The sequence below is a fragment of the Gordionus sp. m RMFG-2023 genome, chromosome 5 (assembly GCF_954871325.1).
Source record: "Gordionus sp. m RMFG-2023 chromosome 5, tfGorSpeb1-WG-v2, whole genome shotgun sequence".
Taxonomy (NCBI): domain Eukaryota; kingdom Metazoa; phylum Nematomorpha; class Gordioida; order Chordodea; family Parachordodidae; genus Gordionus; species Gordionus sp. m RMFG-2023.
The window spans coordinates 6,106,987-6,170,315 of NC_088779.1; the positions used below are offsets into that span (position 1 = coordinate 6,106,987).

The 63,329-nt window shown below is 25.1% G+C and overlaps 1 long non-coding RNA gene across 1 annotated transcript; it reads left to right on the top strand.

Annotated features, from left to right (window-relative positions):
* Positions 1-31,046: 31,046 nt before the first annotated feature.
* LOC135929626 (uncharacterized) lies at positions 31,047-60,730 on the top strand. Its single transcript, XR_010572623.1, has 3 exons — positions 31,047-31,090; positions 31,198-31,218; positions 60,662-60,730. It is a non-coding gene; the product is annotated as an uncharacterized LOC135929626 (long non-coding RNA).
* Positions 60,731-63,329: the final 2,599 nt, after the last annotated feature.

The following is a 63,329-nucleotide window of genomic DNA, read 5'->3' on the forward strand; positions in this document are numbered from 1 at the left end:
CAACCCTTCAGCATTGCACAAAATCTTCAACAACAAAATCAATTTGACCACATATATGCATAATTAATTCTTTCACACTATGCCAGGATGTCCGTGATAAATGACTGACAAAAGTTGTTTAGTTTGTTTTTGATAATAATTCTGTCATTATAGTATAACCAGTGTTGTTAAAAAGTTCTATTTGGCTAAATTTTAAAAAAGGCCCTATTAAGATTATAATTAAATAAAATTATGTAAGCCTAAAGATTTTGTTCATAGCTGGTAGATATGTCTATGCCTTCATAACATTATTTTAGCTAAAATCTTAATCGGGTCGTTTTAATAAATCAACCCAAACAGGGCCTTCTAATAACACTTCTTCTTTTGAATGCAATTCTATTTTACGAGAGAAATAAATTTCTTGCCGAGGTAACTGCTTGCATATGTGATAAACTATGGGGCTGGACTTATATTGGCAATACCATCTTTCTCCACTGCTTATAATTACTCATGTCTCACGATAGGAATTCTATTAGATTAATTTATAACTGGTCTCCTATGTTTGAATTCGATTAATTTCAAGTTTATTCGTCATTACTGTTCACTACCTCAAATCAGAAGAATTGAGCACCTGCATCATGTAGTTTGACACTTTCGGGTCTATAAATAGGATTAGTCGCCCACCTCATAAAGGCGTTCTGATCGTAGTAGCCGAGTTGTTCCTCCGACAAATATATCGATGGAATATCTGGATCCTAGCCGACAGCTTCCCGATCACTTTAGTATGCCTAAACTGTGTTTATCGACCTAAAAAACCTGGCCGTGCGGCTATTTGGGGATTGGTTATCTAACACTCGACAAATTTAAGCAAAATTGATGATTTATCTGGTTATTATTAATGCGCCAAGAAATCACGACAGGAATATTAGCTGACTAGGGATTTATTGTATCTTCTTTTGATAATATATTTTTAGCTTTATTCAGTAATCCATTTTTCCTTGAAAGACCTAGACCAATCGTTTTATTACTTCTCGTAAATAATTTAAGTGATCAAATTATTTTTTCAGAAAAATAATTACGTCGATTAAAAAAAACACTAACTAAAAGAATTCCTTTTAACAGGCTTTGTATAAAGCATAGAAATTTTATAGGTGCCCTGGTCAACACAGTAGAATTCTTAAGTATTAATAATAACCAAATAAATCATAGACTTTTGCTTAAATTTATTGATTGTTAGATAAAAATCCCCACATATCCGCACGGCCAGATTTTTTAACGATATACACTGTTGGCATAGCTAAAGTAATCGGAGTTGTTGCAGGATCCATTTATTTGATGATATATTTGTCGTTTGTCACAACTCGGAATCTACGATCAGAACTCCTTTTGAGGTATAGCTAATCCTATTTTTATGTGGAGTAACTAACTTGTTGAAGTCTGATTTCTTCTGATTTATTTTTAAAAATTTGAGAGAATCTTGATTTAATCGTATTAAATAGAGGATTCCTATTGTGAGAGATGCGATATATATTAATCTGAACGATGTTATTAAGTTTATTAGCAGGGGAAAAATGGTTAGCCAATATAAGTCCAGCCCATAGTTTATCACGTTGCAAGCAGTACCTAGTGTTGATTTCTATTTTTAGCCGCAAGCAATTTATTGTCATCGCAATAGTAGCAGTGTTATTAAATGAAAGGCAAAGGCCCTCATCCTTATATAGAATCATCAGTATAACTTGCGTTTTGTAATTTGCTATATGATTAGCCTTGCTATATATCAGATGACATTTGTTGTGGAATGGTTCATAAATTGGTTTTTATTTATTTGAATATAATTATTTACTATATGTAATTTTACTATTATAACTATTGTTACTATTGATTTTGTTACAATTATAATAATTATTATTCAAACATGTGTTTTTAGAATATTAAGGCGGTGTAGAATTTTTCATTTTTTCACTTTCACCTGTGTTTATATTTCCACAAAAGAATAGATTTGAATAGTATCTTCAAATGAAATATTATCGTTTGAACATTTCAACCGAAGGTATTTATCCAACTGAGTTAAACACTCCTTAAAACAAAATTATCTTTTAAAAGTAGTCAACAGGGGTTTTAAAATTACAGAGTGAAATAATACATTGCAATTTTATTGAAAAATTAATAATCGTTTCCCCACCTCTTTTAAGCTTATAAAAAATATTCTTATGTAGAAATATTCGATATATCTTTAAAAAACTACCAGACTATTTAATAAAGTTATGTAATCGATGTTTTCTAACTTATCAAAATACTGACAGTTATTTATACTTATTAGATTATACGGGAACAATTTAAGCTAAGATAAGATTTTACTTATTTAGTATCAAAAATATATTTTATTTTAAAAATGAGTTCAAATTTATAAACATAAGTCGTTATTATTAACCTTAAATTTACAAAATTTTCTGGATTTGAAAATTTTTTCAATGAAATCCTATCTATAATGAAACTTTGTCGGGATGTTTTTGTTTCTTCGCTTTTCTTAACATGTCATATATGTTGAAGTAATCTATTTCGCAGAGGAATCGTTCTGATCTATGATAAGAATAAAATTTTGGATAGAATTCCAAACTTTTCAAAATATTTTAAATAGGTCGGATCAATTTTTTGAATTATTTTAATGAGGACAGGAAGCGAAAAATTGATACAATGTAAGGCTTTACTCAGAAAATATTTTGCTAATGGGTAGTTGTAATATCTGAATTAATATGATTAATTTTTTAAATATTCTGAAATTATATAAATAGCTCGAGAGATGAGGAATAGGGGTGAGCTTGTATTTTTAATCAAGCATTGTTTTATTAAATTTATATTTGTTGAATATTAAAAATTATTTTATACAAATCGATTGCAAATATAATTCTGATTTCCGTTCCTTTACTTTTAAAAACATTCTTGTTTGAATAAACATGACCTCAATAAAGGAGTTTGATTGTTTCTATATGTCATTAATAAAGAAATTTTATGGGTTTTTCCAATAAATTTAGATTTAAATCCTATTTTTATAATAACTATAATGTATTATAATATTTCTTACTTTTGGTAAACTTAGAGAAAGAGTAGCAATATTAATAAAGCAATAACTGGAATCGAAATTTCACCTTTTCTTAATTTGATTTATAATGTTCACTTATAATTTCTTAATCAACAGATATATTGGGTGACAAAATTGGTAAATTTATATTGTATATATATACACACTTGTGGTTGGGAATCAAATTTTTTGGTCGGGCTACTTGACAACAATACAAAAGAAATTCTTACCCTCCATACCTAATAAAACCAAAAATAGGGCATTTGGCAAAATGCATTCCCTTTAAGCTTAGATATCTTTAAATATATGTGAATTAAGAAGCATCATTAAATTTCTTTATATGACTTAATGATAAGCCTTAAATGTATAATTCTAAATATTAATAAAACATTTTAAATATTAAAAACCAGAAATAGAATATCATAAATAGTAAACAAGAAATAGAAAATTAGAAATAAAACGAGAAATGATCATAAAATCAAATTGGCATTTTTTTTCTCAAATTTTTTCTATATTTAATTATTATAGCATTAATTAATAAATATGCATCTAAGTGGGGCTAGTAAAATATAAGAGATATGATATTTACATTATTGGTCAATTCTAAAAATTCTAATAAATATTTTACATATCATTTATTGTATTGTATTGTAAAAGGTTTTATTGAATTATTTTATGTATTTTAAGGGAAAAGTTAAAAGCAGCAACTCAGAACAACATCATTCTTGTGTTTCTGTTCTTTTCTAGTTCCGGATAAAAATGTAATCGGTTTCAGGTGTTGGAATACGTCCCTAGAAAAATAACTAACTTAAAATATTTTTTAAATTAATAAATTTTATTCACTAATTTTCTATAACCATATCAATTATTACATAGAAGTAATAAGATAAATATATTTTATTTTCCAAATTTTTTTTCTTTCTTAATTTAAAAATTATTAATAATAATATAATCTTAAATCCAATAATTGACAAATGAATATAAATTTTTAAAAAATTATTCTAATTTATCCATTTCATATTTACGATTTTAATAGATTTTTGAAACGTCTGGTCTTTTCCAGGAAGGTTCTTGAATATACCTTTTCATTTTCCTTCCTGAATATACTTAAATTTCCCTTGGAATTTTCTATACCATGTATTTAGTTAAAAGATTTTTTTTACTAATTTAAATAAACATATATGCCGTGATAGCCTAAGAAATTTCATTAGATAATTAACCCGATTAAACATAAACAATTAGCGAAAAAAGTAGAAGTATCTGCTTTAAAAAAACTTATTTCAATCAGGATCATATTTCTTCAACATCCATGTTTCACGAGGAATAAAAATGTTGAGAGTTAGATATCAATTACAATATAGGATAGATGGTTTCAAAAATTTCTCGATAAATTTAATATTAATTGTATGCGAATTTATTAAACAATTTAAAAATATTCAGCAAATACTCGATATAAAAATATTCAAGTATTGACGATTTTAAAATATTCTTGGACCCTAAAAACATGATGAATTTTTTACGACTGAATTTAGGGCTTTGCCAGCAAAGATAATTAAGAAAAACATAATTCAATCCAATCCAATTATTATAAAGCTTATTAGAGTTTTTTAAAACTATACTGGTGAATTCCATATCAAATCAACCAAGGTTTCAACCCGACCCCTTTCAATTTTTCTTAAATTTTGCATACTGGTAGTATATACTATAACTAAGAAAAAAATGAAATTTTACCTCCCAAAAAGGTTTACCCGCTAAGATATGGGCGTTTAAAGCGCGGAAAAATGGTACATTTTTGACAAAAAGTGCCTCATTTATTTTCAAATATCTCAAGAAATAATTAAGTTAGAAAAATAATTTAAATTTTATTATGTAGCTTAATAATAGTTCTTTAATATGACATAAAAATAAATATGATATAAATTTGATGAATGTCCAAAACCGGATGTATAAAACCGGAAATGGCCATAGAAAAAAAAAGGTATTTTTTTTTTTCGAAATTTTTTTTCTGTAGATAGATATAACACTGCTTTATATTTGTGCCAAATCCTAGCCTGGGATGAAAAAGGGTCTAGGAGTTATGACTCTTTATATGGCTTAAATTGATCAAAAATATCTTCATTTAATGAATACTTATGAAATAATGTTTTTTTAAAAATTCTGTCTAAATGATAGGCCCTAACTTTTTTTTATTTTTAATTGTTAACATATTGTGACTAAAATTACTTGACAAAATAATTCTAAACCAATTTATAACTTTATTTTTCTGAAATGCATAATTACATATAATATAATAATTCATAATTATGTTTACAATATATCATATATTAAATTATCTAAAGAATTGGAATAAATTTTGACTTTAATTTTATTTTCGTCAAGGGGAATATAAGCATGGTATTTTTGTGTTCCCGGAATTCTTTTTGCTCTCAAAAATCTGCTTTCTAGATGATTTTCCATATTATTGTATTCATTATTGCTTACAAAAATGTAATTTACTCCATGTATATTATTTGTTGCAAAGTCGAATAAATCCATTGGTGTCAAAATATGGTTTTGATATGGCCGTTGCAAACTAGGCTAACCGTTTTGTAATACCTCCTAAACTGTCGCACGGACTTTTTCCATGAGCTGTAGCAAAAAAATGCCACTCGGCCTTTATACCAAAATCACATTCATGATTATAGAGATTTATGAAATTTTTTTTATTTTTATATTGGGTTACGGCCCCATCAGAAAAATAATAAATTTTGGTCAATGTATCAAATCTTTCTTTTAAAAATAAGATCATTTTAGTTTGAAATAAATAAAAGGCACAGGCATTGTGCTTTAAACAATCTGATATCACCACTAAACTTATATGTTTTATAGTGTTGTCCTGACGATAATAAATGATAAAAGGGTGAATAGTGGACTGATTATTTGTCCAATGAAATCCCTGTGCATGGTCTTGCACTATAAATGCATAATTTTCCGAAAAGTCGGCAATAACTAAGTATTCGCCAACATTTAAATTAGATTTTAAATTGTTTTGAAATAATGATTGTCTGATGCTATAAATGAATGTGGAATCAAATTGTCTAATTTCTCAATTAAATAATCTAGGAATTCATCAGCTGATTTTGTCAGCGTTTCGAGCGTAGTTCTATCAACTGCCAACCATTGTTAAAATGATATATAATCTATTGAATTCGTATCAAATAATATAATAAGTCTTTCTTTTATTTGGGATGATCCAGGACAAAATTTACATTTATTGAAGTAACATCCAGGCTGGGCAGGATTGCAAAGACTTTGTGCAATACAATGTTTATAATCGTTTATTGGAGGATAATATAATGATCATTATTGTTTGTAAGTTGTTTTAATTTTCCAAGTTATAAATTGGTTTAGAATTATTTTGTCAAGTAATTTTAGTCACAATATGTTAACAATTAAAAATAAAAAAAAGTTAGGGCCTATCATTTAGACAGAATTTTTAAAAAAACATTATTTCATAAGTATTCATTATATGAAGATATTTTTGATCAATTTAAGCCATATAAAGAGTCATAACTCCTAGACCCTTTTTCATCCCAGGCTAGGATTTGGCACAAATATAAAGCAGTGTTATATCTATCTACAGAAAAAAAATTTCGAAAAAAAAAATACCTTTTTTTTTCTATGGCCATTTCCGGTTTTATACATCCGGTTTTGGACATTCATCAAATTTATATCATATTTATTTTTATGTCATATTAAAGAACTATTATTAAGCTACATAATAAAATTTAAATTATTTTTCTAACTTAATTATTTCTTGAGATATTTGAAAATAAATGAGGCACTTTTTGTCAAAAATGTACCATTTTTCCGCGCTTTAAACGCCCATATCTTAGCGGGTAAACCTTTTTGGGAGGTAAAATTTCATTTTTTTCTTAGTTATAGTATATACTACCATTATGCAAAATTTAAGAAAAATTGAAGCGGGTCGGGTTGAGAATCGACTTTTTTTGGTTGATTTGATATGGAATTCACTCATATATATTATTTTAAATTTCAAAATTTCGATCAAAACAGTGATATAATGCTTGGTCAAGTTTTATATCAATAAAGGCTGTAGAAAGGGACTAAGTGCCAATTCAAGAAAAGGCTCATTTTATGCAATCATTTTAATTTTAAAGAAAACTCATAATGACACAGAAGCGAATTTTAACAAATTTGCTATTTAGTACCGAGATACTGTATTTTTAGATGGAGGACCAGCAATCCATCCATGTGAATATACAGAATTCATTATTAATTTATGTAAATAAGTGCAATATTTTTTTAATTAACTTCCTATGATATATTTTCCATTATAAATTAGCAAGATTGTAAAACATATACAACCTTGAGAATTCCTTATTGTTACTTTTGAAAATATAGACAGTGTTATTTCCTAAATTTAAAACACAAAATTGAGAACAAAATAAATAACTAACTAACAATGATTACATGCTGAGCTTATGCATTTTGAAACAGTCAACATCCGATTTTATAAATTTCTTTTACAAAAAACAATGTCAATTCCATCACATTCTTCATTTCGCAAAAATCAACATTTTAAATTTATAAAATAAAGTTCAAATGTAATTTTGATTCGCGATTTTTATGAAAAATTATTCTCTCATAGGACCACGTTTCAGAGATACCACTGGAATAATAACCAAACTAATCTATCTTGGTTGATAATTTGCTATTTCCATTTATTATTTTTTTATTGTAGCTTTTATTTTCAATTTTGATTCCGATTTTTATTTCACCTTAAATTCACTTTTACAATTACTTTCTATCGTTCAAATAATTTACATTAACTTTTTTTTTGTTTAAAATGAACCTACGTGTTTATATATATGATAATTATTACATAGAACAAATTTATAAAATAAATAGTTGGAGATAAAATTTGGCAATATTTTTTAGAAATTAATAAAGAAATAATAAATGTAGTTTTATAACTTATCAAAATGAATAGAATAAAAGAATTAATTTAATAATCTTAACTAAAATTATCCTTAAAACCAACATGAATGTCGGAAATTCGATATCCAGCGACCTTAGAGTCAAAATATATTCCTTAATCAATCATTTTATTAGTGGAATTCAGCGTCTACATGGCAGGATTTTCACTGGATGCAAACCCCCTCAAAAACCTTTGCCTACCCCCCCTTAAAAAAACGCCTCCTTTGGCGGCCGTGTCACTTTTCTTATTATTTTCACTTATTTATTTATTGATACTCTTTTCAAAGAATTTATAAAGGATCACTGAATGAATCTATTTCTACTCAACAACTATCTATATTTTGTGAATATAAAGAATTTATTTTTAGATAATAAATTCAATTAAAACCTCTCATTATTTACAATGAATTAATTATTATGGCATTATGAGCTTGCTAATTTTATCTAAACCTTTTAAATTACATTTAAAAGGATAGTTTATTTGGAAAACAATGTGTATGATTGTGTGCAATATATAGGGGTGGTCGATGAATTGTATTATAATAATACTATAATAAAAGTATAATTTTTACAGCAATAAATTTTGTCCTATTTCATCCCAAAATTTAATAGATACCCCCCTCCTTAATTTATCCAACCCCCATTAAAGCAGCTTATCCCCTACCCCCTCAAAAAAATAGGGATGCAAACCTGTTCCCCTACCCCCCCCCCCCCGCTCATGTAGACGCTGGTGGAATTACTATAATAAATTAAAATATAAATAATGAGTAAATTAAAATCTAAATTATAAGGATTTTAATGACCATCAACCCATACATACTTAAACAAAATGAAAACACGAATCGTGAAAGCAATTGGCTTTTCACAATTAAAGACATAACAAAGTTTTTCTGGAAACTCACAGGAAGATTTTAAGGACAAAGCATCAAATTGACTTAGAATTAAAATTGAAAGATAAACCTTTTAAGATCATTAGTATAATATAACATTTAAGTCAAAACACAAGACATAAACTCATACTACCAAAAAGTGAATCCTACTCAAAAAGCAAGGAGAAAAAAAATGAAACGATGTCAAATTCCAAATTTAATAAGCCTAATTTCATCAATTATAATCAACTAGTCATGACACTGATGTCACTGCTAAAAAGAGAGAGTTAATTAATTTAGATTTTTAAGAGAACCCAGTGGATGTAAGAAGATCTAGTAGGGTATCAATCTTCTCTGCATTTCCTGATTTCAGCAATCAGCTCTATAAATATAAAAATAGGTTATGGCGATCTTACATAAATAATCAAGGCTTAAAGTAAGATACTGTTAGATGCCCCCCCCCCTTTATTAATTTTATTAAAAGTCTTTATTTCAACTTTTTGTATGGCTTTGGCTATATTTAAATTTTATAAAAATACTTTTTTTATATAATAACTTTTTTCTAACTATTTTGTATCATGTTTACTATTTAAAAAAGTTACTAACCTTTACAATTTTTTCTTTTCTTGTTTAAGTGATTATAGTATACATTTTTGGGAGAGAGTGGTGGAGGGGGGAGGGTATTAATTAAATAATAGACAAATTATCTAAGAAAGAAAAAATTTATCATTGCCCTCACCCCTTTGCTCTGTCTATGGTTTAAAATATGACCCATATTTAAACCATTTAAATCGGTGACGATTAAAAATCTACTAAGGTGATTTGTTTTTACAAGTTAGTATGAAGTATTAAATATTACCTTGGTTTGTTTATAAAAGCGATCAATCATTTTTTTTGCAATCTCTGCAAATATTTTTTTTTTGTTTGGTTTCATAACCTTTTCCGGCAGCTCTGTGAGGATCTAACTGAATTGGTATGTTTCCATTTATCTTAGGCAATCATCGTAGTTTATGTGTTCAGTCTTGTAAATGGCTGCTATTATTATGCAGCTCTAAGGAGTACGGAAGATTTTAACGACTATTCATAACGGGATTCAATGTTATTCCCTTATCTATTTCAAATTCTTTTTTAAGAATCAATTAAAATAGGGAGATTTTAGTTTTTGATTAAAAAATGTGCATTTACATTAATATACTATTATTTTGTTTATAAAATATTTTATATTTATTTCATCATAAAAAATATTAATTATTAGCCTAAAAAATGCCATTACTAAAAATAATTCATATTTTTTGAATTAACATCCCTGGTTGAATAATTTTAAAATTCTCTTTTATTTTTTTATTATGATTTATTTGAATAAATTTTAGTTTTCTTAATAATATAAAATTAAAAATTTACTCAAATTAAATGCTCTTTATAAAAACTAATCGTCTCATTTACAATGTATTATTTTTCTTCCATTCAATTGTTTATATATATAAATAAATAAAACTAATTATTAAAAAAAAGGAAAAGCATATAATTATTTTTTAAGAAAAATTAATAAAGGTAATAAATATAGGATTATAATTTAGCAGAGAAAAAGGATAAAGAAAGATAAAAATATAAGATTATAATTTAGGAGAGCAAAAGGATAAAGATAAAAAAAAATGATGTCTTAAAAAAATAGTAAAGAGAAAATAGGAAGAAAAAGTAAAAAGAGTATATATATGGAAGATTATTCAATGAAAGAAATAAAACCTAGGTTGTTAACACAAATAATGGTGGTATCAGACATTTGTCATAAAAGAGAGATTTTTTAGGTTGATCAGTCTTTTCTACAGTTGGGGGATGGTTAAATGTCAGCTAATTTACCTCAATCTATAGGCCCGTGCCGGAAATAATCCGTTAAAATTAAGGGATTTTAATTTGTAATGTTCCCTTTAGATTTAAGCTGCTATATATTTAATAAAAAACCTCTAGATCAAAGTGAATATTTTTCGCTAATAACTCGGGCTAGCTCATTTTTAGCCGGCTAAGAATTGGCTTAAACGGCTAAAAACATAATTATCCCCTATAGTCTTTTCGCAAAAGCATCTCCTCAATTCTTTAAAAGCATTGAGCTTTGCTGCCGAACGTAGTGGAGCATGCGATGGATATATAAATGAGTAAAGGAAATGGAACAGTATTTTGTTATTATCCAAGATTTTACTATTTTCCAATAAATTTTCTTTCTTTTTTTTTACTTAAAGCTTATTTTTTTTCCTTATAATATAATAGATGAAAAGATTGATGCTGCTTGTAAATTATATTTTTCATCTAATATTCATAAATTAAATTAAATCATTAATTAATAATTAATAATATAATTAGTGACAATTTGTTTAAATTAAAAGATTTACATAATAGAAAATATATTTAACTTTATTTTCTAATAAATAAATAGCCAAACAGGCGTGTAAGCTTATATTATAATACATATTCATTATTTTACAAGAATTTTTACTTTTATCAATTTAAATTAAAATTATTTTGTAGGAAATTTTTTTAAAATTAGAATATATGCTATTAATTAATTTTTCTCCTCTGATAAATATATAAAATAAAAGCATAATTATAGTTCCCTAAACTAACTCTGAAGGGCAAAAAATAAACTCCAGGCAAATATATAATAAATATTAAAACAACTCCAATCAGCCTACTTTTGTTGCTAACATAATTTAGAGAATTTATAACCCAGGTTCAAAATGGTGTTTAGGGCATTTTAATTAAAATTATATATTCAGATATTTGGAAATATAAATAAGATTTTAGGATTTATAATTATAATATTGCTCATATTACATAAGAATATCAAAGAAAATCGAATAATATCGATTATGAATAATCGATTATCCGAATAGTTCGAATACGAATAATAGATTATTAGTATTGTTTAAATACGATATTTCGATTCAAATAAAAAAGGGAATTCTATGCTTTATTCAATTTTAAAGTAAAAGAGTTAAGATTAATTAGTATTTATTGAAAATTATTATTGATTACTTGGTTTACATAATATAAAAATATATTAGTAAGGCAGATGTGATAATTAGACATTTGTTATAATGAAAGAGTACATATGAAAGCCTGAAGCCCTTAAATTACTTAATAAGGCAAAGTGATCTAAATTATAAAAATCCTTATTTAAGATTTTGATTATCTTTCTAGTCCCCAAAATTTTTGCCACGTACACCAAAATTTTTAAATCAAAAAAAATATATCAAGCAAATATATAAAGAACAGCTTAGTAAACCATGATGCAAAATCAGATATAGAATAAAGCAGTAAATTTGAGAGCACCAAACTACAAAGATTGAATAACATATCAATAGATAATATAACCATTATAACATTGATTACTACATATTCATTGGCAAACATGAGTATTCTTACAGATAAAAAACATTTTTTAATTTTTCATAATGATCATTCAGATGAGATTTTTAATAGAATATATAAAAGACCATATTATCTATTCATTATTGACTGATTTGTCGACCATCTCAAACCGAGTTTGATTTCTAGAATCTTAAGAAAAGTTTGAAGTAACTTGGCGTTTATATCAATTATACTGAATTCATTGCTAGTTTTTTTTTAAAAAACTTTTTTCATAATGGTCCAATTTTCTTTTATTTGGTCGTTAATATTTTAAATTCTTTCTACTAAAGGGAATTTTTTTTCACTAAAATAAAAAAACAGGCTATATAAATCATAAACTGCATGATTAATACCTCATACATGTAATAAAAAGCAATATAATATATAATTTAAAGCCAATCTAATAGAAAATAAAATAAACAACTGAGACATAAATGGTGTGATCTAAAAGACTATTCCGCTCGACACAATCTTAAAAGTAGATGCAATGTCTTAAAGCATCTAGGCATCCCTAAACATATAATGGTATAAGAATCAAGGAAATCAAAAACAATTTTAATTTTAATTCAGGAGGAAGTGTTTAAATAGAATAGATCATCTTATCAGAAAGATGCTACGTTTCGTAGTATCAAGGTTTTCTTTCAACACCAATCCTGACTAAACAAACTTTTTTTATTGAATATGATAAATTTACGTAATAAGATTTTAACCAGGGACCAAACAGAATTTGTATGTTTCCACTTTTTTGGAGCCATTGCGGTAGGCACTGATTATAGGAAATGTTAATTTAAGCTCATGCAAAAAACTATCGCATCTAATATTCAGTTCATATTATCTGGTTATAAATTACAAATACAATTATATAAAATTTAGTTAAAATTTTTTTTATTATGCACATAAATTAAATGTCTTCATTAACATATTTTATAAAAATAATGGAAAATAAAACTTAATTTATAAAAATCTTTTTATAATATAAAACGTTAGTCATAATTTATTCTAAGGAAGTATTTCTTCCAAAACGAATATTAAAATTATTTATATAACAATATAATATTTGTAAACTATTTGATTAAATCTATTTACAAACATCTGAAAAAAATATCTATATTATTTTTATTGATACTTTACACAATTTGATTATTATTTTAAACACTCTTCTATATTTAGGATCACTTTATTCGGAGAACTGCAGGTCCTGCCCTAGCCCGGCCCGGCTGATTTTAAAACCAAATATTTGAAATCGTCATTATTAGCTATAAAAATCAAAAATAAATAAAATACATTTTAAAAAAATATGAGCCGGGCCTGGATTTTTTTTCAAAAAAATACCCCTGCCCAGGCCGAGTGGAAAAAAATTTTGAAAAAAAAAAAATTCGGGCTGGGCCATACAAATGATACCTCTGCAGACCTCTGCTTAATTTATAGTTAAAATATTTAAATTGATTGTGAAGCCTTAGTACAGTATGATTTAAATTGTTTGACTTGTAATAATTATTGTAATAATAACATAGTTGTTACAAATATATGGAAATGTTTTACAAATTTATTTACTGTATATATTTCCAATCATGCCTTTCATACTCTTATTTTAAACATTTTAATATAAATAGTTATAGTTTGTGATGGAATAGGTAAATTGAAAGTTTTCTTATTCAAAAATCAAACATAATATTTATGAAATTTTATTTTTTACGATTATCTTTAATACTTTACCAAAGAGATAGATATTTGATTTGATACATATGTGAAACCTTGAAATAAGCAATTTTAATATCGTTAGATGGTGTACCCAATAGAGAAATACGCAATTAATAATTTTTAAAACGAAGCTTACATTAACTAAAAAATTTCAGATTGTAATAAAGGTCAGTAATCCATTCAAGAATGGATTTAGATAGAAAATCGTAATGGCAAAAATCAAATCGTTGATAAAGAAAGGATTTTTAATATTTCAAGAATTTTTCCCCACCCGATATTTTAAATAAATCAATACAATATTTATATTTACATATAAATTATTCTAATTTTTTATAAATCCATTTAAAAATTAAGCAGCACCACTTTCCTTCTTTATATCAATTTTACATGGAATATTTATAGGGCGTTTAAATTGCTAAATTTTGAGGTAGAGTTGATAGCAAATAACACATTACAAATGATATTGCCAAAATTTTTATCGTGGCTTTGAATAATATGTTTGCCATACATTTATGACTCTAAATTTTCAATATTACATTCAAACAAGACTGCTTTTTTATTCATGAATCTCAATCGACAGAGTAACTAGCCATAATACCCGTTCGACTACTCCCAAATATATAATATATATTTGTTTCAACTTATGAGAGAAAATAATTGATAGGCCTGATTCGCACGTAGAAATTCGCTATTGAGAGGAGGATTTTTTCTAGGCATTATTATAAGTTAGGTAATAAGAATAGATGGTATTGACAATTTCTAATAAATTAAAATAATGATTTAATGATAAAAATTAATTGTATATAATTTCTAATAAAATACAAATTTTTTAAGAGCTAAAAAATGATATATAAATTTTAATTATATTTAAAAAAAAAGATTAATACAAAAAAATATTCTTGAGAATTATTGCAATAACTTACAAAGTAATCGTGAGAAAAATATATGGTGTATTAAAAAATAGGGAAAAATCTAATTAAGAAGCATATTAAATTATAATGTACAATTCAATTTTCTTTGGGATTGAGCTAATTTCTCAGTGAATTTTTCAGTACTTGATGTCAATATCGTATATTAAACAAGGTTAACACTCATTCAACCTATTTTCAGAGGTAGTATTTCTCAATAGTATTCTTATTCGATTTGAGCCGAATTCTAAGGCTAACTCAATATTATATTTGGAAAAATATTATGTAAATCTAAAAATTTTTAGTGTAAACATCTATTAACGAAATTTTGAGGCATAGGTAATATTTTTCTGACTAAAATAATTAGTTAGCCATATTTAAAAATCGACTCCAATTGAGCATTTAATAACAACCTCTCAGGTAGATTTTTATTCTTGCTAAAGAAAATGTTCTTTCATTGTTAGAAGTATAAATGGGTGAAGTTTCCAAAATATATAATAATTTTATTATATTAGAAAAGTAGTCTAAAATGTATTTGAATGTAAAGCATCTATAGTATTTTTTGGAACAACCATAATAAATCTTTTATAACATAGTTTGAATGCTTTAACATCCTTATTTTACAATGAAAGTGCCAATTTAAATTCTCAAATTGATTCGGAAGATCTGGAGAGAGAGAGATCAAGGGAAAATGCCCCTTCAAATATTTGTTCTCCTAAATATATATCATCCAATCAATTCCACTATACTCCTCCCCCTCCTCATCCCCAAATATATACAATATATTACCATAAGGATAAAATTTTAAAAAATTGTATAGGTTAATAACTTTTTCAAATAACGAACATAATTCAATTTTTTTTAAAACTGCTCCCAAATCAATTCTTTTAGGGCTTGTTAATTTCTAAAGAAAACAGATAGTCGAATTCAACCATATTGCTGTTGGATTCATATTTTGTCGTAAAATATTCCTAAAATTAAAGTCAGACATTTAAAATCAAAAATGTAATACTCTTTCCGATCAAATGGGTTTGGTATCAAATGAAAAAATATTCATTTTTTCTGGAAAATATTTTTGGCATGAGTGAACCATGCCCAGAGACTAATGAGTCTCCCCTCGAACATTTTTTTATCGGCTTATTTTTTCCATAACAATTATTTTTTATTATTAGAATCTCTATATTCTTTTAAAACATATAAGGAACATTATTTAGAATCTTGCAAATAAAAAGTGGTAAATTTCTTATGACGAATAATTTCAATTGCAACATTGAAATTAATCTTGATTATATAATTTTCTTGGTTAACTAGACAATTGTCTATCTTTGTATCATCAATAGAGTTTTTGAATTATTTTACCTCTCGTTATGACTATTTTTCACATGGTTAAGTGAAAATGACAAAATATTTGTTTATTTTTGCTTCAAGATTTCCTATAAAACGCCTGGGAATGGGAGAATTGATTCTGGGAGGAAACATTTAGTTAGTTTATATAATTTTTATTTGAATAGTTAACTTCAACTCAACTTGTCTATAAAATACCAATTGCACATATTGTCTCCTCTTAAAAAATATCATATAGACATTTGTGAATTAAGTTTTTCCAATGCATTGATCCCAAATTCTAAAGTCAAAACTGTTCCCCTGTCAGTTGTAATGATAGTCCCCCTTGATTCTTTTATAGCTAACAGCTCGCTTTTGAACAGTTGTACAGCCAACAATTTAATAATTCAAATATTAGTATAGTCTTGGCATATATATTTATTATATGCACTTATCTGTCATAATATTTCAATTGCATTTTCTATAATATCTTATCTTATCATACACTGATTAGACATTTTACAAATACAGAGAATGTCGAGTGCAAGTTTGCTTTCACTGTTTGGTAGTAATATACCTTACTACCAGGGTCCGTTAAATTAAAGAGGGATTATAATACCTCTTTAAAGATAGGGCATAGATTATTGGCAAGAATAGAAAAATTAAAAAATATATAATCAATAAATTGTATGGTTATTTTTAAATTTTATTTAAACAGATTAGTTTTCTTCTTGTTATAAATTTGTGGTTAATTTGTGATAAATATAAATTTAAAAAGCAAAAAAAATTTTAAGAAATTAAAAGGCAACCTGTTGATGATGGTTTTAATTTTTTAATTGTATGACATCCTGCCTTGTGAACATTAGACAATTTTTTTAAAGAATTTTTAAATTAATAAAATTTATATTCATTTTTCTGATTTTTTATATAAATAACAAATGATTCAAAGGTCTAAGGCAAAAATTGTTTAATTTATAAAATAGCTATTTTAAACATGTTGAAATATATTTCCGGTAAGATCAGACTTTTAAATTTAAGAAAACGTTTTCAAAAATGACTTAAAGTTGAAAAATAACACATTCCCGGAAATAACACATTACCGGAAATAACACATTGCCGACAATAGAAAATTAATTTCATCTTCTATAATTTTTACAATAAATTAGATTTTTATGAAGATCTTATGATAGATGTTGAGGAATATAATATTCTGTTTGATTTATATATTACTATTAAGAGAATCCAATCGCATGTTTTAATTAATGATCAGGAAAACAGTGTGTCAAACACTTATATCATAATAATAATAATATCAAATATCAAAATCACTCACAATTATTATTTATATGAACATTATATAAATCATGCTACATTTAACCTCCTCAATCCATCGCTTAGTCGATCTTTATACCATTTGTGAGATCCAAGTAGTAGCAACGTCATATATATCTTAGGATTCGGAACAAACTTTCTCTGGAGTCGTAACGTCTTGTCAATCCTCATCTAATTCGATTACACTAAAAGATCTTAAGATTTCTTACTCACTATTAGATGCCTCTCTAGCTGGCATCTGATCTGCGTGCTTTCAAACTTGCTTTTCTTTACTCTGAACGGTACAGGGCTTTAAATAATTTGTTTACTGGTAGTAACTTTCTTCATCCTGATGTTACTTTATTATGAACCAACACTGGTTGTTTTGTTTCGAAATTTCGCCAACAGAGTTATGAAACGTATGGTGTCTATAGTTTTTAATCCTTTTAAATGTTGTTACAAACGTTAGGTATTTATTTCAATTTTGTTGTTTGGTTTGGAGCTATCTAGACTCTCCAATAGAACAATGTTCTCTTTATGTGTTTAATTATTTTAAAAATGAAAAGGCTCATCCTAACCTCATAATAGTCCCATGTCAGCACTTTCATTTAAATTTATATTTTGAAGTATTTTTAATATCTCGTCTTCGGGTAAATTGATATTCCATAAAAAAGGGTAAAATAAAATTTGTACTTAGGATTATTACTTTAGAAAATAAAGCCATCTCTCGCTATATCCCAGACTTAATATATTCCCGGTCTCCTATAATTTTAGAAATTTTATATTAATCCTTTTTAAAATATTAGAAATATATTTTTCAAAAATGTTTAATAAATAATCCCGGCAAATTAAAAAAAGTAACTAAGTTATCTATAAAAGTATTAAGTAATTTTAAAAATATTCATGTTTGAATATTATTGTTTTTTACCGTGGCTATCAGAATAAAAAATTTCAAATTGAAAATAATAAATCAATTATATTATTTTACAGGTCATTTTGAATATTATTCAGATCCAATTTATATATCAGATATTTGGAAATTAGAATATATATTGCGTAGATATTTATAGTAAAGTGAATGTCAAGATTGTATAGTTGAAATATTTCTGTGAGAAATTTGTAATAAAATGATTGTCAAGAAAAAGTTTAAAAATTTTAAGTCATGAGATACGTTTATAATAGAGTAAATGTTAAGCTTTATTCTTGATTTTATCATTTTTCTATATTTTAAACAGTTGAAGGTACGAAATTAAGCAATATTATATTTTTCTATTGATAAGAAAAATTACACTTTTTTAAAATTGCTTTTCAACTTATAATTCATTTAATGTGGCTACCCCATTTATTTGCTGATAATTTACTTAATTTTAACTGCTCTATAAATATAAATCTAGGTTATAAGCAGGATTTTGAACCGAACCCAGAACAAAATAACAGTTCAAATAAATTCCCCTAAACTGAACTTGAGCTGAACCCATTAAATTTTTTTACCTTTACCGAACCCGAACTAAACTCTTTGATATTTTTATCGGGATCACAACCTTGGTTCTAGGTCATTTTACTTTTTATCATTTTAGAGTTGTAATATATGAATTTATTAGTAGGCATAAGATGCTTTAACTACCTGGCCAAAGGAACTTATGTTGACCCTTTTAAAATTCATAAGATTCTATTTAATAATAGAGAAGTAATATAAAATATGTCCCCATCTCCATCCCCTCAATTTTTAGGGGTTTAAAAATCATATTTATTAATAATTCTTATAATTAAATAAACAGGAAAATGTGGAGAAATATGTAAATTTAAATTTATAAATTGATAGATGGTTTTTTTTAAATTTTATTTTATATAAACAGTTAAAAGTTTAAGAGCATTGAGTAAATCCATTTTTATTAAATTATTTTAAATAGACTATTGGATTAAGTTTAAATTAAACAAAAAAATATGATAACTCTAATTAGGATTTTCGATAAATTTGGCCTAATAATTAGGTTTTTTTTAAAATAAAATTTGACCTAATGGTTCTCGAATTGGTTTTGTTTAAAATATATTTGTCTTAAATATTTTAAATTTTGGAAGCTAATAATTATAGTAGAAATAAACAATATCAAAAATAGTCATATTTTCAAAAAAAATAAATCTTTTTAAATGTCTTAAATAGTCATTATCTTCTTAAATTTGGCCTAAATGGCCATTTTTACCATATTTAAAAGTAAAAAACAAATAATTTTTAAACGCTCCTATTTAAAAGTGGCACTCTAAAAATTATAGAAAGGAAGTCCGAGTTCACCCAGAACATTTTATGTATTTAAATCATTATATATGGACTGACACTAATTAAAATAATTTACATAAGAACTCGAATTTGAGATTTGTATTAAATATATTAAACAATTTCGAATTAAAAAATATTAAATCAATTTTATTACATTTTGTAGGATTATTTCTTTGAAAAATCGGTTATATCTAAAATCTATAAATCTCCCTTATTTTTTGTATTTTTATTTAAACTTATTAAATATGAAATAATTATTTTTCAATTAATATAAGTTATTATGTTCAATTCGCCAGAATAATATATCTTATACACCCACCTATTCAACCGCCCTCAGAATTTTTACTCACCCACATATACTCATACAAATATAGGTAAGCGTTCCAGGTTGAAAAACCTACTCATTGCAAACGCTTACATTGGTTATATTTAAACTATATTATTTAATTTCTATTAATTGTTTACCATAAATAATTTTATTTAAATTTGAAAATTGGCCCTTTATTATTTTTTTATACTAAGCATAAAAAACTCTAATACTGAAAACATTTAGTCTCTAGCTTAATTTTATCGAAAAACCTAATTATTTGGCGGATTTATCAAAAATGTTGAATTAGGTTTAGCCATGCATGTCAAATAATTCATTTTCTCAATAATTAATTATTATTATTATATTATTATGGTATATATGTCTGAGATAATATTGATTTATAAAGAGGGTCTAAATTAAATTATTCATAAAGTTTTCCCGAGATCATACATACTTTTTTTTTCGTTTTTTGGGGTAAATGAGGGGAGGTGGGTAATTATCATATCTTTTTTGTTAATAATTTTTAATTAATTTGGGCGCTAAATTAAAAAGACATAGGGCTGTTCGTTTATAAATATATCTGAGTTGAAATTAATATGTGATTCTAATAATATATTATTATTTATCATTATTAACAGAATTTTATATCTTTTATCTTTTCTTTTTTTAAATATATAATAAAGATTCAACGGCAGTAGAATTGAGTAATCATATATTTTTCCTAATTATAATATTAATACATCTATCATATAAACAATGTAATTTTACTGTGTATCTTGATGAAGCAATATATATAAACCATGAAACAATTTTAATAAAACAAAAATCAAAATTGATTTTAAAATACAAAATAATATGTCGCTATTTAATATTTTATATATAATTTTTAATATTAAATTAATTTAGGTAAATATTCCTCTCTTGTTCTTAATTGTTTTTCTCATCGCCGATTCTGTGATTAGGGTTTGGTTCTTTTGTTGACTTCCATCTGAATATCCCTCTCTCGTTCTTAATTGCTTTTCTCATCGCCAATTCTGTGATGGGGGTATAGTCATTGAGAATATGAAGCTGAGGTAATTGGATTTTATTATATTGAGGGCTAATCTTTGGCGTAGGTAGTAACCCTCGTTGGGATCTTCTGTCCTAGTAGAGATCCGTTTCCCCAGCTCTTTAAAGAAGGCAAGGGCGTGAGAGCCGAACGATGTTAGAGTCGTGGCGATTAGTGGTAGGAATGTGTAATTGGCCGGAAGCGATGGCGAATATTTAGCGAGTTTATTTATCTCGGCCTCTACTAGAGCATCTCTATTTATATTGGAAGGGGCAAGGGGATCGATGCATGAGAAATCCCAGGTTAGGAATTCCCCTCTCTTCCAAGGGATCATGGTAGAGCCATCGGGACGCTTACCATCAGAATTGTAGAGTCCAGTAGGTTCGAGGGTTGATGGGATACCGGCAGATTTTAGGGCCCTGGCAATAGTATCATTGCATTTTGAATGTCTAATGAATCTGCCTCTATATCGCTTGCAGTGTAAAGAGTGACGGCCTTTGGAGTTGACCGGCGTTTGACAAAGGATGCAGTGTTAGGGTATTACCATAAAGCAATTAAGTCTTAGACAGATGGCGTGACGTAGCTCATCATTGCTTAGGAGCTGGTCAAGGTTTCGCGATGGAAAAGCTTCGAGAAATTCATATCCGCTGTCTGCGGAAATGGAGAAGAGTAGAGAAGGTCCTCGGGTTGGCTCCTCGATTTAAGGTATGCAACAAAGTTGCCAACTAGAGGCTTATCCCAGTCCTTCTGCAGTGTCGATGAGGGAGGATCGACTAATGAAAGAGATTTCCATAGATCAATTGCCTGGGGAAGTAAAGGGTCAGGATGTTTTGTGAGTGCGTGTATGATGGGCTCGCAGGAAAGGCGAGAGGATATGAACGCACTAACAGAGAGTAGGGAAGGCGATCGTATGCCAATGCCGCCGGATTTGGTTGGCAAGGTAGCTTGTAGCCAATAGGTCTCCGAATTTGAGATTGAGTATATCCTCTGTGAGGTGTTTAATCTCTAGCTCGTGTGCCGCGAGGTTGACGTCGTATTGGAAGATGCGTGACGATCGGAGTGTATATAGAATTTTTGGGATTAGGAGGTAGTTCTTTAATAGAAAGAACGCTTGGTGGGCTGGGAGGAAAGATAGTGTACCGCGCATAAGGGATATTTCTAGTAGAGTGTCGGCGAAGAACTTGACAAAGGACTCGTCTTTACCCACTGGAGATCCGAGATGTGTTAAGAAGTTCAATGGTGTATATGATTGAACATAGGATCATAGTTAAGGTCGATGATTCCAAGAGGACAATATTCGCTCTTGTCTTGATTGATTCGCAGTCCCAAACTGCTCTCGCTGGATTTTATTATTTCGACCGCCTTCATAACTTTGCTGGGTGAGCCGCCTAGTATACCATCGTCAATATACCAGTTATGAAAGTTTAGCTTACATTGGTCATTTATGCTTTGTATTAGGCTATTAATGCCCAGACTGAATAAGAAGGAGCCTAGAGGGTCACCTTGTTGTATTCCACTACTAGAAGGAATCAATCTATCTCCAAATTGAAGATGCGATGGACTAGCATAACAATCGAAGATGAATTGCGAGTATTCTGGGTAAAGGGTAAGGATGGGATTAAGAAACGTTGTACGTTTTAGAGAGTTAAAAGCGTTTGAAAAATCTATCTTAATTAGGATATCGTTGCTGGGGTCTGTTTGTAGATACATTCTGGTCATGTGTAGGGATACCTCGCATCCCCCTTTTACGTTGACTCCTAATTGATTAGGGCATAGGTGATTGGATACTGTGAACAATATTCTGCTCACTACTAGCTTTTCGGTTAATCGGCGCCAAGTGGTTCCAATAGCGATAGGGCGAATATCTTTATTAGGTTTATGGAGGGCGATGAGTTTAGCTTCATAAAGGAGTGGAATAATGGCGTGTGGTAAGCCTCCAGCAAGCATACGGTTGATGAGTTGAGTAATTTTTTCCAAAACGTCGCATTGTTGTGTGATGTAAGGTGCGGTTAGATCCTGTAGGAATATTGGGCGAAACCCCCCCTCCCGGTGAAGAATCGCGTTTGAAGGAGAGAATAGCCTTTCTAAACTCGCTTGAGGTAAAAGTGGTTGCAATTAGAGGAGCTTCGGGGTAAGACGGTATTTCGTTCTTAAGATCGTGTGGGTGGTGTTTTAGGAGAAGAGCTTGATAAGTTGTTTGATCGTAGGGAGCTAGCTTATTGTCAGATGTTGCCAGTCGTATGGCGGATTTAACATTTAGGTTAACCAGCTTTTTAGATATAAACTTGGCCTTGGTGAGTAGGTCATTTTTGTGATTTTTATTTTTATTAGTGTCATCACCTTTAAAAGATGTGGAAAAGTGATTGATGGGTAAGGGATAGATAGTAGCATCCTTGATTTGCTGTGTCAGAGATTTTTTGCTGGCAGGATCAGGAACTTGCAAGGTAGTAAAGGCAAATGACAGGGTGTCTAGCCAGTGTTTTATAGAAGAATAATTATTTATCAAGGAAGTCAAGTTCTTTGAGAGGTGTTTGGCAACTTGAAGTCTTGCTCCCTTAGGTATTCGTGATATCACAAATGGTTTTGGTGTGACTAAAAATATTTCTACATCTGTGGAGTCGGTTGGATTGATAGTGAGAGCATTTTCGGCGGTTGAGGTAGGGACTATTGGGCTAGTAGGCACATCAGTCAACGTGGGAATGGTAACTATAGGTTGTGCGAGGGCAAGGGCAGAAAAGGCATTTAGGGTTCGAGGGATAGCTGGTGATAAGATGGGAAGCCCAGATTGAGGACATTTTATCCTCTGGTTTCGATGAGATGGCAATAGCCCCAATTTGGTTACTTTAACGAGTTTATTACATAAAGGGCAGTTAGATTTGGTAGAAGCTGTGCTGAGGTCTGGTAAGCTCATCAATTAAAATAGCTTGTAATATTTAGTTCATGGAGGGGTTTTGCAATAGTAAGCTGTAGAGTCCATATTCTTCTAATACAATGTAATTAACTATCAGTCATTTTTGTAAAATATTCAGTTTCCCTTTCTGCTTTTATAACAATATTAGCTTGCTTAAAAGGATTTGAATCAATAGTATAATTAGATAAGAGATTAAATGTATTATCCTTTTCAAGTGTGAATATTGATTGTGTTTTGTACATTTAAATAAAATGTTTGGATGACAATTTTATATTAGTCAACAGTTTTTGGTATAAATAAGGGTAAATTGTAAAGATTGGTAAGAATGATAGAATTGATAATGTAGAGTGTTATGTTGGGAATAATATAAAAGAACTTGTTGATTATTAATTGATGTATAATAATTGAGGATGATTGGTAATCTAAAAGTAAAGGAAATATTAAAGGAGAAAGTATTTACTTAAATTTCTTGTATCATTATTCTACAATTAAATTTTGATATATTGGAATTGTATAGAATTCATTGATGCAAAATTATGAAAGAGGACTGAATATTTTGGATGATAAAATCATTTTTATGTCCGGTTGTGGTGTTGGCAGTGGTTGTAGTGTTGGCAGTGGTTGTAGTGTTGGCAGTGGTTGTGGTGTTGGCAGTGGTTATAGTGTTGGCAGTGGTTGTAGTGTTGGAAGTAGTGTTGGCAGTAGTTGTAGTTTTATCGTTAGATTAATCAGGCGTAGCTTGCCCGTATAATTTATTGATCTTATAGATATCATTTAAACGCTTTCATTGATTAATTTTTTAAATTCATATGTTCTAGGATAGGCCTGTGCTCCGCTTGGCCATACTTTGAATCAAACCGACAACGCCATTATTAACTGGATTTTATATCTTTTATCTTTTCTTTTTTAAAATATATAATAAAGATTCCATGGCAGTAGATTCGAGTAATCATATATTTTTACTAATCATAATATTAATACATCTATTATAAATAGGCCTGTGCTCCGGTTGGCCATTTTTTGAATCAAGCAGAAACGCCGCTGTTTGTAAATATAACCCTTGAGGCTACCTGCGCATAAATTTTTTAAAAATAATTTTCATATTTCATACATTTTTATTCTAATATTAATATTGTAATTATATAATGTTATGAATAATAGAGCTAAATCGAATACTATAGATCTTGATAGCACAGATCCATACCCTGATATTTATAGATTGATTCATTGATGATAATAACAATGGCATTTAAATATAAAAATTAAAATCAACCAGATGGCATAGTATATAATTGGAAAGTATATCTGGAATTAATAAAAATCTAATTATTTTAAATATTGAAAATCATTATCTCAAACTATGAATCGAATATCATAGTGAGGGAATTATTAATATTTCTTTCAAAATTTAAAAAAATAGTAACTTCTATCTTCATAAAAAGGGCCTACATAAAACTTAGCCTTACTTTTCAGAAGTGATAGAAAAGATTAATAAATGATAATGATAGCTTATTTATTTCACATAAAGAAAACATGTTTTAAATCTGCGTTATAATTTCCTATTTGTGAATTTTAAGATATATTATATAAGTAGTATTTTTATTTCTATTATTTACCTTTTATTTCAAAAATTATTTAGGTCCTGGTTTTAAAAATTATGCAAAATATGTAATAAAGAAAAATTGCACATAGTCAAAATTTATATAAATATTTTAAACTTATAGAGTATTATGATATTAGATGAGTAAATATAGTTATTGAAAACCACGAGAAAATATCAAATACAATGACAAGATTAGCAAATAAACATTCTACAACAAGCACTAATTGTAATTCCACATTAAGGGGCTTATTACAAATATGCTATATTTTTATCTTTTCATCAGCCAAAAAAATTATTAGTGTTCCAAAAACATGCACCACCTATCAAGGAGTTTTCTTTACTAGGGTTGACGTTAAATTCAAGGAGATGAAGATTTAAATATATTGATTTTATACATGATAATCAAAAAATTTCAAAATTGACTTTAAATTCATAATTAATTTTTTAATTTAATAAAGATCTTAAAATATTCCGATACATCTATTGCGATATTTTATTCTTAATTTAAATATTTTAAAAAATTTAATTAGTTACTTATTAAAGAATATTATAAAAATTTTATGGCAGGTCGCCAATTTACGCCATCTTTTATGATGGTAACAATAATGCGCATCATCGGCTACTGATAAGAATTATAAAAATTGTACCGACCCCAATAGTTTGGTCGCACAGTCTAACTATACATACACATATTATAAGGAATTATAAATAGTTATTTTTTGTAAAACATTTTTAAATGTTTTTAGCAAATTTCTTTTATAATTATCTCTGACAAAAATATAATAAATATTAAAAAAGAATTTTTTTTAAAATGAACAATTATGCCAAGTTAAACAAATTTTTTGATATAATTAAAAGTATATATGGAAATTTTTTACAATGATTCATAATGATACCGTTAAATACAATCTTGAAAGTGTTTGGCTTATAAATCAAATTGTATTCATTTATTTCTTTCTAGTGATTTCTACCTATTTTATACTATATAACATGTGTGTTGCTTGAAAAAAAAAGTAATTAGAAAATGTTCAATTAAAATTGTTATTTTTACCATTGAATAAATAAGATTTTACTTCTATGGTTTATTTTTTTTAAATAATCGAATACCTTTTCTTTTTAATAATTAATATATTATATATAAATTAAATATGATAGAAATAATTTATATATTCTCTATTTTCTTAAAAATATAAATCAGGGTAGCAATTTTTATTAATTTAGTTATATATAAAACTTATCAGCTTGAAAAATTTACTTTCTGCATTATAAAACATGTATGAGGCAAGATTCATAAAAGGAATTAGAATTCATCATTTTAGAATTTTGTCATAAAGGAACTATTTAAATTTACTTTTTCTGGAAAACATATTATTTGTTTATGACAATAATAAAAAATAGTGTAGTCAAATACTTCGATTTAGGTGCTTTTAAAAAAAAGATTAAATTAAATTAGCCAAACCTCGAATTTGGTAATTGGAGGGTCAAACCTTTTTGCAATAAGTGTTAAATATCTTTTTTTTATTATTGTTATAATTAAAAAAATATATAAAATCAAAAATATATTTCTTTTTATAGTTGGGAACGATTATGAAAAAGGTTCTATTTTTCTATATTTATATTTTATCAAACTAAAATAAGAATTTTGATTTTTTTCATTTTTACAATTATTATGAATATTAGGGAATGGAAGGATAAAAAATATTTTTCAAAAAAATATTAAAACTAAAATAAATACAAAAACGTTACTGGTTGGAAAATGCATATTAATATAAATATGTTAGAGTTCAAAGTTACTTTATTTTGGAAATGTCAAATCCAAGTGCCCGGCGGAGCTCCCTGCCCATATTCTAATAAATATTATCGACAAATTAATATTTTAATCATATATCTTTAAAAATTTAAATTGGATTTTTTGAAAGTTTTAAACCGTATTTTTATCGACTGATAGGAGTGAGCCTAAATATTGAGAAGGATTAAAAATAAATAAAAATTGCGAATTATTTTTAATAAATTTTTGATTGATATTTTTAAAAAAATAAATCATTGGTATGCCTAATCCAAAGTTTAAAAAGTCTCTCTAATGTAGAGTGAGAAAGGGGATTTTATCTTATAAATTTGACCAAAAAGAGTATTACATGAATCGAAATATAATAAAACCTAATAATTAGGGCTTATTAATTATTATATTATTTAGTTTTACAAACATTTAAAAAATTAGGTACATTAAATTTATTTATACTTTTTTAAATATACCCTATCATATAAATCTAACTGTTTTAGAAAATTATTTGTTTCAGATAAATAAAATTTTTATTTTTACTTTGCTTTATATTTACCCAATTAGAAACATTGATCAAGGGTTTTAATTATAAATTCTTAATCGATAAACTAATATTCTACTATTTTATAATATATATTCCAATACATGCGTGAAGTAATTTAAATTAACACAATAAAATAAACTAGATATGCATATTTAAATATTAAATCTGAATGTTTAAATTTAAAGTTTATCCTATAACAATATTTGAGAAAGAAATTAAAACGAATTTAAATAATTCTAATAAATATACATATTTTAAAATAATTTCCATTAATGAGAACGAGTTTTTTAAAAGTTGTCTTAAACGCCAAACATTTTTTAGAAAAATTAACATTAGTGATAAAGGAAATTTTTGATTGACTTTTTTATTCAAATTGAAGATAAGGTTAGCTATATATTTTCTTAGTACCATTAAATTCAGGCTCCTGACCTTGATATTTATCAGAAATGCGAGACTTTTAATCAATTTTAAAATAGTTTAAGTAGATTTTTCCCTAAAATAACTACCCAAACTTTGATATTTTGTCAAAAAATGATTGATGAATTTGAACATTATTTTGGCAAGATTTTTTATTATTAAAAATTGGAAATTGAGCAGTTTAACCATGCTAGCATATATTATCATCACACATTAAAAAAAATCAAAGGGGTTCCAATTAAATCTTTAGTTAATTTAACATGGAACTAAAATTGAATAACAAATAATAATGAAAATAATAATAAAGGTTAAGTAACTAAAATTTATGATAAATTAAATTAACATTGTAATATAAGTAAAAAATAAAATATAATTAATTTAAAATAATTTGGGAATATTAAATATATAATAATATAGAATTGGAAAAATTATAAATATTTTAAATAATTAATTATTATTTAACTAAAATGTGATCACAATATCCTAAAATTTAATATATATTCAATTTTATATCAGAACAACTAAAGATTCAACCCGATCCCATCTGATTTTTTTTTTTAAATTTCTATGATGATGAAATTTTAATTTCAAATTCGGGAAATACAAATAACGCTCAAATATCTCAAAATATAAAATATCTAAAATCATAATTTATTTATAATATAAATATTCGCGATAAGTCCTTTATTATCATATAGACTTTAATATAGTTAAAGTTAGCTTATAACGAAAATAGATAATGGAAGATTTTTTTTACCATGTTAATTTTGCATATTATTAATATTTTCTATGATAAAAAAAACATTATATAATATTTTAAAGACCAAAAAAAATCATGATCAGAAAAATAAATGTAATAAAAATATTTAATTATTTGTAATATTATTCCATCCAAAAACTACAAATTCCCATCAAATTTTATGGTACAATGTTCTCATTATTTTAGGTATAATACCCAATAGTTGGACAAATACTGGGTTAAGAGTTATCGCCCTTTATATAATAATTATATGGCCTAAATCAATATCATTTATTTTTAATATATAACAATTATTTTAAATTTATGACTAAATAGAAAGCTTATAATTAATAAATTTTTTGCGTAACAATTGTTTTTCTTATTAATAACATTTTTTAATTTTGCATTTTTTCCTTGTTAAAATACGAGGAAAAAGGCTAGTTCTAACCTCATAGAAATAGTCCAAATGCCACCACTTTGATTAAAATAAAATTTTGAAGTATTTATAATATCAATTTTGTTAATTTAGTTCTTAAGGATAATAAAAATAAAATACATAGATATTTTAAGATAAATCTTTGTCTAAGCCTCAGAATTTTGCTTATAGATGTCCAAAAAATTGGCTCAAATGGTGCAATTTTGCGTCATTAATCAAAGTATTTAACAGTGTTAAAAAATGCGAAGGTCGAATTTAGGCCAAGAATTAGTTCAAACTAATTTTTCTAAATCTAGATGACACTAAAAAGGATATTAAATGCGGGATTATGCTAAGAGGTAATAGAGAATATATGGAAAGCAATTAAATATTATTATGATTTATAATCATTTTTAATAATTATTTGAAGGAAAAAATTAGAATAAAACATAAATTACCTTCTATACTCCATATTTTGATAATTTTTAGTTATAACTTTGAATTATTTTTTTTAATAAACTAATAAAAAAAAATCCAAATAGGCTTTTAGCAAAAAAATAAAATCTGAAAGAGTAAAATTTGCTTCATTTGCATTTTAAATTTATAAATTGCTCATATTAATTTTATTAATTAGTATTATGAATTACCTTTCAATTATTTTCTTAAATTGATATGAATAAGTTTTGCCTATCCCATCCCCCATGAAAAAAATACTTTTTTATTTATTTTAATTTAAATTACTAAATTGATAATATAAATGCTTAAATTTTAAAAACAACTAGTTTATGTTTTATGAATACCGGTTTTGATCTTCAGTATTTGATTTAATTTATATTTTTTAAATAAATTAAATTATTTTGCAAAAAACTTGTCTAGTTTGTTATATTCCTTTTTTAAAAAAAATTTACCATGTTAATTTTATTATGATGGAACAATCATTAATTTGTTCCTTCAAAAAATGTCAAGCACAGATATGTCACTAATCTATTTGACTATCTTGTTATGCCACTAATAAATTATAATGTAATATATATTGCCCCATAGATAAACTTTTAGCTTCCTCTCAACAGATGTTACCTAGATAGAAGCCTGTATATTAATTAAATTGATGATTTATTTATTTAAAAGTAGATCTATGCAAAATCTGCTGTAAAGTGCCATTTTTGTATTGCATAAATAAATATTTAAATTCATAAAAACTTGGCATATATATGACAGATTTATCTTTATGAAGGAATCGTTAATCTTGTATTAGCCAAAATAAAAATGATACTGCTCAATAAACAGGTGTTGAATATAATAAATTATGCTTCATATATTGGCGTGAATAAAATAACATTTTCTATATCTTTATCATCATATGTTTATTTAATTTATGGACCTAATACTTGTTTGGAGTGGCGATCGCGTTTTCACGCTTTTACTATAAATTCATCCTAATGTTAGAAAATGTAATTAAATAATCAGCCTAGTTTATTTTTTACTTTACAATAAAAGTAATATGTGGCACCTCAATTAAATAAATTTTTATTGATTGATTAATTTATTTAAAAAAATTTTATACTAATATAAGCTTTCTTAATTATATTATTCTATTTAACAGGGGATGTGTCTACAAATACAAGTAAATTTGTAATAAAAAAAATATTTTTTTTTAAAAATAAAAGTTCTCCTTTTAAGGGAATATCCAAAGTTTATAAACTTTGTAAATATTAATACGAGAAGATATTACTTTCCAACAAAAAATTTAGAAAATCCTTCATAAAACATTGTGGATTATGGAAAGTGAATTCGTTCTAAAAGGTAGAGTAGACTGGTTAAACCCTGGGCTTGGCAAACCAACTTTAAATCTTATTTTAATTAAATAACCAGAAGGTTATCATAATATAATTTAGTTATCTAAAGACAAAAAATTTTTGGAAAAAGTTAATTAGAAATAAAATTTTGATCAAATTTTCAAAAGAACAAGATAGAATTTTAATTTTTATTAAAATATTTAATCATTTATATGTAAATTTTTTAGAAGAGTAAATACTCTTCTATAATTTGTATATCTGATTTATGCTAAGAAATCATATTCTCTCCTTAAGATCTGTATTTTTTAATTAAGTTTCAATTTTTATATATAATTAGCTAATAAGTATTATGATATTTTGAATAATAAAACAATAAAATTATTCTATATGAAACATTTTAATAAATAAAAATGCATTACAATGGACAAAATTTTCACTTTTACAAAAAATGTAAAAAAAATAATTAAATTCTTAAAAGTTTATATAAGGCACTAAGAGTATTTTTAAGTATCCATTCATGTAGCTCCTACAAAAATCAGGAGCTCTAGCCAATTTTGTAAAAATTTGTTCGACTAACCCCAATCTCCCCTTTAAAATATATATAATAAATGAAATAATAGAAACATATCTAGTAATATAGGTACTTGAGGATGAATGCTAACAAACACAGAAACACTTATAATTTAAAGTTTGATTTTTATATCATAATTTTATGTTTTACAAATTTTAGTTTAAATATTATATGTCCTATCTGAGATATGAGCTATTTAAAGATTCGGAGACACTCTTTTAAATGAATTTATATGGCACATTCATATTTTGGAAAACTGATTTGATTAGAGATGTATTTCAGCATGAGATATATTTCTTCATAAAATTTTTTGGATTTATTCTGATTACTATAAAAATTGTATTCAAAAAAATTTATATTTATTAAGATTTGTTCTAAAATTGAACATATTTTTTATGTCGTGGGTAATCTATAGAAGTTGAATTATATTTCGGTCAAATAGAAAACAAGTGATTTAAAGTGGATAAATTTTTAATTCCCATGGATTCAATATAAAAAATCAATCCAACTAATGTCAATCATTTGTGAATAATTATGGAGTTAGTCAATTAGATTTTATTAATGAAACTTATATTTAAAATATTTTCTTATTTGTTATAATAAACAGATGAAGCGATGAAAGAAATCGGTAAATATACAATTTTCCTTATATATTTTAAGTCATTATTTAACCAAGAAAATTTACTAGAAAATTTTATTCTAGAACTACCTTTCCCCAAATTTGCAAATTACTTTGAACTTATTAAAAATAATAATATAAATATATTTAAACATGATATATGATTATGAAACTTTATGAAATGCGAAAAGAGATTTTAGAATTTTATATAATGCCAATTTTATTATTTTTAAGCTCTTCATATTTTAATGCCACCTTATATTTGGTGTAAAAACATTTTGATTAGTGTTGTTAAACAGCTCGTTTTGAGCCGATTTTTAAAAACGGCTAACTCAATATTTTATGCAGAAAAATATTACGCAAGCCTGAAGATTTTGCTCATAGAAGGAGCAAAGGTTTAGACATATATTATCAAAATCTCGAGGCTTAAGCAATATTTTTCTGGCTAAAATATTGAGTTAGCCGTTTTGAAAAATCGGCTCAAAACGAGACGTTTAACAACACTAATTGATTATTTTACCTAAAATACAATTTTATCATAAAAAAAATTTAAATAGGTGAGTATAATATATTTTACATTTAAATTTCAAAACATGTCATGGTTTTTAAATAAAATCCTTGAACCCACAAGCCTCATGCGCCGACTAGCCCTGGTCTCCCTTATTTTTAAAACAATCGTATAATGCAAGATAAAAAAAATTTTTATGTTAATAAGTTTAAAGTAAAGAATTGCTAATTGGACTCGTATGCAATCTAAAGGAATTATTCTATTTTTTGAGAAAACTCATATTAATATGAAATTAAATAAATTTTTAGATTTATGATCAAATTTTTTAAATTTATTTAAGGCCAAAATGTTTTATTTTATAAAATCAAAATAACAAAATTTCTCAAAAATGTATATTTTTTCTGAAGATGTTAGTAACTCAATAATATTTTTAAAACGACATAATATAAACCATCATTCACTTAATGTTGGGGATCAAAATGGAATGACATTTAAAAATTACTAAAGCTAGCAGCAATTTCTGGAGTTAAATCGCAATATGGATGTTGAATATGAAAATTTATCTTGTTCTAAATAAACACATTCTTGAATAAAATATTTTAAATTTTGTGTCTAGGAAAAATATTGATTTAATCATACATATTGTTAAAATTATTGAATTTACAATATTTAAAAATTAAGATTTGTTATAAAATATGATTTTGCCTTCAATAAAATATAATCAAAAATTAATTTGTATTTTATTGTTATTTTTATAAGGGATGAAATTTAATTCATTACTTTTCAGATCTTAAATAACTCCTTTTTTAAATAATTATGTAATATTGAATAAATCTCATATCTTCTAAACTAGCGGCCTAACTTAAAATCTTGCACAGTTATTACATATTCCTATATTTATAAATAAAAAAAATTTAAGTGAAAAAAAAATCCCAATTGTTTTATTCTCCTTTGGTTTCTATTTCGAGTTTATGACAATTTTTAACAATAATGTATATTATTTAACATTAAAGTCAATGTTATATAAAGAAATTTAAATGATCCTTCCAGCTTAATTATATCCGAAGATATCTAAAATTAAGGAGAATATTTTCGGGGCATTTAAAGACCTATAGCCGCTGTTTGGAGTATTTATCTGTTTTAATTTTATTATATACAAATTCTTAAATAAATTTTAGAAAAATCTGAGCTTGTTGGGTTGAAAATCATTTTATTTTTTTATTTATCATGTCATTTGTTACAATAAGAAATGGTAGCAATAAAGTATAAACAAGGCTTATTTAATTTAATTAACCTTTATTCAAACAGAAAATCAAATCTAATAAAATTTTATTACAAAAATTATATTTAATTATCGATAGAGGAAAGCTTTTATAATAATATCATAAATGCATTAAATGTCAAAAATATATTTCTTTTTCTCATTTTTTTTAAATTTTCAATTTCACTAACTTTAACAATTAAAATTTGCATACTATAAAAAATTATTCAAATATAATATAATCAATTTACATTAATTATAACAACCACAGATTATTTTAATCACAAAATCAAGACAGAATTAACCATATATATTGGTTTATTAAGATACTTTCTTTATATTTAAATGTAGTAGATGTAGAGAGTAGAAAATTACTATATAAGAATTTTTGATTTTGCTATTTTTCTGTCTTTTTCCTAAATTTCAAAAATTTTTTATTAGACTATTATGTTTAAAGAAATTTTTAACTCAATATTTTTCGGAAATATTATTAGTTCAATAAATATTATTTTATAGATTTGCTTTTTTTTTAATTTGAGGGTTCAAGTCTAATTATGTAGTGCTAAAGGCTATTATATTTTTATTAGTACTGGATCTAGTTTAAACTTACTAACACTATGTATTTTTTCAACTTTATTATTTTTAAATAAAATAAATAGATATAGCGATAGAAAAATTAAGTAAATTTGTAATTCTTATATAATATTATACAAGTAGATCATATATCGTAGGAATAAAATCTATTTTGAAGTTAAAATAATATCATTATGGGTGATATATGATATTAGGTATATTGCTCTTTTTTTCAAAAATTTATTTTATAGGCTTATAATAATATGATTGCATAGATTCATCTTTGATTAAAAAATAATTTTTTAAAGATTAATTTTCTTCTAAATTTAACTACATGCTCAGGGATCTATAACTTTTTAACTCTTTTAACTAAATATTTCCAAATTTATCTAAAAAATGTTTTAATATATGATGAGTCTTTGGTCTTTTATGAATATTTTATATATTTAATTATAATATTATAAAATAGAAATTATATTGAAATATAGCAGGAAAATATATTACATCTTCTTAAGAGAGAGATTAAAATTTTGTGTTTATTTAATTCTAATGTTATTAAAAAGAATTGTTTCTCTAACTCTGTATTATATTTTTGTCGTATCAATAAAAATGTAATTTTTAAATTTGCCATACTTTACATATTCTAAATTTATTTATATAGACTAATATAAATAACTCTAACACATATTCTATTGGTAGGAACATCGGATCATATTTATTTTAACATTTAAGCCTAAAAGATTCTATCACATTATTTTGTAATATCAGGATGAATAATTTACAACAAAACTATAAATAAGTAATTTTAGAGTAATACTACCCAAATATGAATGGCTTTAAAATTATTATATATTCATATAATAGACTTAATTTTAAATTTTAAATCTTTTGACTGATTTTTAAAATCTTTTTAAGAGAAATTGAAAATATTAGGAGTGAATGAATATAAATACTCCATTATACATAAATTTGAAAAAAGACATATTAACAAATAAAAAATCTAAGTAATATTAATAGGACTAATCAAAATCATTATTTATTTATAAGTTATGCTTGACATATCTAACTAAAAATATTGACAAAAAAATAAGTTTGAAATGATTATTTAAGTCAAAGATTTTGTGATAAAATAGTTGATTTAGGCTTTTAATTTAAATGCATCTTTTTTTTCCACTGAAATATAACTAAATTATATGAAATTTATAAAAAAAAAATTATTAAAATATTTTATATTTTTATTAATTATATGAATAGAAAAAATATTCCAAGAGATATGTAATTTTATATTTAATAATAGATAGGGGACTTAAACTTGTCGAATTCTTTTTTGTCTTTTATACAGGGTTGTGCATTTGACCGGTCAAATACAATTCGGTCAATTAACCGATATTTGACCGGTCAAATATGGTCAAATACGTTCAAATATCGTCAAATTCAAATAAATGTTTTTTACACCAATATTAACTTTATTTTGCATTTATATAATATTATAATAAATCTATGTATAATAATAAATATCATAATATTTTTAAATTCATTCTATAGTCAATGTTTCACCCTCCGTGGCAGAGTCTTGTTCCGATTCATATTCAATATCATTATTTTCTTTAATATTTTTAATCAATCTTAAATTATGATACACTCTTACTAATTTTCCTGCTGTAGAAGCCTTTAATCTATTTCTGTTTTTCGTGTGAATATTGCCCCAAACCGACCAATTTCTTTCAGAAGAAGAAGTCGAACTAGGAAATGTTAGTAAAATATTAGCCACTTCTCTTAATGGGCAAGGTGGGCAAAATGCATTCCACCAACTTGAGGCCGAAATTTTATTGTTTCTTATGGAAGTTACAACTTTCCACATATTATGGCTATTAAATATACCGCTTTTGCTTCTGAAATTTACTATATTACTCAAAATATTTTGATTATCACCACCAAAATACCCAATTCTTGTATTATATTACATGTTAATCAAATTCAGTATTAGTAAGATGCTCCCCTTGATATTGGGGGTCCAATAAATAAGCAGCATTGTGAGCACATGTATTTAGATCAGTTTTTCTCTTTTCAAACATAACCTTAATTTTTTTTTCTTGAGATGGAGAAAATATAGAATCATGGCATGATTGTATTATGTGTTTTTCCAAATTAAGCATCTCGTTTTTTACTTGGGCCAAAGTACATTTATCCCCTTGCACTTTCAACAATGAGGTAGCTAAAGGTTGGAGTATAGCTAAAAATTTTAAATTTTTCGTCCAAAATTCTTCGTTTAATATATTATTGGTAATTTCTATGGGACAAATATCACAAACAGCTTCTTCAACAACTGATGCTTTTAGACCTTTCTTGCATATTTGAATTTGCTCCATACATTTTATTGACGATGCCCATCTTGTTTGGCTAATTGTACTTAATGTAGATGGTATGCCATGAAGATTCTTATTACGGGAAAATATTGCAGCTGGTATGTGTTTATTCTTGAAAAATTTAACAATTTTTTTAATTATTGAAATATGGTCACTGAAGGCGTTCAATCGTTCAAAATCGTGAAAGAATAACTGCAATGTATGCGCTGCACAACCATAACATTGTATATGATTATAAATAGATTCAGATTTTAGAATTCTCCAAGCTGCTTTCATGTTAGCGGCATTATCAGTAACTAAAGAATATACTTTTACAAGATTCAATTCATGAATTACATTTTTAAATTCCTGGGCAATATAATCTGCCGTATGGCGATTTTCCTCAGTATTTAGAAATTTGTAGAACACTGGAACAGGCGTCATCACCATAAAATTAATAATACTCTCGTTTCTAATGTTGCTCCAGCCATCTGATACAATTGATAAGTAAGGAGCTTTATCTATTATATCTGCAACTCTCACCTCCATATAACCTGACGCTTTGTCTAGAAGATATCCAGCCAGCTGCCTTCTCGCGTAATGTGTGAATAGGACTTATTTTTTAAAAAATTCTTGGATGTAGGGATTTTCAGTGATGTGGAAAGGTTGCTCGCATATACAGCCTTTGCAAACAATTGATCCAGCTCATTTTTTTCTTTGGGATTAATTCTATCTATGAAACCGGTTATACAAGATTGAGATTTATATTTAATCGCCTTGCTTGTAGATTGATTAGAAATAATGGAATCAAATTCTCCTGAGTCACAAGACAAAATATTGTTCATTTGATAATCATTCTTTCACCCAATTCTTCATTAAAGTTAGACTTAGAAGTATTACAAATTACATTTGTGATATTTTTTGTAGAGGTTGATATTTTGGAATTTGAATAAAATTTTTCCTTAATTATAACAGGGCACATAGTACAGCTGCTTAATAAATGTTTGACCATTCTATCAATGTGGGTGATATAGGACATCTTGCAAAACTTGCATACCGCTTTAACTGATTTACCATCGCGTACTTCTTGAAAATGTTTCCAAACATGTTGCTTTGGTTTGACCATAATCCTTAATATATTAAAATTTAACAAAAAATGATTTTGATTATTGTAAAGTTAATCAATCTTAACTATTTTATAATTATCGACCAATTATTCCAATAATTTCTTAATATTATAAATATAATATAATATATATAACTTTTTACCAGAATTGAATAATATTCCGTAAATCTGACCAGAACAATTAAAATGAAAATTAACTTTAAAAACCAAATATAGCAAGTATAAGTAAAACAAATGAGAATTAATATAATTTATACTCGGCTAAATATTAAATAAAATTTAAATTTATTAAAAAATAAGAATGAAAAAATAATATTATGATTATAATAAATCGGGTATTTTTATTTTTTTTAAGAAAAATGAATTGAAAAAAATAAAGAAGGCGAGAAACGGCAATGATTAGCCAAAAAAATAACTAAAAATATTACTATATTTAGAAAAATTACATATTTATATTTTAACAATAAAAAAATTCTTTTGTTTTTAACAATTCATGATACAAATAATTTTTTAAATAATTGTAACCTAATAAGATTGATAAACTTGCTTTTAATGCATACTAGTTAATTATATCAAAATATTTATTTGCCATTAATATTTTAGAATATTTGACAGTATTTGACCGGTCAAATACTCCTCCGGTCAATTGACCGACATGCCAACCCTGCTTTTATATACACTTGAGAAAGACATAAATAAATCGAAATCTATTAGTATATTTTTTACTCCATGAAAATATTACCTTGTGTATAAATTATAAATATTGCTGATTGATTTAAGTCTACAGGGAATTCATGTAGATTTAGCTCATTAAATGATGTCTTTTTATTTGGTAAGATGGTGAGGTATTTTTAGGGGGTTTTACTGTGGTTATGGCAAGAGATAAAATGGGAAATTAGTTAAGCAAAAATTGTTCATGTCTAAAAGCATATATTTTAAGTGCCCTTTAATTATTAGGAAATATAACTAGGCCACATCTGAGAAGGGGGTAAGAGTTCTTTAATTTCAACATTTTTTAGGGTAAAGTAGAGATAAACTATATTTGTACATTAATAGCAGAGTAAAATAATTGTTAATAAAGAATTCTAAATCTAAATTATTTAGAAATTTTTTCAATATTATTACTAAATTTATTGACTCGAGTTCTAAATAAAAATAAAAATTTTACCATAAAAAAAGAGGTTTTAAATGAAAAAAGGTTAAAATATAGAAAAAACGATAGTTATTAAAAATTAACGGAATAGGTAAGTTCTCCCTCCATCTTGATTCTATTTATTTCTAAAATACTTATATAAAAAAATTAATAATTATTTTCTAATTTAAGATAATTTCGATTATTCCTAGAATTTATAATCACAACTCAATACGACTTGAGGACACTATTCGACTTTACTCCTTGAGTTCACGATTGGAGTTAATTCTATTCATGAGAGTTAACGACTCAAGTTCATAATTATGAACTAAGTTAGTCTACTAAATCGATTAATAACTACCTACTCTGCGTCGGAATGAACTCGCTTATTTAATAACGCTAATTATTACTGTAAATAAAAGGTATAAGCTATATTTGTTTAAACTTTTTCAACCTAAAAAAAAGATTAAATTTAGCTGTAAAACTTAATAAAATTTATCTTATTTTAACAAATAATATCAAGGGTTGAGCGTTTTACCTGCAAGGAAACATTCGATTTTTATTATTTTTATAAGAATATTTGGAAAAAAAAATTGATTAAATATATTTTAAGGATACCTAAGTTTTAAAGAAAAACATAAAAAAGGAAATCCATTTTAATATTTTTTCTAGGAATTTTTATATTTCGGTTATTCTTTTTGATAGCTTTCATAATTTAATTGTCACTGTTTTCCTAATTTTATATTTTGATTTTTTAATTATTTATACATCTAAACAGGTTCTAGGTCTAACGATATAAGTAAATTTAAATTTTTTTATATCTAGAAAATTAATAATAATATTTATAAGTTTTTCATTTTTTTTAAATTGATCGCTTTATAAAATATCATCAATTTGATTAAAAAAATGTCCTTACTTTTCAGGATTCTAAAAAATTTAGGTTAGAAATCGAATTATTTAATAGAATTTTATGGTAATTTCGGATGTTACTCTAAAATATTTATTATATGGTAATCTAATATAGAACATCATATAAATAAGTGATTAAAATTATGTCATTACCCCTATTTAAATTTATTTGTAGAAATTCTCATTTAAAACAACATTTATTTAAAAACAAAAATTTTCACACCAAACTTATAAATTATTTATTAAAAGTCAGAGCAATATCTATCAAATTACTAAATAAATTTATTCGCTTAAAATAATATTGCGCATCATTGGTATTGCATAAAAATATATTATAAAATAATTAAAATAATTTATATAATATAAAAGAATATCTATAAACTTATTTTTAAATAAATAGAAAGTTGTGATTTGTTATAGAAAAGAATACTAAAATCATTAACTAATTTTATTTTATAAAATATAATTGTGTCATCTTGAAAAAACTTAAAAAATAATAATTGTAAAACCTATGTGCATAATTAGTTGGAACTTGGAAAATAAATATTTTATTAGAGAATTATTTTTTATAAAATAAATTTTTTAATATTTGTTTAAAATGAATGATTAAAAAGAAAACTATTAAATTGAATGAATAGAGATGGTTATTCTTTAAACAGGCATTAAGTTAATCGCTCTTCAAAAATATTTAGTGGTTCCAGTCAAGATTTTGATAAAAAATTTTATAAGAAAATCTCCTTAATTTAAAATCGCATATTATATATATTTACGCGAAAATTGAAAATGACTATTAGAAAAATAAGATTACATTTCTTAAGTTGACCTTATCATCAAAATTTAAAATTAAATTTGCAATATAATATAAATATTTCTGAAAATAAATTTTTCATTCATAAATATAGATTGGATAAATGAATCAAACATTATTTTAATGTTTATCTGATTACAATATAATTCTTGCATTACAAGATATTAGTGCCATTTCAATTTCAATGATTTTCTATTTTATAAAAATTAAATTTAAATCCTTTTTTTGTAACAGAATTCTATGAATATTTGAAAATTATCTTTAAATTTGATGAAGAATATTGTAAATGATTATTTATATTAATTTTTTTTAACAGTTTTTTTTTAAAATAATATTCCTAAATTGTTTGATTTTAAAACCAACTTTGCTCTTCATTTTAATTGTAATTTTAAATTCTCATCTATAGTAACCGCAATTATGGTTAACTGCATAGTTTATTTAAAATTATATATATTAATTAAGGAATCGCGATGTGATGTCGCTTTATTTAATTGGTCGATATAAAGCATAGCTTAAAAATTACTGTCTCTTGATTTAAAATATTTTCTGTTCTTAATTTGTTCATTTTTTTAAAATTTATTATAGAAACAGCTGAATTATTTCTTGAATTTAGTAAATTTTTATATTTTTAAATTCACATCATTACTAATCAAATAAATTTTATCTTAAAAAATTATCATAGTAAATTAGAGTACACTCCCGTTTAAATGGGATTACATTTATAAGTTCTATTTTAGTCACTGATATTAATCAATTTATATATATTTTCAGTTAATAAGAATATCGAATTTTATTCGAAGAAGAAAATTCGTTTAAAATGATATAAGAAACCGATATTTAAAAAAAATATAGAGCCATCTTTGAAGAAGTTACAAAGGAAGTGAGAAATTTACGCTGAATTATTGTAGCGAAGGCTCTATAGATCCGATTATGCAGTAGGGTTCATTTTTGAAACAGGATGGCATAGCAAAGTTTTAAACTCTGCTTCTAATGTAACCCGATAAAAATAAATAGATATAGTTTCTATTTTATTAAGGTTTATCAAAAATAAATAAAAATATTATTAATAATATTAAATTTGTAAATTAAAAAGAAATATATATAAGGAACTAATATACACTTAAAAATATATTTTTTAAAAAAAAGTAATTTAAAATTAAATAATAAATTTATTAGGAAAATTCCATTAAAGCTAATATAAATTAGAATTTCTATGGTGAATTTTTGTCGGAAAAAAGCCTTCTTGGGGTTCTACGGTGTGTGTAGATTTGGGAGGTCGAGTTCACGAATAATGTATATGTGGGTAGGATTGGTATAAAAATATAATCATCAAAAGTTTCTCAAGACTACTGAATATTAAGGATGTTATAACTAGCTTCGGAGGAAAATTTGATGCCCAAACCACTTTTTTTGTTACTGCTTCCAGCCCAAAACATTTTATAATCTATGAAAAACTATTATGTTAATTGGTTGCCTCAATTTCTTCTTTATATATTCTGAGAGAAAGTGAAGTATTTAAATACCATATAGAACCATGTGCACAGAGGACCCTAGAAATAATAAGGAACTTTTTTAAAGAAGATAGATTTATGTTAGAAGTGGGGATTCTAGGTTTGGTGTTGTGCCTAATCGGTTAACCACCCGCATAAAAATCGGATAAACCTATATAGGTTTAACCAAATGTTCGGTTAGAACTAATTAATCAAAAATTCTGCATCGCCTAATCTTCCAGAAGCTTTTCGTAATATATGTATAGTCTTAATTACAATTTATTTATTTTTATTAAAATTAATTATATATTTTTATTAAAATTATTTATATATTTTTTTTTTACTTTCTAACACTCATTTTATTTAAAAAATATATATATAAAATAACATTTAAACTATTTGTAAAATAAAATTTATATAAAAACTATAAAACAATAATTAAACATTTAATTAGATATGATCGACGGGGCTTAATGACGTATGGATATGCAGTTGTTGGTATTCTCTGTCGAAGGTAGAAGCCTTCTTTTGGATCATCTGTGATTAAACGTAACTTTTGCCCTTTTGTTTTAAATAGTTTCAGGGCTGCCATTTGGTCTGGTTTGATTGTCGGGGCTGAGGTCGGATGCTTCCAGGGTAGAGGGAATATTTGAGGATTTCAAGGTTCTGTTGATAATTGAATTGTTAGCATGGTGTCTGGATAATCTGCATTTTGAGAAACGACAGTGAAGCGGGTGTACAAGACTATCGATGTGGGTTTCATATAGGACGCATGATGTGGGTGTTACGATTTCACATCTTAAGCGGAGGCCTGTGGCTATTCTAAGTTCTTCGTTGGTTAATAACAAGCCTAGATTAAAACTAGGTAGAGTTTCTAACCATTCATATCTTAGATGGGATATGGGTGAAGTTGGAATTATTGGATCTGGCAGAGGGGTCATATTATTGTCATTATGTATAAATGGGTTAGAGTTTAGGTGGAGAAAGAGCGATGGAGATTTTCTTTGAACAGCTTTGAAGTATAGGTAATCAACGCAATACTGTATCAATGGAAAATTCCAGTCTCTTTGTCTTGTGAATCTGGATATGAGCGATTTGGGGCATTTTTGCTCAAGAGGTCTAGTGCTGCCATACGATGTGGGTCGATATCTAAGTCTCCCAGTGTGTGTCGAGATTTAACAACTGAGGATAAAAAAGCTGAAATTCTTAGGGATATGGGGGATTGTATACCTATACCACCATTAATTATGTAAATTTATTTTTATAATTATAGTTAATATCTTATTATAATTATAGTTAATATCTTATTATAATCAAATTAAATATGATTATGATATAAAATTGATTCTATTTTAACATTTTTTTAATAAATAAATATGTTATGTTGCTATAGCTATTGTTATATGTTTGTTACATTCTATTAATAATTTTTTCCCTTAAATATTTAGCAAAAATTTTCAAATATCAAAAAAATCTATTTAAAAAAATCCTTTGTTATTTTAATAAATAAATCTTTGAGGTGAAATCTTTATTTTTTGTTTTAAAATAATCGCTTTTTAAGGTGATTTTTTTCATATAAAATATTTTTTATTATTTAAATATTTTTAATGGTTATATTTTAAAGTGACATACGCCATATTCATTTTTAACTTTTTTAAAGTACGCAATTAGGTAAAAATTAGCACGACTCGTTCAACATAGATTTTTAAAAACGGCTAGCTCAATATTTTAAAGACATTATTTTAAAAAATGAGCCAAAAATATAATAAAAGATTTCATCTTAAATATATTTATTAGACTTATCTTACGGAACAACGGACAATTAGCCACTGCAGAGTTTTTGAATAAAGTTTTAGCCTATGTTTCTTTATTTTTGGCCAGGTCTAATTCGCTTTATCCAAAATTTAAGGCTTAGCATATTTTTTTTACCTAAAATTTCAAAGTCTTTGGAGTATAAAATTAGCATATTATACAGCACTAATTTAGGGTAGTAATTTGGAAATCAATTATTAATATATTATTTTTTATCTTAGCGATTCATTTTAAGAAATATATTTTGCTGTTTATTTGAATGAAACTCGACTTATAAAATAATTTTTTAGCTTATAATTCACAATAAGATATTTAAATCATTTTAATAAAATAATATTTTGACGTGTTTGAGATGAGAGAAAATATTTGATAGATAATTATTTTGTATAATATCCTTAAACTCTTGAAGAAACCTTGAATAGTATCAAATAAACAAAAGAATATTTTAATAAAGATTAAATTTTTCTATTTTATTTGAGCATTTATTTAATCAATTTGACTGATTCGTACATTAAATAAATATACTATAAATTCTCACTTTTTAAAAAATATAATTATTTTTTATATTTGTTGGAAAAGAAAAGCAAATAACAATTTTCATATTTAGAAATTAAAATATTTGGTTCAATTCTATCAATATGCATGATAAATGTACAAATCGACCTAAACAAATGATTTTAAGGCTCCAAAGATTTTTCTAAAAATTTTTCAATAGTTAATATATAAGATAACTAAGAAAGATAAATTTTATCCTCTGATTCAAAACAACGACTTAAATATGGGTCTCTTGCTAAAAGGTGAGGAATTATAAAATGCTTCTTTTAATTTTAGATATCTTTGGAGTTTTTAATATTTTTCATATATATTTTAAATCTTATTTTAAGACATTAATGCTTATTATTAAATTTTACTTTATTAAGTTTTATTTGTCAATTTTTTTTATGCTTGTATATAATATATTAATATCAATAAAATATTCATATTAAAATAACATTATATTTTATATTACATAAAAATTTTTTAAAGCATTATTTTTTGATAGGTATTTGTTATTTTTTATTATTAAAGAGTCCGATCAAATGTCAACAGGTAAATTTTTTAATCCATATATAATTTTATTATTATAGTTATAAATGTCAAAAATATTTTTACAATATTTTATCACATTTGTGATTACCGCCTCCTCTTCTTCAATAAAACCATGTCTCCATGAAGCAACATCCTACCCTATCACTTAAGACATTAATAGACTCTTTAGACTTAATTTTCTAAAATATATTTTGGTATTATTTAATATTACTAAATGTCCTGTTTAACCTACTAAACCCTAAAAATGTATACTACATGCAATTAAATGGTGGTGAGATGAGGTTGGGTAAATATTGATAATGTATTAAATTATATTAATTTAATAATAAACTCTATTTCTAAATTAATTTCTGACCCATAAGTTGGTTTTACTGAATGAGAAGGATAATTTAAATATATTAGCTAATATAAGATCATCTTAACCCCTATTATATAAATCATGAAAATATGTTTAATCCCTTTACTTTGTAAAAATATTGAAAATTTCATAATACCTAAAACCTGGTCTATTATTTGATATCCATTCCATATGATAACAGAACCTTGTTTTTTTTTTATTTACTATTTTTGTAGTATTCGCATTACTATTTTTTATTTATAATTTCTAATCATCGATAAACCCTAATTATTAAGTTGTAAAATGTCACTTCTTATCTGGCGGCATCTAGTAATTTTTTTCACCCTTGGTAATTCCAGTGCATTAGTCATACAAATTTTACTTCTAGAATATTTCCTTAAATGCTTTGTTTACTTTTTTTTAGCTCTAGAGGAGTAATTATTTGTCTTCCTTTAAGAAGAGTCATTTTTAAAATTTAATTCATTTACATGTGTTGTATACTTTTTTATTTTTCCTCAATTTATACTATTATATAACAATATTTTTTTAATTTTTATAAGCTATGTGTCTCCGATGCATTTTTTTATTTATATCAAAAATACTAACAATATTACGATCATTATCACAATCTAAAAAATATATGGTGTCTTTGTTAATTAATCTCAATATTCCATTAGGGAGTGTTTAGTATTTTCCCTCTCATTCAGCTAAACATAAACCTATTTTTGTAGCCTGGGTTACATTATTTAATTTAACCGGATGTCACCTAAATTATAAATTAACAAGAAGTTAGATCTGTAAATATCTCAAAACTCCTACCAATTATATATTATCTTTATTTTTTTACTGCTAAAACGATTGTTAATCTTTCTTTCTCAAACTCAAAAGGACACCACTTTATTTGCAGGGGTTGCAGGGGACTATTTTCACACTCAAAGTGCAATGATACTATTGCGTTTTAAAACCTCTGATATATTATTAATTCTCAAGCCAACTTGACCATAAAATTCCGTCGCAAATCCATATATAAATCTGTTATATTTTTTGGAAGAAATACATATATTTCTAACATAGAAATTTCATATTTTAATCCTCTTGCATCATTCAATATAAAAAATGATGCTCTCATGGATGTTGAGTTGAATAAACTCACTTTTTGCCAATACTACCTATTAACTATATAATCCTGCCCATACTCGTTGCTACATTAACTTTTGGCTCTCACGCCCTAGCCTTTTTAAAAGAGTAAGGACATGGAATCTCATCTTGGACTGAGGATTCCATCGAGGGTTAATACCTCTTTTTAAGTTAGATATCTTAAACTTACTCAAAAATAATTATCTCAGCTTTATATTTTTATAAAAATGAGGCCACATAAACGAGAATATTGGAGTGTATGTTTTCGACATATCCTAGGTAATGGAGACATTGAAGAAGACTCCTTATTTCCAAAATGAATGAAAGTAAAACAACAATAATTATGATAATAATTAGTATTGTAAACATTTCTACAAATATTGAACGCTATCAACGTACACTGACAAAAATTCAACCCATTTGGGTTCAACAAAACGATGTCTCATTTAATATTAAAATAAATATAAATAAATATATTTTTTATTTTTAAAATAATATAAATAAATATATTTTTTATTTTTAAAATAATAAAAATAAGAAGATTTCTAAAAAATTAATGAACCTAAAACACGAACGCGTTCTCGTCAAAAAAGTAACGCGTTTATTTTCAAAGTTTGTCAAAAATAAGAAATGCCCCCCAAGCTATAAAGTGAAAAAAAATTATGAATTCCCTGAATCCTTATATTGAATATTTCTAATGCCAAGATATTGTTGTACGTCATCTAACAAAAAATTTCAAATATACTTTATAAATACCAAATTTGATATAATAGTAGGTGACGAATTTTACAGGACAATCTATTCGAAGTGTCCTGGATAAAAAGACCTTGACAAAAATACCCCGGATAAAAAACACTGAACATAGATAACTTTGGACTAAATTAATTACCTCTGGACAAAAAGACACAGGGCAAAAATACCGATTTTAAAATTTAAAAAGGGAAAAGTATAAAAAATTATTAATTTCGTCCTCATATATTTTTATTCCTCATTAATAAAAATATCTAACTGATTATAATGCGTAGCTACTAAGCATTTTAACACAATTTTTTTGAAAAACATTTTGAAATGTATTGTTAAACGGTTAAGTGAAAAGCCATTGGGTGGACTAGATATAATCTTAACATAAAAGTACATTATGAGAAATACTTAATTTTATTAAATTTTAAACCCACTGCATATTGTTAAATCTAAAATAGATTTAGGACGGGCAGCTCAAAGGGGCCAATGAATTTCTTTTAGTTTTAATCAAACTAAGGGGTTCATGCTAAAGCCTAACAGAGTTTGTAGAGCGTGAGAAATAAAAAATTTGTAATAGGTAACAAAGGAATTTTAAAACATTATATTAATTCTAAAAAATCATTTGTCAAATATAAATAAATGCAATGTATTGGTACATTCGCTATAATGCAATCATGGTAATTTGCTGTAATGCATTTGCAATATTATCGGTAATGGATTTGCGATAATACATTCCGATATTTCTTTCGCTATTGATAATTTGCTATAATACACTCGCTATAATGTATTCGAGATAATGCATTCATAGTAATATAAATAATATTTTTGTGGCAATGCATTCTATGTAATAAATTCGTGACTGTTTTCGCGATAATGCATTCACCATTTTCACAGAAAATGTTTAGTGGTATTGACATGTTGCGAAGAGGAATCTATATATATCTAAGAGAAATCTATATATATCTAAGAGAAATCTATATATATCTAAGAGAAATCTATATATATCTAAGAGAAATCTATATATATCTAAGAGAAATCTATATATATCTAAGAGAAATCTAAAAGGAAAATGTTACAGTTAAAAAAATTCATAAGGGCATAAATTGTGGATATTCATTTAGATTTATATGTCTCTAAGATGTAAATTTTCTAATTTAATTGCATAATTATTATAGTGATTCCTATATTAGTTCAATAATAATTTTTATTCTAAACATTATTTGTCTGATAATTATTTATTTTTTATAATAAACAGGTCGTACAGGTATATGTGTAAATTTGTTAATGCATCTATATATTCCTTATCATGGGTCAAAAAATTTTACATGATTTTATCACAGATACGCTTATCCCCCCCTCCTTCCCAATTAAACACTATATCAATGAGTGCATATAATTCATCATTTAAACTTTTAACAAGCTCTTTAAACTTTTAACAAACTCTTTAAACTTAATTTCATAAAATATATGTCTCAATTTTTAAATGGATCAAAACTATCCAGAATCATCAAGGATTTTAAAGAGATGTCTAAGAAATTAGAGATTAGAGCTCTAAGTTAGTAATCTTCACTTATCATAACACAGGAATATAATTGATCATTATAATCAGAATTATTTTTATCGGGCATATTCCTTTAACTGTTCTTGCTTTGCTGTCACATTATCAATATATTTGTTAAAATATATTTCTTTTGACTAAATAAACTTGTATATAAAGTTAAATTTAGAAGCATGGTTTCTAAGTTTTAATTTATTGATCATTTATATATATATATATATATATCTTAGAATCTCTGCCTTTTTTTATGCACCTTTTTTTAATAGTCATTCATTTTAAATTATTCTAATCTACAAACAAATTAATCATACACAAAACTTTCAAAATTAATGCTCGAACGTTTTCCTTAAAGAAATGTACTTTATTTCGATTTATTTATGTAATAAAACACAAGCTGACAAGAATATATATTTTGTTAATATTATAGTGCGTACAAATTGAACGTTTCAACGCAGCGTTTTAAAACGCATATCAATAATTTAAAATATAAAACGCAAACGTACTCAATTTAAACAAATGCACTTAAAATGCATTATTTGCGTTTTGTAACGCAACGTTGAAATATTCAATTTGTGCGCACTATTACTAGACATAAGAATGGATATAATTTAATAAAAGGGAATTGAAAAATAATTCAATTTTTCCTTTTCGAAATTTATTTTGCGAATATAAAGGTCAATAAACAATTGAGAACAAAATTATTATTTTATATTCTTTAGATGAATATTTTAATTAATAATATTAATATTAATGCACTGTCCAGATCTAACGAACTCAAATTTGTTTGACTCGAATAAACATTTTCCAGGAGTCAAGTTAGTACTCGTTTACAAATTTTAATTCTGACCGGACCTCCGATATCAACAATTTTTATTTTGTTTTCTAAATTTTTCTTATAAATATATTTTTCAAGAATAAAATTCAATTTATATATTTCCTTAGCGCTAATTTAATAACGTATACAATTTTGGATAGAATCGAATCCTTAAAAATACCCAAATTAAATTAGTCGGGCAGATATTTAGGCAATATTTTATCGCTGACAGAACATGAACAATAGATCCAATGCCTAATTTCTACTTATATATTTCTTTACTAATGGCTAGTTGAAATACTTAAATTAAGTTAAGTAATTCTGATTCATAAATTTTTTTAATTTATTTTAATTATATAAACAGAGTCTCTGATAAAACAATGGAGTAAATTTAATATCTATTCAAATCATAGTTTAATTAAGTTTTTATTTATTTAAAAAACGTGAATATTATAAATATTTTATACAAATGATTGCTCATAAAACTTCAAATTAAGATTTATTCATATTTAAAAATTTATGACCCAAACACAACACACAACTAACTTTTCTAATATAAAATCTCTTTTCGATAATATCGATTTTATTTTTCCAATAAAATCAAATTCAAATGATCATTTTCATAAAAAAAAATAAATTAAAAAGCATAATATATATTGATGTTTCTTAAAAAAATATTATTCGCATATTTCATTGTAAATTTGAACAAATGCGACAAAAAACATGAGTAAAAATTATATCAATAAGGTATTTAAATGTTCCTTATTTTATCACCAAAGAAAATAACAAGGGTTAACGGTTTTTGATTTACCTATTTTTATAACATTATTATATGAATTAAATTAATATTTCTTATATTGTTAATTTTACTGACATCTAAAGAGTAATCCTTTTTTATTTTTTAATTTACAGAAGAAAAGGCTGAAGAAATAAGTAAATTTATATTTTTTAACATAAATACATACACCTGTTTGGAAATCAAATTATTTTTAAGAGATATTTATTTTTTTTTAAATAAAAATTGCGGTAAGTGTGTTTTACTTTGAAATCTTTAATCCTTAGATTTCACGTCATTTACTGAGTGCATTTTTTAAATATGAGAAATCTTATTTTATTGGAAAAGAAATCCAGCGTTAATTGGATTTCTTAATTTCATACAATTGCCATATATTTTTCTGTATTTTTTAATTTATATGAAGAATGCATATTAAAAAAATTAATATAAATTAGGATTAGTTTAAAAATTCATGGTATATTTTTTTGTGGGGGCATGTTTTATTGTAGTTTTTAAAAATATAAAGGATTCAGGCCTTTAAAGTTCAAAAAAATGGGAAATTTGGGGAAAAATGCACTCCCTTTAATTTTAGATAATATTAGAAATTAAGCTAGAAGCATCATTTAGATTTCTTAATGAATAATGATAGACCTTTAAAGCGGAATATTGCTATATAGTGATCGTTAAATTATTTTAAACTTCAAAAACCCGTATCTTATAGTCAATTCATTATTTTTCTCATATTTTTTTAAATAACATTATTCTTCAGAGGTGTTATTTGCATTGTCATGCCCGAATTTGTAAAGGAACATTCTGGCCCCGTTATTTAAAAAAAAAATGGAAAATAGTTTGAATTATTAATCCTATTCCACATTGTGCAGTTCATTTTTTAGATTTTCTAACGATTGATAAATGGTTTTGAAATGAAATTTAGGAAATATGAGAAATAAATGAATGTTATATATTATTCTATGATGCAATAATATTTAAATATATTTTATTTTATTTTGATATGTATAAAAAATATCGTTAATTTTGTAATATAAAATTCGTTTCTAAAATTCTTATACATACTTTGCAATGGCTTAAGAAATATATTTCCTTGAATGATTAATCAAATTAAATGATCAATATCTGCTTTAGAAAATCAGCTTTATTTGAAATATTTGCAAAAATATTCGGTAATGTATTTAGATACCCAATGTGTGCTATTATGTTTTAAATCCAACTTCATATAAATTTTTAAGATAATTTTTATTATATAATATAAGAATTTTAAAAAATAATTTTTAGTATATAATATATTGAGTTAAAATCTAATTATTTCTAAGAAAATAATATAATTCAAACGAAACATTGATTAAAGTAGCATATGAAAAGCAAAGTAAACTGTATGAATTTGTAACTTATACAAAGAATATAAAAGGAAAGGATTAAAAAATATAGTATAAAATTTGATCCTCATTAGTGATGGGTGGACAAATATAAGAGAGCAATATATAATAAATTTAATCATAGCTACATATTCTATAAATCAATTAAAACAGGCAATTATGAATAGGGGTTACAATAAATTTATTAAAGTAATTGAGGAAATAGGAAACACAAAAATTAAAACTATAATAACTTATGAAGCAAGTAATAGGAAGAAATCAAAGAAACATGTAAGAAATAAATATCCAAATAAAATATTGCTAATTCGAATTTAGTGACAAAAGTTTAAAGTGTTATAACATATATTAAGTCCTACAATGTTGTTATCAACAAGAAAAACAAAAAAACACCAAACTCTCTGAGCTAAAAATCGGATTGCTTCCTTAAAGTTTGTGTAGCCTAATTTCTGGGCAGGAATAATTTTGATTAATAATAGCCTGTTAAAAAAATATAAATGCAGGAAATGACACTAATTTATATTTTTATACAGATAATTCACGATCACGAAATAGGATAAAATAATTAGTAGAGTCGCAGGAATGGTTTATCTCCAGTTGATGGGGTAGGCAACTTATGCAACTGACAAATTTCTCGATTGGAATTGATTTCATTTTCAAACAAATATAACGGAAAAAATAATTGAATAAATAATATTTTAATAGATAAATGTTATCATTGACTTGAAAAAAATTAATATTGACCAATAAAAATTTTTTTAAAAGATTATCTCTTTTTCCTCTATTTTCCTGTTTTTTACCAAAATTCCCTGTCAAATTTTTCTAAATATAGTCTCCCGGGAAATTTACATATATGCCATCACCATATACCTTTATAATATTTGTTTATGATTATGACTAATCTGAAGGTTAAAAAACATCCTGAAAAAACTATATTTAAATTAAAATTTGTTGAGATCTTACTATTCAAAGTTTAAACAGCTTTTCTTATTATAAAATATTTAATTTATATTTTTTTACAACTATTTTAAAAAAACATTGAAATTTCTGTTTAATTTTTTATTCCAATTTATGAGTAAGGCAAATTGAATGCCCTTTATAAAAACCAATACAGCATTTCTCATTTAAATTATATAGATTTTGCTTTATGTTAATGAATATTTTTTATTTTTTTATCTAACTCAATAATTTTTATCATAATTTTTTATATAATTAGTTAACTTGATTAAAGATGCGGGTAAATTGATATTTTTTTTTAATATATTAAAGTCACTAATTAATATTCTAATTGATGTATATTTGTTTAAATCAAAAAAATTGCACATAAAAAATATATTTAACTTAATTTTTTAAATAAAAAACAGATGAAGTAGCAAAATGTAAATTTTTATAATACATGTTTATATCATATAATAGGAATCAAACCGATTTACAAGATTTTACCTTTTTTAATTTCATAATTATTTAGTGGAATAACTTGTTTAAATAGGAGTTCAAGCGAATGATTAATTTTTCTGATAATAATATATAAAATATTAATAAACAATAAATATTAAAATAACTCCTATTTGCCTCCCTTAATCAGGATCCTAAACCAAGCCTGGAGAGCAAACCCGATTTCAAAATTTGTTCTTAACCAGCTAGTCTTAACCAGTTTACATGATTTCTACAATTAAATATTATTTATTTATAATAAGATTTTGGGATTTATAATATTTTAAAAATAGTGATCATACTAATATTATACAGGACTAGGCCTATTTAAAATAATAATCAAATAATATCGATTGCGAATATTAATCTTATTGTTCAAATACTAATAAAGAATTATTATTCAATTCGAATATTCAACAAATTATTTGAATATATCTCACACACTGCTAGAATGTTGATGCGACTAAATAAAAAAAATTTAAATTTAAATTAATACACGACTTCATTATGATTAAAAAACTAAAAATATTTAAAAAATAAGTTTAACACTGGGTCCCAACTGAACTGATACACTATTTGTTTTGGTAATAAATCTGCCAATTCTAAAAAGTTTAATAAAATATAATAGTTGAGAGAGGAATTAATTATCAATATTTTTCATAAATAGCATTCTTTCTATCAAAAGGGTCATAAGTTATGCACATACAAAGTTGAACATATAAAATTAGAACCAACATGTAAATAGTAATATTTTTATTAAACTTTATAATTAGATAAAAATATCAAAATTTATTGCTCACCAAAGCTAACTTTCAAAATGCCCACTATGAGACCAATTAGGAGGCCAAAGAGTGGATGATATAAAATTTGGCTCAGCGAGATGGAGCTCTATCCCTGGAATATAAAAAAATTATCGCCCCACAATTCTTCAATAGCAGTGCTCAGCGATTAAAACTTCATAATAGTATGCACTACTCTTTTTGACTTCCGGATCGATAAAGATAAGAAATCTTTGCAGCAAAACTTGATACTCTATCTAAAACCATAACAGATTTATGGAAGTTTAAAAGATACAAAACAATCGATTGGCCTCAACTTGTTTTTTCTCATTAGAACTGTATCGCACACTTTAACATTTTGCAGATTCACTGGTGGAGTTACTGTAAACAGTTTTAAATTCGTTAACCTTAATAAACCAACCTCTAAGGGTATTTTAGAGGTTGTTTGGTTACCAGCCCGAAATTCTTATATGCATCAATTAGGTTCTGGGCTTATTTATTTTATAAACATTTTAGCTGCAGTCCTTTTTGAATAATCGGATGCACTAAAGTTCGCGAAATAACAGTTTCTAGGTTTAAATTGTTCGGTTTGACTTGATACGAGTGTTTCAAAAAACCAAAACTTTCTATTCCATAGTACGAGATCTGCGGGTTTTCTGCTAATCCGGTAGCATCAATTTTGCAATCAACCAAGGCTGGATAGGCCAGTCTGTTAGAAAAATTTCTACAAAGCCTTTTGGATCCGCAATGTTATTCTTGTCTTAAAATTTTAGCCAAACTCAAGTCATCTTTACTTAAAACCATATTGTTTTATTATTGTCTGCTTAAATGGAAACAACAATATTAGGTCATCATATTTTTTTAGGTAAAGTATCCAGCTTATAGAAAAATATTTCTATCTTTTCATTTTGGAAAGTATCGAATTTTGTTGTTGCAACTTTGAATGTGCATAATTTGTCCGCTGAGCCCAAATTCATTTAAATATAGAAATATTTAATTTATTTCTTTCAAGAATTTTAAAATATATCAATTTATTTGATAAAATTTATTGATTTCATGATTAAAAATTTAAAACAGACTCAGCTCGGTCCGAAATTTTTTAAAAAATATTAGAGCCCAAATATAAATTATTTTTTAAAAACCCGACCCGTAATTTGCAGATCTCTCATATAATGTTTAATGTAGCTTTACCTAAGAATTATTTTTTATATATTTGTTATATTTTATTTATGATTTTAATTAAAATTTTAAGACTTTTTTTGTAATATTTAGATAAACATAAAATTTGACTCTCAAAAAATCCCCCATAGAAAAAAATGCCCTTAAAAATATAACGTAATGAAATTGTATATTTGGCAGAGAACGCTTACAAGTAGGAAGGGTTTTAGGGTAAGTTAAGAGATAGGGAAAATAAAATAAACAATTTTTTTAGATCAAGGGGCAGAATAATTAATAATTGCAAGAAATACATGTCAAGGTTATTCTTTTCAGACAACATTTAAAAACTTTATTTTATATTTGGACTAAATTTTAATTATTAAAAACCAGTTTATTCGTTATTTTTTAAATTATGATACCTTATTTTTATTTTGTTCATGATTTTAAATAGATAATCAAATAGTTTGGATAATATTTATATATAATATTCTGAAGAATTATTTTTATGAACATCTAAAGTGTTATATAGGTGTATCCTAGAAAATCATAGGTTGAATGTCAATAAGGAAAATATAGAATATATGATAATTGGTGGAGATGTGATTGATTATTAATGGCAACTACAGACAAACGAGGGCTGCAAATATCTGGGTTTCACTCTATAAAGCATGATCTAAAATAAGGAAGGATGGGTTAAGATAGAGAAATTTACAGAGCAATACTTTAACAAAAGAATTCCACACAAATTAGGCTATGATATACAGTTCTATATTAAAAGTAACTATCCAATATAGAGAAACATGTCCAAGCAAAAAATAAGACGAGAAAAGCTTAAATAATGTATATGGGAATTGAAAATAATAGCTGGCATAAATTAAAAGGATTAATATTAGAAATATATATATATATATATATACTAGGATGCTTAAAGGTAAAATTCATAAAAACACAAAAATCATCATAAATAGATTGATAATGTGGGCATGCGGATAACTATATCGAATTCAAGGTTAAGAGTTGACTGGATACAAATTGTATATTTACATAAAATGATAATAAATACTGAAGGAGCTAACCCCTTAAAAAGTTGAAAACTAAAATAGAAAAAATATTAATTAATCGCAGCCAACCTATAAATATTTTAGAGGGGTAGCGATAGGTTTTTCAAGGGGGAAAAAGAATCGGTTTTCACAATTATTTTTAATATAGATCTGCTCTTAAGTAGCTATAAAAATAACTATATTTTCATAATATATAAATAACATTATTATATTTTCAGAATTTTATATTATTCAATCAAAATATAATCTATTTTTTTTGTTCATAACCTTGTAGCAATTTGTTTCAAGAAGGAGATTAAATAAGCCTTGCTGATTTATGTAATAGTAAAAAATTTATAAAATTTAATTTGGATATATTCTAGTTTTAAATTTTATCATATATTTTCTAAGAAATATTAATTTTCAATGATATTAAATTTAAATTTATATGAATAAATTAAAAGTTCGATTTAACTTTTTGAATTGGATGTTTTTGTTTTTATTTTTATTGTGTCTAAATTATTACTATATGAAAACCCCTTTATTGCTTCAATTATGATTAATTTAACATAGTTTAAAATTATTTGATTTGATTAATTAATCTTATTATATCGACTCCTTAATTTGTTATTCTTAACTTTTATTACATAAACAGATTATACATTTAAAAAATCAAGTAGATATGTATATTTATTAATTACATATTTTTTCATTTTTTTTTAATGGATAATTTTTATATGATAATTGTTTATAACTAATTGACTCTCTGAAAAGGTTATGTTATGACATATTGCGCCTAGCATATTACGCTAATACATTTTACGGAGTCATATCTAAAAACTCCAAGAGTCTCATTGACTTTTGGATAAATAGAGCATGATTAACATGGATGGAAGCAGTTAGATCTGTATATTTATTAAAATGTTATTTGACAGAGATACCAGGCCAGTTCTCGTTGAAATTATAGAAGATAGTAATTGTGTTTAAAAATATAATTTATTTTTGCTTGTTATAAATTATTTCTATATAAACTTAGTTTAAACCTTGTATTAAATTAATTGTTTTTATTATTTTTTTTTATTTTTACCGTTCCGATTAGCAATTAATTATTGATTTTTTTATTTAAAAAAAATATATATTGAGTAATGAATGTCGAAAAGCTTGTTGTTCAAGACTTATATTATTTGTGATTTTACAGATTTTTCAGTAGTGTTCCTACAGTTTTAGAAAAATAATGTATCATTGCCAATGTTCTCCTGTATAGAAATGATGAATGGTCAAAATATAAAATTAATATATTAAGGCGTTCCGAGGTTTCAGTGGTAGTGATTGAAGAAATTTTTCGTGTTAACAAGTCTCTACAAATATAATTCTAAACTAGAGGCCGTTCTTTAGTCTCGTGAGTTTTATTTTACCGTGGATTTGTTTAGGTATTCCAACAGGTTCAAATGTTAAAGAGCGGTTGAAAGGATATGAGAACATTTATTTTACAATAGTGCGAATGCCTACCTTCTTAGCATCTGCAATAAATATATGGTACCCTTTACTACGGGCATAGGCCATAGATGTGTATGATAATCATATTTGTTTTTAGCATGGAGCCATTTGGGACCTGTATTAGGAAATAGTCATGTGATTGATAAGGAATAGCATTTAGCCATTCATAATCATTACAATTTTTAATACATTGATGCTTGGTTAGTTCTTCGGATTGCCGGTTGGTTAAATTTTGGAGGTTAATGTCAGGTGTTTATGTTATTTAAAAGATTAATCTTCAGAAGCAAATTGATGAGAAACCTAGAAGGGCATAGCAGCATAATTTATATTTACTCAAGTTAAGTAGTTTGGTGATGGCTGGCGTAAGATTAAGAATATATTTTTATTTTATTATTTATTTAATAAATTTTAATTACAATCTATTTTTTATAATAAACAAATTAGAAATGGGCCATTAAACTTTTTGGGAAATTTAAAATTAAATTGTTGGAATGATTAATAAATAATTTTGGTATAACAATTATTTTTTACATTGTATAAAGGTGCTTGGTTAAATTGGGGTCTATTATTATAGTCTTCTTTTTTTTTTAAATTTTGATTAACTAATATTGTCAACTATATTATTTAAATCTTTTTAAAAGTGTGATTAACTAATATTGTCAACTATTTTTAAAATAATTATTCAAAATCATAATAAAATTTTGGGTTCAGCATCAAATCAAATGTATTTGATTTTTTTTAAAGCTAATATTCAATGAGATACTAAAAATAAAATTAATTTACGATAAAAATATTTTAAAGTGCCAGATTATTAGTAATCAAGTTTGTTTTTTTATAATTTGTTAAATAAAAAAATCTCTCTAAATTTATATGTTCCATTGGTTGTCTAAGCTTGAATTTTAATTTTAAGGCATAGATAATCTTATTCTAAATCATATTCAAAATGTATTTCAAAATTATAGTTTATTTAAAAAATTAATAAACTAACTATAATGATATGCGGGATTAATGTCAATTTCCTTTAGAAATGTATTGATATTTTTTCTCCACTTAGAGAGAATTAAGCTGAGATTCCCCTAAGGAAAATAAATATAAAATGATTTATATAACGGATTCATGTGTGTTTGTAAATTAAGATTAACCTCCCCGTTCCCCACCCCCGAGAGTATATAAGACTATAACAATACACTTGTGTCTTAGAGGATCCTAAACTAAAAGATTAAAAATTGAAGGATATCCAATTATACATATTTGCCAAAAATATTACTGTTTTATTTTGTTACGATGTATTAATTTCTAATCAATTTTATTATTCTTTATAAGATTTATATAAACTAATTGTCATATTTTATAAATTTTTATTATTTTATACCTACCAATATAATAATTCTTAGTCAAAAAACTTATTTTAAAGTTTAAATTAGTGAAATTCAATATGATATAAATATAATTAAATTCATTCTCCCATAATATTTAGTTTTTTAAATATCAGAATTAAGACAATTATTGTTTTAAATTCGTAAAAAGATTTGCTACAGGAATTAGTTTTTATATATACATATATTTGAAAATCTCATTAGGTAGAAAAATAAATAATAAGTGATTTTAGAAAAAGTATCAATAATAAATGCTAACCTTTCGTGTTAAGTGTTTAACAATTACTTTATATATTTAATATATAAATAAATAAAATTTATGCCGTCGCGATTTTTTGTTATCTTACTCATTTTTTCTTACATATTTCATAATTTTAGCCAGGGATCCAAACCGAAACGAATATCAGTTTGGTTCAGGTTCAGTTTTGGATAAAAATAACGGTTCAAGTGCGGTTAGTATAAATAAAAATATCGGTTCGGTTCGAACCTCTAAAAACCTGTTTGAACACCTTTGTATTCAAATATACATTCGAATTTGTATAGGGAAGAATATTTTTTTATTTCATGATTAAAATAAAAAAACACATTCACAAAACCTTCATTTTTATTAATTGTACATTATAAAATAATATTTTATTTAAAAATATAACAAATAAATATCAATGATTAATTTTAATATGAACAATTACTTTACTTTTTTTTATTAATCCACACAATTTAATATATTTTTCAAAATTCGTCTCACTCAAATTACATTTATAAGGAGCTAATATAAATTTAATTGTTGAAAAACATCTTTCCACACTAACTTGGGTAGCCGGCACTGCCAGTAGGGGAGACCAGGGCTAGTCGGCGCAATTTTTGTCAAAATCATCATAGCTCAGAAAATAATGATCATATAAGATCTTACAAAATATCAATAGATACCTTAAACATCTACCTATAAATATATACTGTTATATTTTTTAAATATTTAATAATTATTTTCTAGAAAGGTTTTAGTAAAAGTCATTTTTTGAACCTAGTAGCCCCGAACCCGTGGTTAGTCGGATCATCGATGGGGCTAGTCGAATCAAGTGGTTTAGTAGGCTTCTTATGGGACAAAAAATTTTTTTCGCAGATGTTAATATATAACTATGATACTTTATTTATATAATATTCTATTTATAATTACAACAAATAAAATAACAATCTTTTTTGACAGAGAACTACTCTACATTGAAACCAATCTTCAAAATTATGAAAACTTTTATAATCCTGTTTACATATAATACACACATCTTTTATTAATGTTTATATTTATTAATAATAAATTTACTCAAAATTTATCTAATTCTATATTTAAATATATAACATCATTTGATTTTATTATCAGGCTAAATATAATCTGATAACTAAAATGTTCATGTCCAATAAAATGAATTAATTTGAATCATGTTATATTGTCAATTAAAATAGATATATATATAAATATTTGTTTGTTAGATATAATTCATTTTAAATATATTATATTATTATCAGGCTAAAATTTATATGCTAAAATGTTCATATCTAATAAAATGTATTAATTTGAATTTATATTGTCAATTAAAAAAAAATATATATTATATTTATTTGCTAGATATAATTAATTTAAATAATTGATCTTATTATCAGGCTAAAATTTATATATGCAATATATATAATATCTGTGACAATATATAATATATATTCACAATATGTATATGAAGATTTTAGTTTGCATGATATTTATATAGGTCTGATATTATATTAAAATTGAAATGTATTATGAAAAATCAATCACATTAATAAATTTATATAATAATAATTATTTAATATATTACATTTATAAAATATTGTATTATGATTATCTGTACAATATATAATATATTATCACAATATGTATATAAAGATTTTAGTTTGCAAGATATTTATTTAGGTCTGATATTATATTAAAATTGAAATGTATTATGAAAAATCAATCACATTAATAAATTTATATAATAATTATTATTTAATATATTACATTTATAAAATATTATATTTTAACCTGTAACAAATGGTATTTTTTTTAATGAGATATTATTTTCATACAGTTTTATAGTTTCTTCATAATATTTTTTTAGTAAAAATTTTACTATTTTGAATTACACATATATATTTGGGTACCATAATAATATAATAAAAATTGATTGGTTGCGCCGACTAGCCACGATTCTACTAACCTCAATGGTGGTAATATTACTAATTTGATCTTAACATATATTTAAGCATTATATATCAATCTGAAACTTTCCAAAATATTAAAATAGATATTTAACTTTCATATAATGTTCATTTTGTCATGTTTAAACTTTTAATTTTTTAATAAAACCTAATAATATTAAATAATAATTTATATGTCAAAAACATGTCATAACGGATAAAAATTTAAATAGCTAAATATTATAAATTATTTTTATCCCCAATTATGGATATTATAGAATTCTATTTTAGAACTAAATTTCAATTTTTAATCTTTACTGGTTTTAAAATAAAATCCTTTGAACCTACAAGCCCCTTGCGCCGACTAGCCCTGGTCTCCCCTATGTTATCAGATTTGATGTGTCATTTATAATACTATATGTAAATAATTTATATATTGGATTTAATTTTTCTCTAGGCATTATAATTTATAAGCTATTTAAAAAATATTGTAAAATGGCAAAATAATAAAGTTTATAAAAATTATGACTGACACTTATCAATTAAATGTGATTCATAATAATAATCTTTGAAACAATTCGAATAGAATTAAAAATTTTGCTATATATGAGTAATAACTTACACATTATTTTATAAGCATAAAATTATGAGACTCGTACAGGTTCAGGCACATTTTGGCAGTTCGGTTCAGGTTCAGCTAGAATTTTTTTAGCGGTTTAGGTTCGATAATATACCGGTTTTTAGCGGTTTACTGGTTCGGTTCAGGTTATCTTTGGATCCCTGATTTTAGCATTTCTTAGTTTCATATAAAATTCTTTTTATAATACTGAATTCCTCCTATTATGACTTTAACCTGAAATTGAATTTAATCGTAATAGTAATTGAATTAAAACGCTTATTCGAATTTAATTCTCTTCTATATAATACAAACCTTAATATTTTCAGGCCAAATTGATTTTTGATAATTTAAAATTTGATATATAAGATACAGCTTAAGACTTATTGTAATTTATTTACCTTTTCTATTTTTTCTTTCTAGCATTATGCCAATTTTTTTTACTTTGTCATAAATATTTTTCTTCGAATTATTTATCAAACGCACTGATAGTATGAAATGTACTAATTATACAAATTTCCGAGATAATGCTTCCAATGTTTGGCTAACTTTATGCTTAAGCAGGTACTTTTTAATGGCTGGCAAAATCGATTAAGGAATTAATAAGGCACTAAATATTAATGCAATATCTTTCATATTGTAATGATGCTAATTTTGACATTTTTTTTTACCGATAATTTTCCTTTTTATACTAATTACCAAGGAAAATAAAGCAATAAAATAGAATAATGCCCTAATTAATAGTTTAGTTTCAAATATAGTGTTTCTTAAAGCTTGTTTCACTTAACGCTTAGAGCGTGGCGTCATAGTATTCATTTTGTTTATAACTCAGTTTCTT